The sequence below is a fragment of the Melopsittacus undulatus genome (genome assembly GCF_012275295.1).
Source record: "Melopsittacus undulatus isolate bMelUnd1 chromosome W unlocalized genomic scaffold, bMelUnd1.mat.Z SUPER_W_unloc_2, whole genome shotgun sequence".
NCBI classification, from domain to species: Eukaryota; Metazoa; Chordata; class Aves; order Psittaciformes; family Psittaculidae; genus Melopsittacus; species Melopsittacus undulatus.
This window is the reverse complement of record NW_022993944.1, coordinates 1,113,903-1,168,078: the sequence shown is the minus strand read 5'-3', so window position 1 is coordinate 1,168,078 and position 54,176 is coordinate 1,113,903. Positions and strand designations below refer to the sequence as shown.

The following is a 54,176-nucleotide window of genomic DNA, read 5'->3' as shown; positions in this document are numbered from 1 at the left end:
GTTTTGACTTTCGGGCTGGGAACGGTTGCTGATAGCAAGCATGTTTTGAGTTACTGCTCAAATGTTTGGTTTGTCCAAGGCCTTTTCTGAGCCTCATGCTCTGCCAGGGAGGAGGGGAAGCTAGGAGGAAGGAGAGACAGGACACCTGACCCAGGCTAGCCAAAGAGATATTCCATACTATAGCACGTCTGTCATGGGTTCAGCAGTAGCTCATGCTCTGCCAGGGAGGAGGGAGAGATAGGGCGCCTGGTCTGGGCTAGTCGGGGAGGTATTCCATACCACAGCGCGTCCTGCTCAGGGAGGGGACTGGAAGCTGGCCGGGAGGGAAGGGGTTAACACGCCGGGCTGGGCTCGGGGAGGCAACTGGAAGCTGGCCAGGAGGGGAGGGGGGAAGCTCTCTCGCTCTTCTGGGCTGGCCTCGTGGCGGCGCGTGGTATCGTATTCTCTCTCCCTGTTTGTCTCCTCTAACATTGATTTGTTATTAGTACCGTTAGCGATTCTGTTATATCTTGATTGCTGGACTGATTTTACCTCGATCCGTGGGAGTTGTATTCCTCTGGCTCTCCTTCCCATCCCTCCAGGAGTGAGAAGGTGAGGGGGGTGGAGGGGAAACAAAGGGGGAACTGTGCAGATTTAGTTTAAACCATGACAATGTCATACCCAGGATGTAACTGGGAGAGACCCAGAAGGGCTGGAGCTCTGGGGGGATGGAGGAGGTATAGGTCGGTGCTTGGTCAGGCAGTGTGGGGTGAGTTATGGGTCGGTGGCTGGTGAGGTGTTGTATTCTCTTCACTTGTTCTTTGCTTTATAATTATTATTTGTAGTAGTAGTAGCAGTAGTGATTTGTGTTGTGCCTTAGCTATTAAACTGTGCTTATCTCAATCCGTGGGGGCTACATTCTTTGGATTCTCCTTCCTAACTCTCCGTGAGTTGGGGGAGCGAGGGGGGGAGTGCGTAATGAGCTGTGCGGACTTGGTTTAAACCACGACACCTGAAAAGTATGTTAAGGCACATGAAAAACAACAAGGTGCTTGGTGACAGCCAGCATGGCTTCATGTCCTGGGTTCAACAGTAGTAGTCATTTTTTCTCCTTCTTGGTAGCTGGTGCTGTGTTGTGTTTTGACTTTCGGACTGGGAATGCTTGCTGATAGAACATATGTTTTGAGTTACTGCTCAAATGTTTGGTTTGTTCAAGGACTTTCTGAGCCTCATGCTCTGCCAGGGAGGAGGGGATGCCAGGAGGAAGCAGGGACAGGACACCTGACCCAGGCTGGCCAGTGGTATTCCATACCATAGCACATCATACTCAAGATGTAACTGGGAGAGACCCGGAAGGGCTGGAGCTCTGGGGGGGATGGAGGAGGTATAGGTCAGGGTTAGGGTTATGGTTAGGGTATGGAGGTTAGGGTTAGGGGGATGGAGGAGATATCAGTCGATGCACGGTTGGACAGGGTGGGGTGAGTTATGGGTTGGTGGCTGGTGAGGTGTTGTATTCTCTTCACTTGTTATTTCCTTTATCATTATTATTATTATTATTATTAGTAGTAGTAGTAGTAGTGATATATGTTATACCTTAGTTACTAAAGTGTTCTGATCTCAACCCGTGGGAGCCACATTCTTTGGATTCTCCTTCCCAGCCCTCCGGGAGTTGGGGGAGCAATGGGGGGGGGGGGGTGTGAGTTAATGAGCTGCGTGGCTGGTTTTAAACCACGACACTTCACTAAGGGGAAATGCTGTCCTTCTAGGATGAGTCTACAGAACTGATGGACAGGGGTGGAGCAGTTGAGTTCATCTACCTGGACTTATGCACAGCGTTTGACACTGTCCCGCATGACATCCATATATCTACTGTGGAGAGACATCAATTTGATAGGTGGACCACTTGATGGATAAAGAACTAGCTGCATGGCTGCACACAAAGAGTTGTGGTGAATGGCTCAATGTCCGGCTGGAGACCAGTAATGAGTGGTGTCCCTCAGGAATTGGTGTTGGGACCAGTCTTGTTCAACATCTTTGTCGGTGACATGGACAGTGGGATTGAGTGTGCCCTCAGCAAGTTTGCCGATGACACCAAGCTGTGTGGTTCAGTTGATACGCTGGAGGGAAGGAATGCCATCCAGAGGGACCTTGACACTCTTGTGAGGTGGGCTGATGCCAACCTTATGACGTTTAACTATGCCAAGGGCAAGGTCCTACACTTGGGTTGGAGCAATCAGGTTGGGCAGAGATTCAGAGCAGCCCTGCTGAGAAGGTCTTGGGGGTGTTGGTCGATGAGAAACTTAATGTGAGCCAGCAGTGTGCGCTTATAGCCCGGAAAGTCAACCAAGACGAGCGTGACCAGCAGGTCGAAGGAGGTGATCCTGCCCCTCTTCTTTTGTGAGACCTTACTTGGAGTATTGTGTACAGTTCTGGTGTCCTCAACATAAAAAGGACATGACACTGTTGGAACAAGTTCAGAGGAGGGCTAGCACCCACATGTATCACTAGAAGCAGGTAGTAGTCCTTGGGTCTTACTAGAAGAGGCAGCCTCTCCTCAACATCATGGAGAGATACTGTTTATACCAACAAGAGCCACACAAATTTACAGGTGTCCCAGGTAGGCAACATACCTCCCTTGTGACCGGGTCAGGCCGACAGATGAGCGCTTCTGTCCCTTTCAAGGCAGTGTCCCCTACTACTACGACTCGCCGCTTTTTCTTGGCGACACCAGTACAGATCTTCTGTACCAGTGCACCAGCCGGCTATTTCTGGTGCAAGTGCATTTCCTCATCAGTCCCCTGCAGGACAGCAAAGAGGTTCTGGGTGGAGACAGTAGATTTACTTTTCCATCTTTGTGTTTTTCACCACGGACCATTAACTATTGTCCCTGACATAGACTCTTCATTAGGGACTGTAATGATAGGACAAGGGGTAACGGGTTAAAACTTAAACAAGGGAATTTTAGATTGCATATAAAGAGGAAGTTCTTTACTGTAAGTGTGGTGAGGCACTAGAATGTGTTGCCCAAGGAAGTTGTGAATGCTCCATCCCTGGCAGTGTTCAAGGTCAGGTTGGACAGAGCCTTGGGTGGTACGTTTTAGTGGGAGGTGTCCCTGCCTATGGCAGGGGGTTTGGAACCTTTCCAACCATAACTATTCTATGATTCTAACAGTGGCCCGACACCACAAAGGTAGAAAGATGTCAGCTTTGTAAGAAACTATGGACTAGGATATTGTTTATTGGGTTTTGGTAATTTAGGTTTTGGTAATTTAAGGGGGCCTGTAAGGCGTACGTGTGGCCTGGGGCTGCTGGTAAGGCGCGCAGAGACGTCTGGCGCACAGCGAAGTTCCCCTTGGTTGGTATGGCTTGCAAGTGGGGGGCTCACCGACCGATAGAGTGGCTGCTAGCGATCCTGGGAGCGGATCGGGTGAGCCCGGGTTTTCGCTGTATCCCAAGTTTTGGGAGCCAGGATGGACCTGCTAGGGGGGCAGGTGAAGGGTAAGCGAACCCACCAGGTTTCTGCTGTATCTCAAATTCTGAGAACCGTGAGGAGGGTAAGCGGAACCATAGTGTGAGTGGGGGATCCCATGTGTAACTTTGTGTTTCTGTGTGACTGAGACATAGCATAGCTACGAAGCGAGTGTGGAGTCCCAATCCGCGGTTCCGTGTCTCCATGAGGAGAGCGGCCGGAGACGGACGAGGTGTCTATGTTTTGTGGTCCTGTCTCTGTCCTGTGTATGTTTGGTGAAGATTAAAAGAAAAGAAAAAAAAAAAAAAAAGAAAAAACACAAACTGGGAAAAAAATTGTAAAAATGTCAAAAAAAAAATAAAATTAAGAGGCATGATTGCAAAGGAAATTTTGCTGTAACTGAAACTTGTGTAGGTGCTTTCATATTTTCATAAGTGCATTTGCAGAGCACTGAGAAACTATAGAGATTTGTAAAAGATTGGCTGAAATGGGAGCCGGTCAAGACAAGGAAATTCTGAAGAAAAGCCCATTGGGTTACATTTTGGCACATTGGAAAGAACTGAGAGGGTCTTCTGGGGCCTCTGTAAACAAGAAAACGTTGGTAAAATATTGTAACCTTCATATACTTTGGAAGATCAAGGAAAATGGCCCAAAATGGAACTTTGAATTATGATACATTGTTATAATTAATGTTGTTTTAAGGTGACAAGGAAAATGGAATGAAGTAATGTATGCAGATGTGACAGAGTGCAAAATTAATATACCTCTTCCTGATCCCTAAATTTTGGCTTTGGAAAAGGACAGGAAAAACTAAAAGCTAAAGAGATGTTGTTCAGATTGTGATACTAGGGAAAGATGTTAAGAAGTTAAAGAAAGTTAAGGAGGGAGCTCGAGCAGCTCCTGTGTTTGAGCATGGGATGGGTGCCGGGATAGGCAAACAAGTGGAAACAGACATGTTGACAGATGGGACTGAAGGGTTGTTGGATAAATGTGGACTGGGAGTAAAGGAGGAAACATGGAAAGTGGATAAAAAGAAAGCGGTTGCTTTGAAACTGGTGGAGAAGGAATGTTGAGCAGAGGTGGGGGAGTAGGCTCTTCTGTGGAACCGGATCTGTGTGTGTGCTATGGGGAGTCTGGACCCTGGAAGTGAGACTGCCCTGGAGGGGAATGCCATGGGGCAGCTCCAGTGAATGAATTAGAACAAGAATGACATAAAAGCTGAAAAGAAGAGAGTTTATCCCCTTGTTGGGAGGGACCATTTCTTGTTCTTTTAACTACAGAAACGGCGATAAGAACTGCTGAAAAAAGGTGGACACACGCGTCATGAGTAAAAGGACCCATAAAAGAATGGAAAGTTGTGACTGAACCTGGAGACACCAAGTTGACCCTCAAGAGGACTTGGATAAGTAACTGAGGGAGTTCATATTGACTCCTATAAATTTGATATGGGAAATGCAGATATAGTTGAAATTATTTTAAGAGCCAAGTGTCCCAATTGCTTGAAGTATATTATTACTGGTAGGGAAGACCACATACAATTTTTGAGGAATCAATTACAGTTCTTTTTGCATTCGGTGTGAAATTACCACCTCGTTGGAATAGTTGTTGTGGGTCAAATACTATTACCTTTAACCTACCAGAGAGGGCAAGACCGGAGGGAGTCGGTGCTACAGCTGTAAAGGTCTGCCGAGGGCTGCAACCCCTGGGGCTGTGACCGCTGAGCATTATGATCCTGACCGGACCTCTTTTGGTGTCGGTTCTGATAGGAACCATATGGGGAAATGCCGTGGCTTCTAAAATCATTCACAACAACTGTAGTGAATGCATTACCACAACTAGACAAGGGAGAGTAACCTCTCAAACGCTGATCTACCACACCGTTTACAAATGCAAAGGAACAAAGATAGGCAGTTGCATATATAATCAAACTCAGTGAGAACAAATTCAGAAGGAAGATTAATTGGAATAAGTTATAATAAAGTTATAACCAATTCGAGTACCTCACTGTCAATAATTTTTGATGCATGTGATATTATAGATGATAATTTAGATACTAATTGTGGAAGTTCAGAGTGGAGGCAATACTACAGTAGCCAACCAAAATATATTTGCCCAGGTGGATACCAATGTCACATAAATCCTGATGATGTACCTAGTCAAACGGCTAGGTATCAGTCATCACACCTCTGTGGAGAAAAGGATGGTCTTGTATATGCTGGAATACTGCAGGCTGGGGATATGATTAGCTGTACAACCCATGCCTGCAATCCAGTAAGTTTAACTCTCATAGATTTGAGAAACTGGAAACAGAAAGAAGTAACTGACTTAAGACATATGGAACTGGAGAAGACCCAGGTGTGATTATTAGTATTAAGATCAAAGAAAAATATAAAGAGTCAATACAACATCATGTATTATCATGAAATGGAAACTGGAGTCCAATGTGAAATTCCCACAGTTGCTAAAAATCTCTTTGTGAATGTAACTAAATGTTGTGGTTTGGGGGGAAATAACCGAGGAGAGAGATGGCCCTGGGAGGCAATGGAGAGTAATATAAGCAACACGGAACTGCCAAGGAAAGGGGGGTATAGGCATTTGTTGGTACTAACAGACACCTTTTCATGTTGGCCAGAAGCCTTTCCAACTAGAAGTGCAAAACCCCGGGAGGTAATGAAAATATTGTAACAGGAAATAATACCATGATATGGAGTTCCAGCCACTGTATCTTTGGACAGAGGACCACGTTTTACTTCAAATGTGGTACAACAAATTGGCAATTTAATACTCCTTACCACCTTCAGTCAAGTGGTCAGATGGAGAAACAACAAATTGTGAAATTGGGACAGGAGGCCAGTTTACCTTGGCCTCAGTCACTTCCATTAGCTCTGCTAAGAATATGGAATGACCAGAGGAACCATACGCAAGGAATTACTATTCAATTAGTAACAGGTCAAGGAAAATGTATAGGTACAGTGCCCAAAAAGTATCAGCCTTTGTGCAACCGAACAGTCACTATAGAGAAACACAAGAATAAAAATGACAAATGGGCTATCCCGACACCAGGAGCTAAATGGGTTTGTTCAGACATCGGAGTAACGCCTTGCCTATCCCTAAACGTGTTTGATCAATCTCAGTTTTGTGTACAGGTGATTATTGTTCCTCGTCTGATCTATCACACCTCTGAGGAGGTGTTACGCCACTTTGAAGGAGACCTGAATAGACAAAAACGAGAGCCAATTACAGTGGTAACCCTAGCTACACTGCTGATAGTGGGCGGAGTTGGAGCAAATACAGGCATAGCCTCCCTAGTAAAAGGTCAGGAATTACAAAGTTTGCAGATGGCTGTAGATGAGGTTTTAGCAAAAATAGAACAATCTATCCAAAATTTAGCCACTTCAGTAAAGTCTTTATCAGAAGTAGTACTGCAAAATAGAAGAGGATTAGATCTATTGTTCTTAAAGGAAGGAGGGTTATGTGTAGCTCTCAATGAAGAATGTTGCTCTTTTGCTGACCATACGGGAGTAGTCCAGGACACCATGTCTGAATTCCGGAAAAGGTTAGATCAACATAAGAAAGATCGTGAGGCGGGCAGGTCATGGTATGAAAACTGGTTTAATGTTTCACCTTGGCTAACCACTTTGTTGTCCACTTTAGCAGGACCGCTTATCATGTTGATTTTGGGACTTATATTTGGGCCTTGTATATTACGCTATATTTTACACTTTATTAAAGAACGGTTTGACATAGCTAAACTGCTTATTTTAACTACGAGGTCTGGGGCAAAATATAAGAGTGTATCTATTAATGAGGATGAAGATTGTTGTGAATGCGTTATGCCACGTGAGAACTATGCCTATTGTAATTGTGAGGTATTACCTTGTGAGTGTTATGATAAATGTTGGGATTGTGGAAAAAGGTTTGTTTGCAGTGCTGAGGATGAAAGCAGCATCTAATAAACAATAATAGGATAAAAAGAAAAGGGGGAATTGTAAGAAACTATGGACTAGGGTATTGTTTATTAAGATTTATGTTAAGCCCAATGTAAAGATTAGGCAATAAAAGATATGAAATTGCTTATGTAAACAGCCACCAGATTAGGCAACAAAAGATATGAAATCGCTTATGCAAACAGCCACCAGACACTGCTTGTGCAAGATAAGATAACCGCCAGATGTCCAGGAACCGACAGAAACAGGACAGACAACCCCATATAAGGACATATGAATGAGGGGTCAACTATGGGACAAAAGAGGAAGACTTCTTACTTCGGCCTCAACGACCACCAGGAGGCAGAAAACGACCCCCTAACAACAACTGAAGCATGCGCAGAGTACCTCCACTACTTCATGAACACGAAAGTAAAGATGTATAAAAAGGGGCTGTTTGAACTGCTCAGTACGGCAGTTGGCGGAGCGCAGACTCCCCTGTCGTCCAGCGCTGTCTTTGCTCATATTCTACTTGCTATAATTAATAAAATTTTAATTAGATTATGATCCGTTGTGGTCTCAATTTATAACAGCTTCTAGTTTAAAAAGAAAAGAAAACAAATAAACAAAAGATCTAACAAAACTTTTCCTTTTTAGCTGAATTCCTTTAGAGAGTTTGCCTTTGCTGGACGAGGTGATGAGGAATGAGAAAGCAGTTGCATTTGCAGACCGGTGCATTTGTTGGGATTGGATTTGTGAGGTTCTGCACTTTGCAGGACTGTGTATTTGATAGAGTTGCGTTTGCTGTTTTCAGCTCGTGTGGACGCCAAACACAAAAATAAACCTCCAACGCGCCCGCGCCCACCCCTCCCCTGGTCTCTGCCTGACAACGGTGTAGTAACCGCGAAGCTATGAGCGAGGAAGTGTAATAGCAACAGAGGAATGGAGAGACTTGTGTTACCCGGATGTCGCGCATGCGCAGTAGCGGCTTGATGTGTCCGTTGTTGTCGCGGAGCTTGTGCGGCTCGATCCTTTTTCCCGCGGTGTAGGCTTGTGAGTGCTGACTTGCTCGCTGCCCGGGTAGGGTGAGGGCTTAGCCCGCTTTGCCTTACCCTACCGGTACCGCCTGAGGCGAAGAAAGCCTCCACTTTCTCTTTCCTTTCCCGCCCTCCTCTTCTCTCCCCCCTCCCTCCCGCTCTCCTCGCCTCCCAGTCGTCTTTTTGGCCGCGCCACAGCCATAGGCTGTGTTCAGATAGCGGCTGCACCGCCTTCGCTGCCCACAGCTCAGGTAACATCCGGTTTCGGTTCCTGCCCACCCATTGAGACTCCCCGCAGCGTGTATCCTACTCCGGCCCGCTTCCCACGTTGTTTCGGGCCTTCGGGCTCCATTTCGTCCGGCTGTGTTTCTCTGAGCGAGAAAAAAAAATATGATCCCCGCCCCCAGACTTTTAGTAGGTTTTTTTTGTTTGTTTTGGGTTTTTTTGTGGTTTTTTTTTAATTTTTTTTTTAATCTTAGTGTTCTCTCGGAAGGGTTCTCCCGGGGGCCCGGCCCCAGATAAACTTTCCTCTGGTGCCGTTCGTGTAGGCCTCTCTCTTCGTGCCTTCTCCCTCACGCTGGAAAATGCCCTGGATGGTTTTGCGTGAGCTGCTTGGCGTTTAGCTCTTTGAAATCTTGCCTTCTTCTTTGCAGTACCAGAGAACGGTGCTTTTAAGCTGATTTTCAGGCAGCTTAGGGCTGCTCAGTTGTCTTTCCTCCCCATTTTTTTTCCGGGGGGGGGGGGGGGGGGGGAGAGGCGGCGGGCCCGTGAGGTTTTGGGGAGGTTTGTAACTTAGTGGGTAGTTGAGTTCTTACCACGGAAGGCTGGTTAATTTATGGTCTAATCTAGTTGTGAGTTAGGTGTGTTATTACTTAGAGCCCAAGTTATACCACTGCAAACCAATTCTTTTCAAATGCTTATGGGCAGAGTAGGATTGTGGTATCTTTTACCCTTGTTCTTAATCACTTCTTGGTTAAGAACAGCATGCCACTGTCAACAGGCAACCGAGATTTCAGACCGATAGCTGTCATCTACATCGTAAGACTCTTGTACTCCTGCTTCTTTATTCATTAATGTAGGTAATTCCATGCAAGGTTGCTGAAATAGCTGTACTGCCCTATAAAACATGTTTTTGTACTCCAGCGTAGGAAACTTGTCCTTCTGGTCCTCCTCTTATGTTGGCCAAATTGCTACTGGAAGGAGTTTATCCTCGCTTTGCATTCATGAACCTATTTTGATTTGCTTGTTGCATAAGCATGCATGTTTAATACTGATATAGAAACTATTTCAAAAGAGCTGAAGCCGAAAGGGAAGCAGCATATTAAGCTGATTAAATTCCTTTTTTTTATTATTTTCGTTTTTAAGTACATGGCTCTTTACAGAAGGGGATATGACTTTTGAGAGGTATCAACAGATTTGGTGGAGAACAAAGGTGCTGAGAGTAGATCTGTGGATCCTGGTGAGGAGCAGCCTTTGCCATGCTATTGTTAAAGCTCTGCTGGAATTTTAGGACTCTCTTTTCCTATGTTGCTAACCTTGTGGAAGAATTTTACTTTTTTTTGAGACTGGATTTTTCCATGCTTGCTTAGCTCAGAGGTGATTGTTTTCTTTTTTTTTTCTTCTTTTTTTTTAAGCTCAAGTGAATGCAGAGAACATTATCCCTGTGCAGATTACAATAAAGAACAGATGTTCTAATACACCTATTTTAGGGTATTGAAACATTACATACAAGTGAAAAATCAACACAATTTCTCCCTGAACAAGGTTTGACTCTTTATTGCTTGGCATAGCCACAATTTTTTCCTCTGTGAGGTTTTGACAAATTACTGTTTGTCCTTGTTGAAGGAAGCTTTGTGCAAGAAGATGGGTCTTGCAGGATACTCTGAGAAGGAGTTCAGTTCAGGTTTACTCTGTCTTTCTAAGGCAAGGAGTTCTACCACCTGCTTTCTGAATGTGGACTATCCTGCTGTTCCTAGGTTTTCATCCTATTCTTATCCCCTCCTCATCCTAGCACCTAGGGGTGGCTTCTTCCTCATGAAGACACCAAGAGTGCCCTCTTGGAGGTGGTGTGGGATGCTTATATTTGTGCTGTGGAAATAGATCCAGTTGTAGAGGAGTTTGCTGCCATTTCCACTCTGGTGGTGCAACTTGCTGTGGTCTTCCTTCTCTGACTGTACAGATGCCTACATTGAAAAGAGGAGGGTTTTTTTCAGCTATGTTTTGTAAAAAATTAGAGAGAAGTTGAACCAGAATGAAAAATGCAACTTCTTAGGATTTAAAACATGTCACTATGTAGTCACATCAGAATCATAGGGCTGTGTTTTTCATAATGTCTTGCCCCTCCCCCCCAAGACAGGGTAAGGATTTGTATGCATTTTTTTTACGGATGTACTAGTTCCTTGAACAGGATTATAAAACATAGAAGCATGTGCAGCAGAAATGTTTGCTTCATTTACAGGATCAGTCTGTTGCATTTGTAAAGGGCTTTTGAAAGCTGTTTGAGTGCACAGGTGGAAGCTGAGAGGAGTAAAGATGCTGAGAGCTGCACTTGGGCAGCTACATTAGATCAGTTTCTTCCATAAAGAAATGGCTGCTCATACTTTTTAACTGTGGATTTATGCTGATGTGAAAGAGTTGCCATTCAGAGCTGTCTCTAAATTCTTTTCCACTTCCTTTTATGCTGCTGTGTGTTTTAAACTTGTAGATATTCACAGGGAGATGAGCAGAATTGAAACTTATGATTCTGATATGAGCACAAAATAGTATTCTTGGGAATGTTAGCTCTTATTGTACAGAACAGTGTGAGTGCAATACCTCCTTAGTACACTTTCTCTTGCTGTTTAGTGCTAATTGTTCTTCATTCTACATTTTGTTCCTGTTCACCATTTGGGAAAGTAAATAATAATGTGCTGGAAAGTATTTTCAGCTTAATAACTTATTCTTATCTTCATCAAATCATGAACTACCTTTTGTTTTATTGGTTTATGGATTTTTCTTTATCGTGTTTATCATAAAACTTTTGCGTTATTAAATGGCAAAACTGTAGTAATGTTTTGGTGGTTAAAAGCTATCAAATGTGCATACTTCCTTTTCTGACCTCTGTCTAATTTTGGAGGCAGCAGCCTTTCATTTTGAGCTTATGCAAGAGCCTTTCTTGTCCTTTATGTGAAATGTTCTAGCAAGATGTCAGTTTGTACACTATTCTAACTAGCCAGTTAGTGTTGTGTTACTGCCTGGTATCAAGATGCTGGAAATCTGGTACTGGGATGGCTGTAACTGGTAAATTGTGCTCCCAGTGCAGCAGTAGTAGCCTCAAGCAAGCAATTCTTATTTTTTTTTTAGATACATTTTTACAAAAATAACATTTAGATTAGCAACTTGGAAATACATTTTCTTTGGCCATTAGGTTATTTTTTGCATGAATTCATTTCCCTCCTTGCCCCAGTATATGACTCCCCAGAATTGCAAACTCTATTTTTATGTCAAAATTGATGTTACAATATATAACATATATTAGGTAACATATGTTATCTTTTTATGTTAAATTTTTTAATGAATAAAATATATGCTAAGAAAGGGACATGGATGGGGTTTTGGCCTTTTGCTTATATTTTAATGTAATTATCCAGTGGCATTTTGACTGTTGCATTTTAGACTGAGTTTCTTGGTGAGTTTGATCCCTCTGCAGCTGGGATTGTCTTAAACCCTACTGTAAATGAATAGGGTCGTGTATCATTTCAGCGTTGGGCCTGGATTAACTATCTTGCCCAAGCTGCAGAGTGCTGATTGCCTGGATCATAGTCCTTTGGGTGATAATCCCTGACTTTTAGCTCCATCTGTAACTGCCTGGTTTGTGTAAGCGTATTATTTCTTTTTCTTGTTTGGGGGGTTGACTGTTCTCCACAAATTGCAGTGTTGCTTTTGTGGGAGGAGAAGGGGAAGATAAGCAACTTGTGTGAAAAGCCTTCATTTAAGGTGGTTGTTAGTATGTAGAAGGAAATGTGAGTTCTTTTTAAGAAATCTGGATTTTTAACTTCTTAGCAAATTGCAACCAGATTAGTGTATTGGAAATGGGAATTGTTTGGAGGAAGGGATTTTTCAGATAAGTTTCAAAATTTGATTGGCTGACTGGCTAGGGAACATTGACAGGGGTTTAGGTGAAGTCTTTATTTTTTTTTAATTATTTTTTTTTAACAGCCCCTGCCCTTATGTCTCAGTTGAGCTTCTGTACAACTGCAGTGACTCCTCTGTAAAAGCAAGGAAATCGAGTCCATGTGTGTGTTTTGTGGTTGTTTTGTTTGTTTTTTCCCTAACCATGAAAAGCAGAAAAACTTTTTTCTTTCTAAAACCCCTTGTACCTTCTTCAGACTATGTGTGTGTCTGCCTACATCTGTATGCCTCTGTATGCTTTTTTTTTGGTGAAGAATTTAAAACTGAAATAAACCTCAGCAACTCTTGGGCCTTGTGTGAGGCTGTCCAAATGATCTTATTTCTTAAATACCTAGTATGCTGCCTGAAGAGCTGCTGCAAATATTTTGAAGTCATGGCTCACAATGGTTTTGTTACACTTGGACTTTGGCATGTTGTTCTTAAGGTGTACTAGCTTACAGTATTGTCTTGTTGGTGGAGCTGAAGAGGTACTGGCAAACAAGGTAGAATATTAATTTTCTGTTCCATAAATGCATTGATTATCCCTTTGGGTGAGATCTCATCTGCTTTTTTCCTTTTTGATCAGGAGCACCTTGATTCCACAAACAGGAATGTTCTTCTGGAGCTCTGAGCTAGCTTTTGCAGAAGATGCTGAATATTAAACCTCGTCTTCCTGTTCTAGTCATGCTAGTAAAATGATCACTGTTTTGAAAGACAGAATGTAGCAGTTGATCTGAGAACACTGGAATAGTTTGAGTTGGGTAGAAGGTTTTTTTTTTTCTTGCCCATAATGTAAGTGCAATGAGGGCACTAGTGAGAGAACTCAGTAATGTTACTTCCACATAGATAAGTCAATAATATATTTATTTTTTTGTTATGTGAGGTAGCATACTATTATAGATGCCTGTGTTTTTAGAATCTGTTTATATTGTTCAGGTAACTGTTTCTGTCAGAATTATCCAGAGACATAAAAATGAGGCATGTGGCACCAGTATTGCATTCTAGGTAGCTGCTTTGTGTTTTGAATTTCACTGCACAGGATAAAAGATATATCACCCTTCAGCAAGGCAGCTGTGGGGAAGTAGGATAAGGGTATTTGTTCCTGTCTGCATCGGTTTTGAAGGAAGAGCTTCAGTTAAATTGTTACTTACCAGTTCTCTGAGATAGCAGTGTGTTTCTGACAGATCATCAGAGGTAATTTAAATTACCTGTCAATCTTAAGTTATTTTGTTTTTCAGATTTAACTCCCCTTCGGGGGATCTTAGTCTTGTTCCAATATTAGAATATCACAGAACACTAGTTATTGTTGATTTGGAGAAAACTCCAGGAACAAACTTGCCAACAAAGTTTTCAAGCTGACAAGCAGGTATTCTTTATTGTGGCGCCAGGAGACATGGGGGATAACTCCTCCTAACGTGTGTCTCCCTATTGCTACACAAGCCATCCTTATATAGTCCCTGGGCATACATACATACTCATGAGACTACATATGGATTACATCATTTTCCAGAAAGCTCCCCGCATGCATACAGAATTGTGGTGGTGGTCTCTGAGGGTCGTTTACTTCTTCCAACAATCTTCATCACTTCTGGCAGCCTTTGAAGCACGCACAGTAGATGCTTATACCAGTTTAATTGGTTCGTTAGCACCAGAGACATAATAATCCTCCTATCCTCCTACTTATCAGTTAGTTTAACTGTAGCCCATCCTGGACACCTGCCATTCCCAGATACTCCTTATCCCTGTGTCCTGTTCTTCTACACTGTTTTTCTTAAAACTACGTCAACTCTAATGATTTATCTTGTGCCAGTATGTTCTCTAGCTGTACTCTATTTTTTTTTTCTATGTACCATGCACCTCAGTAATTTTCCACTGCTACTGTTACAAAGCCATCAAACTTAACATTGCTTAAAACTAATTCTAAAGGTTTATATATTCCATTTTGTGATTTTGTGTTCCCCTAGTTTCATTGTCCTCTTGTTTTGTATCATAATTGTTAATACTTAGTTATTGAAATACGTTATTTTCTATAATATAAGGAGGTACATCTCTAACTTTTTATCATTTTACATTAGCTTGTCTTTTTTTTAAACCCTTCTGTGTTCTGCTCACATCACACTAGCAAAAGGGAGAGAAACGCCTTGTTTAGTAAGCAAAGCTGAGAGCTTCATTACAAGAACTGTCTCCTGATGCTGTTTTTCTCATGTTCCCTGTCTTTTCTCTCTGCCCCTTTTCCCCCAAAGCACTTTTTTGCCCATTTTCATTAAGTTCCTGTAAATCTAAGATTGAGCTGTAGTGTGGGATTGCCTACTTGAGGAAAGGGCCTGCTAAGGAATGAATTTGAGGTTTCATGCTTGTTAAATTGCACATGGATGCTGTTGTTTTGCAGAGAATCTAACTCTCTGTGTCTGAGGATATGCTGGAACCTTATCTTCAAAGGCTCCCTTCTAAAAATATGTAACACATTAAGACTACATTTTTCTTTTATTTGCACACATGAAAGTAATAAGGTGTTAAAGCACCTCTTGAATGTGTGACTCAGTCACACATAGCTCATAGAGCTATTTCGTGGGAAACTAAATTTGTGGAACGTGAATAATTGACTTGTCTGCAAAATAGACTAAAACTTCTGGTGCTTCAGAAGAAATATGCCACAGCATTTATCAGTATGTGCCACATTGATAGCCATTGACTTCACCCCCTCCTTCTGGGGATTAAAATTGCAAGATGAAATCCAGGAATTCTGTAGGGGAGGCTTCTGAATTACTGTGCAGTTATACGTCAGCAGCATGTAACAGTATTCAAACTCCTAAACAAGTGGCCCAGCTTTCAAAAGTGCTGAACAGTCAGAAGCTTCTATTGAGCACAGTGGCAGCTGAGGGGTGACTCAACATTTCTGAAGATCATTCCACTTAAATAAGGGTTTATTTGTTTGATCTTAATCTTCTGAAAGTCAGTAAGCAAAATTGTCTTTTGTAGTTTTAGGAGTGTAGGAGAGAGAGCTGCATGTCTAATTTTAAACATTTCTTTATTTAAAGCTCTTTTGGCTAATATTTTTATCAAGTCACTTATTTGTGATTAGTTAAGCATATCTACCTGGGATGCTGTTTTATATATAAGGAAAATTATGTTCTGTTTCAGTTGGCAAGCTTTTACGGATTTATGTGAGTGTGAGTTGCCATGGAGAATGATTGGCAGGTTAAGCTTGACTTTTTTTAATTTTCTTTTTTTTTTTTTCAGAGGCTTGTTAAGTTGAAGTGCGAAAAAACCTAACACTGAGGGAGAAACTTTAACAGCTAGGTAAAATCTTTCTCAAGCTTTCAAGCTTTCAGGTAAATGTTTTCCTTTGGGAGAAATTAGGTCCAGAAGTGTCCTTACAAAAAAAGAAAACTACTGAAAAGGGAGGAGGTAGGAAGGATTAGCAATGTGTTGGATATTTTTGTTCGGGTTTTTTTCTTCAAAGTATACCAAAGCATGCTGTATTCAAGTTAAAATTGGAGAACATATTTAATAAGGAAGATGTTGTTTTCTTTTAGAATTGTGCTGGATTTATGTTCTGATTCAGAGAAATCTGCAGGAACTTGCCATCAAATTTTTAAGTTGACAAGCAGGTATTCTTTATTGCAGCTCTGGGAGACACAGGGGATTGCTCCTCCTAGTGTGTCTCCTCCAAGCATCAACCAGACTGTGATTCTATTGTCCTTAAACATATGTATTCGTTAGGTTACATACGTTACATCATACTTCTAGAGAATGCCTCCTGTATGCGCACAAAAATGTGGTAGTGGGCTTTGGGACCCCTGGTGGTTATTTCCTCACCACTTTTAGGATTGTTGTCATATCAGTAACCACCAGGTGGTTCTGTCAAAGCTTATCATAGTAATTTCCTTTTCTATAGTTGCTAACAAAGCCTAACCTCCTTGAAAGTTGGGAACCACTGCTCCTACTGTGCATGTCCCTTTCCAGTTAGGAGGCAAAGCATTATAGGCATTTTCTCCACATAACCAATACCACACTTTACCTTCAGGAACATTCCAGTAACCAGTTAAAGGTTTTCGAAGGTGAAGTTGCATTGCCTAGCTGCAATATGGGTCATTTCCTACTGACATGTTGCCTTGATTAAGAGTTTTGTTATTGATTACACATTTAACTTCTGACATATTTGAGGCTTGTATCCTTAAAACCTGTGAATTTGTGTGGCTCTTGTTGGTATAAACAGTATCTCTCCATAATCTATTCCAATTTGTCTTAAATGGGATAGGGAGGCCAATTAAAGAAATCCCCAGTCTCTCTCCTGATTTAAGTAGCTGAGTACAGACCCAACAATCACTCTTGTTTAAGACACTAGTAACATTTTGTATCAATCTCAGATGTAGATTTTGATTCCATGCTTCTACACCTATTATTATACAAGTCCAAATTATGATTGATGTAGTCTCATATGTGTGGGTCCTGAAGACTCAACGCACCATACTTTTTTTCTGTTCTGATATTTTTCTGGTTCTGGCACCTTCTTGATTCTTGAGTAATGTATCCAAGCAGGCTGTTCCTTTATCTTCACTGCTGTAAAGGTAGTTGTAGACGCAGGAGTCACGGACAATGCGGAGACGATCAATGTGATCAAGCGATTGCCAAACTTTATTAGATGCAGTGCTCTTCTTATACACTTACTCCCTTATGTAACAGCCTTGGATACTGAGCTCTAATTGGTTAGTCTAGAGGTTACTATAGTTTACGGAGCTAATGTTTACAACTTGTTATAATTGTGATTAAATACCTTAGTCTAAAAATACAGTGGGAAACTACAGCCTTGGCAGAGATCATTCTCTGCACGTTTTCAGTGGAAAATTACAGAGGCGTAACAAGACAGTTGACCTTGCTTATGCCTGCCAAGAATCTTCTTACTTTACAGTAACAAGGCTCCAGGGTATCGGGATCGCTCACTACGTGGCCTTGGCTCTTTAAGAATTCCCACAGGTAGTCAGTAATACCCGGTATGGTCCGCTCCACTTCTCTTCTAGGGGATCACCTACAAAATTCTTAATAAAAACCCAGTCTTCTGGCTTAAAAGTATGAATAGGATAATCTAAACCTCTGGCCCTGGTCCCTAACACTCTGCCATTTATTTTTAACTGTTTTCCCAAGTTTACCAACAACTGTTGAAGATATCCTTCTCCTACTTCTTGAAGGCTCTCTCCTTTAAACTGAGATTGATATGGCCTTCCATATAGAATCTCAAATGGGCTAATTCCTTCCTTTGACCGAGGTTTTGTTCTGATTCTCAATGAGGCCAATGGTAATGCTTGATACCAATATGACTTGGTCTCTTGACAAATCTTCCCAAGCTGTTGTTTAATTAACTGAATAATTTTTTCCAGTTGCCCACTGGCCTGAGGCCTCTATGGAACATGTAATTGCCAATCAATTTCCAATTTCTTGCTGATTTCTTGTAATAATTTTGCACTGAAATGTGTACAGCAGTCAGAGGAGATAGTTGTTGGTACCCCAAAACGAGGTATTATTTTATTTAATAGCACCTTAATCACTTGTTTTGCATTATTTGCCCTGTAAGGGAATGCTTCTGGCCACCCTGAAAAAGTATCTGTCAATACCAACAAATATCGATAACCTCCTTTTCTAGGTAATTCAGAAAAATCTATTTGCCACTGTTGTCCCAGATAATTCACTTTTCCAATTGTCCCTACCTGATTCCTGTTTTCAGTCTTAGGGTTATTTTTCAGACATAGTTGACATTGTTTTGTCACTAATTGCGCTGTGGTATAGAAATTTCTTCCTATGATCTGTTTGTTTAAATGTTTATACAAGGCATTACTTCCCCAATGAGTTTTGTTATGTTCTTCTTGTATCAGCTTCCATAATTGATTATAGGGGATCGCTACTTGCCCATCAGGTATTTTTATCCAACCCTTTTCATTTTCCTGTCTTTCCAAGTCTTCAATCAGTTTCATATCTTCTTTAGAGTACCTAGGTTTATTTTGCTCAATTACCAATTTACCATCAGGAGTTAAGGACGTCACCTCAACTCTTTCTGTTTCTCCTGCCCGTTTAGCCTCATGATCAGACAAATTATTTCTAATCTCTTGATCAAGAGTTACGTTTTTGATGTCCTTTACAATGTATGATAGTGTCCTGGTTTGAGCAGTAGCAGTCATTTTTCTCCTTCTTTGTAGCTGGTGCAGTGCTGTGTTTTGACTTTCGGGCTGAGAACATTTGCTGATAGCAAGTATGTTTTGAATTACTGCTCAAATGTTTGGTTTGTCCAAGGCCTTTTCTGAGCTCATGCTCTGCCAGGGAGGAGGGGAGGCCGGGAGGAAGGGGAGACAGGACACCTGACCCAGGCTAGCCAAAGAGGTATTCCATACCATAGCACATCATACCCAGGATGTAACCGGGAGAGACCCGGAAGGGCTGGAGCTCTGGGGGGAATGGAGGAGGTATCAGTCGGTGCTCGGTCGGGCAGGGTGGAGTGAGTTATGGGTCAGTGGCTGGTGAGGTGTTGTATTCTCTTCGCTTGTTGTTTGCTTTATCATTATTATTTGTAGTAGTAGTAGCAGGAGTGATTTGTGTTATACCTTAGCAATTAAACCGTTCTTGTCTCAATCCGTGGGGGGCACATTCTTTGGATTCTCCTTCCTAACTCTCCGGGAGTTGGGAGAGCAAGGGGGGGAGTGAGTGAGCGAACTGTGCGGATTTGGTTTAAACCATGACAGATAGCCACTTCATTAGGTTATTGTACAGCTTCTAAGAATCGCAGAATTTCTGTTGTATGTTTAATTTGTCTTCCCTGGGTATTTAAAAGTCCTTGTTCTTTCCAAATTGTTCCATGTGCATGAACTTCACCAAAGGCATATTTGGAATGAGTCCGTATGTTTATACACTTGTCCTTTGCCAACTTCAAGGCTCTAGTCAGGGCTATTATTTCTGCCTTTTGTGCTGACGTGTTAGAGGGTAATAGTTTAGCTTTTATTACCTTTGAAGCTGTAGCTATGGCATATCCTGCTCTTCGTTTACCGTCTTTAACAAAGCTGCTGCCATCGGTGAACCAGGAATCTGCACCCTCCAGAGGCTCCTCCTTCACGTCTGGTCAGCTCGAGTATACTGTCTCTATAGTGGCCAAGCAATCGTGAACCAGTGGTTCGGTAGGGGTTTCCTGAAGGGAAGATGCTGGATTCACAACATTCGTGATCACAATTTCCACATCATCCAGTTCTATTAGGATGGCTTGATACTTCAAGACATGCGATGGTGATAGCCAATGTATACCTTTTTGTCCTAGGATTGTTGATACTGCAAGTGGCACTAACACGGCGATCTTTTGTCCCGGTCTAAATTTTCAGGCCTCTTGGATGTTTAAGAGAACTGCTGCCACTGCTCTCAAGCATCCAAAGGCCAGCCTTTACTTTGTTCATCCAGTTGTTTTGAAACATAGGCCACTGCTCTTTTATAAGGTCCCAGTCTTTGAACCCAAACCCCCAAGGCTTTTCCCTGTTTCTCATAGGAATATAGCCAAAAGTGTTTAGTTATGTCCAGGAGCCCCAGAGCTGGAGCTCTCATGAGTTCTGTCTTTAAACGCTTCTTCAGCTTGTTCTGTCCATTCTAGAAAGGTTGGATTTTCTTTTAGCAGCTCCTATAAGGGTCTTACCAGAACACCGTAATCATGGATCCAGAGTTGACACTATCCTGTCATTCCCAGAAATGTCCGGAGATCTTTAACCGTTGATGGTCGTGGTGTTTGACAGATTGCTTCCTTCCGAGCTGCTCCAAGTTCTCCATGTCATCCTGTTATTTCTTATCCTAAGTAAGATACTCGAGTTCAAATTAGTTGAGCCTTCAATTTAGATACCAGGTATCCATTTAGCCCTAGAAAGTTTAACATTTCTACAGTCCATTGAACACATTCTCTCTCAGTCTCAGTAGCAATTAACAGATCGTTAACATACTGTAGTAAAGTTCCTGTCTGGGTGGGTGCTTCCCAGGATTCTAGTTCTGGTGCCAATTGATTTCCAAAAATGGTCAGACTGTTCTTAAATCCCTGAGATAACACTGTCCAAGTGAGCTGTGTCCTCCTTCCTGTTTCGGGGTTTTCCCATTCAAAAGCAAAGAAATTATGACTTTCTTTGGCCAGGGGCAGACAGAAAAATGCATCCTTTAAGCCCAGAATGGTAAACCACTTCTGATTATTATTCAATTTGGTCAATAAGGCATACGGATTAGCTCCTACTGGATGAATATCCTCCACGATTTTGTTGATTGCTCTGACATCTTGAACTAATCTGTAACTTTTCCCATTGGATTTCTTTACTGGCAAGATAGGAGTATTATATTCCGATTCACATTCAATTAATAATCCATATTTTAAAAATTTATCAATGATTTCTTTGATTCCCTTCCCTGCCGGGAATGGAGCATTCACAACCTCCCTGAGCAACCCATTCCAGGGCCTTACCACCCTTACAGTAAAGAACTTCTTCCTTATATCCAATCTAAACTTCCCCTGTTTAAGTTTTAACCCGTTAACCTCTTGTCCTGTCACTACAGTCCCTAATGAAGAGTTCCTCCCCAGCATCCCTATACCCCCCTTTAGATACTGAAAGGCTGCTATGAGGTCTCCACGCAGCCTTCTCTTCTCCAAGCTGAACAGACACAACTTTCTCAGCCCGTCTTCATACGGGAGGTGCTCCAGTCCCCTGATCATCCTCGTGGCCCTCCTCTGGACTTGTTCCAACAGTGCCATGTCCTTTTTATGTTGAGGACACCAGAACTGTACACAATAGAATCATAGAATCATAGAATAGTTAGGATTGGAAAGGACCTCAAGATCATCTAGTTCCAACCCCCCTGCCATGGGCAGGGACACCTCACACTAAAACTTATCACCCAAGGCTTCATCCAACCTGGTCTTGAACACCGGCAGGGATGGAGCATTCACTACCTCCCTGGGCAACCCATTCCAGTACCTCACCACCCTAACAGTAAAGAATTTCTTCCTTAGATCCAGTCTGAACCCCTGCTGTTTAAGTTTCAACCCGTTACCCCTTCTCCTATCACTACAGTCCCTAATGAACAGTCCCTCCCCGGCATCCCTGTAGGCCCCCTTCAGATACTGGAAGGCTGCTATGAGGTCTCCACGCAGCCTTCTCTTCTCCAGGCTGAACAGACACAACTTTCTCAGCCTGTCTTCATATGGGAGGTGCTCCAGTCCCCTGATCATCCTCGTGGCCCTCCTCTGGACTTGTTCCAACAGTTCTATGTCCTTTCTATGTTGAGGACACCAGAACTGAACACAGTACTCCATGTGAGGTCTCACGAGAGCAGAGTAGAGGGGCAGGATCACCTCCTTGGACCTGCTGGTCAAGCTTCTTTTGATGCAGCCCAGGATACGGTTGGCTTTCTGGGCTGCAAGCGCACACTGAAGCTGGCTCATGTTTGTTTTCTCATCGACCAACACCCCCAAGTCCTTCTCCGCAGGGCTGCACTGAATTTCCTTTTTGCCCAACCTGTAGCTGTGCCTGGGATTGCTCCAACCCAGGTGTAGGACCTTGCAATTGGCATGGTTAAACTTCATGAGGTTGGCATCAGCCCACCTGACAAGTGTGTCAAGGTCCCTCTGGATGGCATTCCTTCCCTCCAGCGTATCAAGAGAACCACACAGCTTGGTGTCATTGGCAAACTTGCTGAGGGCACGCTCAATCCCACTGTCCATGTCACCGATTAAGTTGTTGAACAAGACTGGTCCCAACACCGATTCCTGAGGGACATCACTCTTTACTGGTCTCCAGCCGGACATTGAGCCGTTGACCGCAACTCTTTGCGTGCGGCCACGCAGCCAGTTCTTTGTCCACTGAGTGGTCCACCTATCAAATTGATGTCTCTCCAAATTAGAGATAAGGATGTTGTGTGCTCCTTTTGATGCAGCCCAGGATACGGTTGGCTTTCTGGGCTGCGAGCACACACTGCCGGCTCATGATCATTTTCTCATTTCCTTTGACTACACCAGACTGGGACTATGATGATCTGGCAGATTATGCCGCTTTAAAGAGATATCAGAATCTGATTAATTTTGGGCTAGAAAATGCAATACCAAAAGCCTTAAATTGGTCTGCTCTATTTGAAATAAAACAAGGACCAAAAGAAACATCGACTGAATTCCTAGACAAATTAAGAGAAGCAATGTGAAAATATACACCTTAGACCCTTCTTCTACCAAAGGGAAATTACAAATTGCTAACTTATTTCTAGGACAGACAACAGAAGATATTAGAGGAAAACTTCAGAAATTATCAGGACCTGACAGTCAAATTATAGAAAAATTAGTAAATGAGGCATGGAAAGTTTATAGAAATCGTGAACAAATAAAAGAGAAAAAGCTAGGAAGAACGATAGCAACTGCTATAGTAGCTGCTTTAGGTCACACAGGGACCTGCAGGGGAAGCAGAGGACAAGGAGTAGCAGTTACAGGTAGAGGAGAAATGTTCAGTAAAAGGGAAATTGCTGAGGTGAGTAGCTCGAGAGAGGACGCCTTCAACACCTGAGCGGGGGGAAGCTCAGCATCCAGGAGCCTCAACTCAGAGTGGCAAGAGCCACCGAGGGAGCCTCAAGTCCTCGACAGGACTCGCCCAGGAGCCAGCAGTTCAGCTGATGCGAGCAGCTGACTCACAGGGGGCGGCACCAAAAGGAGTGGCACCAGCCCTGACTGGTTAAAAACCTGCCCCAGTGAGCGACTAGGGTGAGTCGAGGCAGTTTGCGCGGCAGTTCACTCTGGCAAGTGAGTGGGATGGTGAGCACTTGCTGTATGACCAGGGTCCGGTCTGGGAGCTCTGCTCTGGCTGCCTTGGCGGTGGCCAGCGTAGGCACCCAGACAGAGCCGAAGAGAGGGGAAGCTGCAGTGCAGAGCTCGGAGAATGCCTGCACGGGTCTTGTGAGGGGAGAGCGCACAGTGGCCAAGGCTGCACTCGGTGCTCCCTGGTGGAGGTCCTCCTGAAGCAGGTGGCTGAGCTGCAGGACCCTGTCAATAGGCTGAAAGATGTCAGGGAAGCTAAGAGGAAGCAGGACTGCTTGCTCCAGGCCCAAACTGTGCAGGGGCCTTAGGCGTCCACTGTAGCTCATGGAGGGAAGAAGGAGGCTGTTAACCCAGGAAGCTGGGAAATAGTAACAAAAAGAAAAACCAACAAAAAAAGGAGGAAGAGGACAATTAAAAGCAAGGGGCTTCCTCCTAAATCTGTTGTCCTCATCCAGAACTGCTTTGCTGTCCTGCAGGGTGCTAATGTGGAAACACCCTTGCACCATGAGCAACCGGCTGATGCACTGGTAAAGAAGATCACTACTGGTGCTGCCAGGAAAAAACTGAGGGTCATAGTAGTAGGCGACTCTGAGAGGCACAGAGGCACCCATCTGTTGGCCTGACCCAGTCTCAAGGGAGATGTGTTACCTACCAGGGGCATGGATCAGGGATGTTGCAGAGAGGCTGCCTCCTCTAGTAAGTCCCACTGACTATTACCCACTTTTGGTTTTGGGAGGAGGCTTGCCAGGCTGATCAAGAAAGCTTTAAGAATACCTTTACTGTGATGGTCCTTGCCTGCTCCCTCAGTGATCTGAGTGAGTCGAGGGGTCCCTCCAAGGAAAATTTGTCCTAAGGGCCCTAGGGAGCCCTGTCCTCAGTGGGTCCTGCAGCCGAGCAGAGAGTGTCTCATCTGGGCTGCCAAATAGATTCAGAGAAATCTCCAGGAACTCGCCAACAAAGTTTTAAGTTGACAAGCAGATATTTTTTATTGCAGCGCCGGGAGACGGGGGATCGCTCCTCCAAGCATGCCTCGTCCAAGCACCAACCAGGCTGTGATTATACTGTCCTTAAACATACATATTCATTAAATTACATACGTTACAACATACTTTTAGGTTATGCCTCCTGTATACATGCAAAAATGTGGTAGTGGGCTTTGGGACCCCTGGTGGTTATTTCTCCATCACTTCGTTTTAGGATCTTTGTCATATCAGTAACCTCCAGGGGGTTCTGTCAAAGCTTTTTTTAGTAATTTCCTTTTCTCTATAGTTGCTAAGAAAGCCTAACAACCTTGAAGTTACGTATTTACAACCCTAGTCTTCAATCAACCTCATTCTTCAGTTGCGTTATTCCTTGTGAAGAAGGGAAACTGTGCATTTACACTGTCATTTGTGTGATGCATTAACTTCCTAAGTTAACGTCCCACTCTTGTGCAATGCATTTGTTTCCAATAAATAGCTGCTACTACCGTACCTCTAATAATGTGGAAAATTCCAGTGAAGTAACAGGTCTTTGATTGGATGTGTTCTTCAGGTAATGTGAACAGACTTTTTTTCCTGAAGTATTGAAATAAAACTTTATTTACATTGCTGAGAACAGCATGTTATTTTCATCAAGGCTTATATTTTAAGCTTACTCAGGAAATGTAAATGTAGTAAAATCATTTAGGTGTATTTTCTGCCAGTGTTTTGAGAAAGTCAGACTATGTAGTTCATAGAATGGTGTTAGTGGATGACTACTTGTCCTGGGTTCAGCAGTAGCAGTAATTTTTCTGCTTCTTAGTAGCCGGTGCAGTGCTGTGTTTTTGACTTCGGTCTGAGAACAGTGCTTTGAATGCCAATGTTTTAGTTGTTGCTAAGTCATGTTTACTATGACCAAGGACTTCTGGAGTCTCGTGCTCTGCCAGGGAGGAGGGGAAGTTGGGAGGGAGCAGACACAGGACACCTGGCCCAAATTAGCCAAAGGGGTATTTCATACCACAGCATGTCATGCCCAGTATAGAAACTGGGGGGAGTGTCATGGTTTGAGCATGTTTTGAGGGTGTTTTTTTTCAAGGTTTTTTCCAGCCAGGTGGAGGAGGGGAGGCCAAGAGGAAGTAGAGACAGGGCACCTGACCTAGGCTAGGCAATGAGGTATTCCATACCATAGCACGTGATGCCCAGGATGCATACTGGGAAGGAGAAGGCTGGAGGGGAGAGCTCTGGAGGAAAATGGAGGAGGGAGCACATGGTGCTCAGCCGGGCAGGGTGGAGTGAGTTATGGGTCGGTGGCTGGTGGGGTGTTGTAGTTTCTTTTCACTTGCTGTTTGCTGTATCATTATTATTTGTAGTAGTAAATGGCAGTAGGGGTTTTGTGTTATGCCTTAGCAATTAAACCGTTCTTATCTCAATCCGTGGGGGCTACATTCTTTGGATTCTCCTTCCTAACTCTCCGGGAGTAGGGGGACTTGGTTTAAACTACGACATTTTTGGCGCCCAACGTGGGGCACGAGAGTTTGAGATAAGAACAGATCTGAGCGGATTTATGGTCTCTTGTCACAATGCTGATTTATTGGCTCTTAGAGGTTTTTCTCTGGATCTCGCTGTTTCGGGATTTTGCCGGGTACTTTGTGTATGGATTGGATGTGTTTGAGGCTTGGGCTAAAGCTTTTGTTTCACTGTACTTTGCGTCAGAGGCTTGTAATACGGTGGGGCTCCGGCAGCAGGGGGGATGGACGTGGCCGTGGACTTGGACTTGTACCAGGCCGTCCCGCTGCTCTTCGCCGTCCTTGTCCTTATCCTCGTCGTCGTCTGTGTGGAGCTGCGTGAAGCCAGGAAGGAGCGGCCCCGGGAGCTGCCGGCAGCTGAGGCTGCCAGGGAGAGCGGCACGGGGAGCCAAACGGCTGTGGCAGAGCAGCGGGAGCAGGCGGGGGAGGAGCGGAGCAGGGCGGTAGCTGAGCGGCAGGACCAGGCAGCGGGGGAGGTGAGTCCCGCGGCCGTTCCCGACCCTCCGACGGCCGAGAGTGTCCCCCGGAAGTCGCCCGCCGACCCCGAGCAGGAGGCAGGAGACTACGCAGCACTTCCCAGCAAGGCAGTGGAGGAACCGAGTCCTGCCGCCGTTCCGAACCCCGCAGCGGCCGAGAAAATTCCCCAGAAGTCACCCGCCGAGCCCCAGCAGGATGCAGGAGACCACGCAGCATTTCCCAGCAAGGCAGAGGAGGAAGATCCAGACTTGGGAGAAGAGAAGCTGGTGGTGGGAGAACTGGCAAGCACGGCAGCTACATCAGCCCCAGTGACAAGTGCAGCAGCATCATCTGAGAGTTCTGATGGTTTTGAATGGCTTTTGGGTGCCCTTGGGACCTGCCTGCTGATTGTAATGGTGATCGGCATGTTGGCACACACACAGAGTGTGTTCTACCCACGGCCATTTTGTCTGATCCCAAAAGTTAAGCAGAGTCAGGTTTGGGTCTTGTCTAGGGTTAGACAAGGATATAGGAGCACCAGGAGACTGTCCCCAAGGCTGGACAGTCATGAGTGGCAGGGCATGTGGGACAGTATGGCCAAGTATCTTATCCACTGGGCCCCTCCAGTGCTTTGGAAGCATTGGAAGTGGAAGGCAGCTGTATGGAGTCCCCAGCAGCAAGCTGTAGAACTGCTGAAGGGGGCAGTGAATGATTTTGAGCCTGGTGGACCCAGATACTTCAGGCCATCGTTCCAGAGATGCAACATAGAGATGTCTCATGATCGAGGGGTGGACTTAAGAGTGATGGTGTATTCGAAATGTGGGATCTGGGCATGACGTGAATGGTATGGAATAAGGGGTGGATAATGTCATGGTTTGAGCATGTTTTGAGGGTGTTTTTTTTCAAGGTTTTTTCCAGCCAGGTGGAGGAGGGGAGGCCAAGAGGAAGTAGAGACAGGGCACCTGACCTAGGCTAGGCAATGAGGTATTCCATACCATAGCACGTGATGCCCAGGATGCATACTGGGAAGGAGAAGGCTGGAGGGGAGAGCTCTGGAGGAAAATGGAGGAGGGAGCACATGGTGCTCAGCCGGGCAGGGTGGAGTGAGTTATGGGTCGGTGGCTGGTGGGGTGTTGTAGTTTCTTTTCACTTGCTGTTTGCTGTATCATTATTATTTGTAGTAGTAAATGGCAGTAGGGGTTTTGTGTTATGCCTTAGCAATTAAACCGTTCTTATCTCAATCCGTGGGGGCTACATTCTTTGGATTCTCCTTCCTAACTCTCCGGGAGTAGGGGGACTTGGTTTAAACTACGACAGGGAGTTACCTGGAAGGGTCAGATTGCTGCTTGGGCTGGGTATCAGTCGGCAGGTGATGAGCAACTGTATTTTCTCCCCTTGTTATTTCCCTTATTATTATTATTATTGGTGGTAGCAGTAGTAGTTTTGTGTTATATCTCAGTTACCGGACTGTTCTTATCTCAACCCATGGGAGTTACATTCTTTCGATTCTCCTCCCCATCCCTCCAGAGCAGGGGGAGGAAGAAGTGGGGGGGGGAGAGTGAGCGAACGGCTGCATGGTTCTGAGTTACTGGCTGGGCTTAAACCACAACATTACCTGAAGCCAGAGCTGTTTGAAGAACCAAAGCAGGTTTTTGATGACATTAGACTCCTTTTCTGTGAGTGCACAAAGCCTGCTGTTCTATTTTTCTGGGTAAAGCGTAGTAATTAGCTCATTCAGAATTGAGAAAATCAGGCCAGTTCTCCCGATTTGTGAATTAAAGGGAACTTCAGAAGGCTGAGGTCTGCTGGCTTTAAGAATGACTTCATGACCTTAAACCATTACAGGTTCTTAACAAATCAAGTGTAAAGGCCTAATGTATTAGGAGGGACTTATTCCTGCTCTTCCATTTAGTACAGTTAAGGCAGTTCAGTTTGAGACAATTTAGAAGTGCTTTTTTAAATGACTTAATTTGATTTGTCTTGATCCAGATGAAGCTGGATCCAAACAAGTAAAGACAAATGTGCCAGCTGGGATTTTCATATAGAAAGATGCACACAATATTAATTTACATAAAACTGTATTAAGCTAATGGCCAGATACATTTCTTTTTTTGCCTTTCTGATTAGCAAAGAGGAATAGAGTTAGTCTGAGGTCAGAGTGTAGCTGAACTATTTGAACAGGCTTATTAAATAAAGATGACAGATGATTTTGGTGTGCGTTCATGCTTCTTCACTATTCAGATTTTATTTAAATAGATGCCCTTTGATTCCCAGTCAGTATTTTCACTTGTTTTCATCCTACCAGTATAAAACATAGGAAATAATTGTCACCGTTCTCCTTTTCCTGATTTAGAGCCTGTTCTTCTAATAATCTTTACCTTTCTATATGCACATACTATATGTACATGTATATAAACTATAATCTTTATTTAAATATTATTACTGGGGGAAACCCCAATGATCTTATATCTGAAACTGTGCAAGCAGTGTCTTAAACGTGCTTTAGCTATCATGGGACAAGCAGTGCAGGGTTGTGTTTTTTTGTTTGTTTTTCTTTGTTTGTTTGCTTGTTTTTCATGTGCTTTTAATATCCTGCATTTAACTTGAAAATAAAAGAAGAAGGAAGCCACAGACTTCCTTTAGAAACACGATCTGCTAGTTATTAAAAACAATTCTAATGTAGATATTTTTTCCTCCTAGGTTTTACCAAGAGACAGTACCTCTAATACTTAACTTGGATCATCTCTTGTTCATCAGCTTGAAAATCATAACAGCCCTCAAAATTGACATTTGATCTGAACGAAAAAGCTGTGACAAATGGACAATATGTCTATTACTAACACACCAACAAGTAATGATGCTTGTCTGAGCATTGTTCACAGCTTGATGTGCCATCGACAAGGTGGAGAGAGTGAAACTTTTGCGAAACGTGCAATTGAAAGTTTAGTTAAAAAGCTAAAGGAGAAAAAAGATGAACTGGATTCTTTGATTACAGCTATAACCACAAATGGAGCTCATCCCAGCAAGTGTGTTACGATACAGAGAACACTGGATGGGAGGCTTCAGGTTAGTACAAGTGAAAATCAGATGTTTTCCTCCTAACAAAGCTGGAGCAGAAGTGACACAGGGCCCTAGAGTGTTAAGGAAGTAGCTCTTCTCTTACGTCCCCCTTTATCCCCATTCCTGGCACGTTTTGTGCCTGGAGCTCTGGATTCCCAAAAGGAGCAGAAGGTGTTGGATCAGCTGTTCTAAACAAGTGTGTGTGGGGAAGTAAAATGCAGGTTCACATAACAAATTTGTCTGTTTATCCTGGTATTTTCACTACAAGCTTCTGTTAGCTCTGAGTTGGTCAGCAGCATGAAGACAGACGTATGATCCCTTGCTAAGGTACTCCAAGGAGTCTGCACTGAGGGTATATGTTAGCCTTGCATCATCGGTACTCAGTACCTGTATAGATTGGGTGGCGATTTCCTTGTTCTATGACACATGTTGTGTTTGCTGGCTAGCTGTCTACCCTAGAAGCATTATTTTTTATTTTCAGTATAACGGATTGACGTTCTTGTAAATTTCTTATAGTGTTGCTTACTGCCTTGTTCCTTCTCTTCTGGGGCAAAGCTCCATCATCATCCATAGTGGGGTAGGTGACCATACATACTATATTAAGCACAAATTCTGCTTCTGACATTTTGTATCCAGTATTTTTTCTTAAGAATCACAGTGTTGACTTCACTGTAGCAAAACTGTAATAGAATTTTTTTTCTGTTGAGTAGAGAACTTGGGTAAACTGTATACCTTTTTTTTTTTTTTTCCCCTCCATATTTTGATGGAGAAAGGTTGTGGTGGTGTTTATCCTCTTATAGCTTTGCTCCTTACTAAATAAAGTAAAATGTCCTTCTTACAGCTTTGCTCCTTACTAAAAAAAAGTAAAATATCTTTCAACTGTCCCAATCAACTATTGTGTCTAACTCTTTAGGTGGCTGGTCGCAAGGGATTCCCTCATGTGATTTACGCTCGTCTTTGGAGGTGGCCTGATCTTCATAAAAATGAACTCAAGCATGTTAAATATTGTCAATTTGCTTTTGACTTAAAATGTGACAGTGTCTGTGTAAATCCCTACCATTATGAGCGTGTAGTATCACCTGGCATTGGTAAGTAGACTCTTGATTTAAAATGGAACAGTGGGACTAAAATGTAAAATGTTTTGAGTGTAGAGAATACAGGCCTAAATTAGAAACATTAAATTTTTTTAACGATCTAATAATAAATTACTCTCTCATGCTCTTGTCCATCTTCTTAATGGAATTATTCTTTTACCTTTATTCTAAATTTTAAAGAACAGTTTGTGGTTTTTGTTTAAGCTTTTCTGTTGGTTTGCACACAGTTCTTGCAGTTAATATGTACCTTGGGAATAACTTGGCATCTAGATTTGTGATGGAAGGGGTATAATATGTAGAGTCTGTAGTACTAATTTGTAAAGGCTGATAAACTTAATATTCAAACATAGTTGAAGATCTCTGTGTATATAGTCCTCCACACCCCCTTTTCTTTTTCTTTTTAAAGATCTCTCGGGACTGACACTACAGAGTTCTGGTAAGTAGTTCTGCTTACTGTTGCATTTCTCCGGGCACAAACTGTGTTAAACTCTTCAGTATGTATACAGTTTATTCCTGTGTATCTCCTTGGGAGGGAGTATAGAGAGCAGATGGAAATACATTTATCTTTTTGGTTTTGGAAAACCAGAAAAGTAGCATATGAGAGGCAAGTATTGATAAATTCTTTAAATTGAGGCTTCAGCTTAGCTTGTAGGTATGTTCTGTTTTCATTGCCTGCTACTTAAAAACACCAAGAAAAAAGGAAAACAAAAACCTCGATCTTTTATGTAATAAGCAGCATTTAACAAACACATGATAATATGTGCACCTGTATGATATACTAATTAATTGGATTGGGAATAATAGATGCTTATGTTTTAATAAGTAGTTTAACAAGAAAATAATAGAAATCCTGTAATTGCTACTGTAATTCTGCATGGCTACGCTGTTAAATATAAGGTAGTGTTATAGTGTCTTTGTGAATTTGATTATTCTAGTCAATTTGGGAGCTGCTTAAACTTACTGAAGGAATGCATGAAGGTTTTTTGTGTTGTGCTCATGAATTACATTTTTCGTAGGAGCTTTATTTTATTACTCTTATACTAGAAATTGACTTGTTAGCTACTTCATTAACATATATTTGGGTGCTTGATGAAAAGCATGTTTTTCCCTTTTATTTACCATGTCTAATCACTCAATGATGGACTGGAAAACAAAATGTGGTTGGGGTCTACTACTGTGGGACTAAACTGTTTGTTTGATAGCAATCAGCAAAATAAACAGTTAGCTTTTCCATCCAGTTACACTTCAAAATTTCCTGCTGCTGACTTGAAGTGTTTATTTGTAATTTAGAGGAGTGCTGTAGCAATGTTTAGATAGGTTAAATACTCCCCCAGTAGTTTTAATAGCTTTGCTGTTCCTTAAAAGTAGTAGTGCGACTTGTAGTTAAATCCAGAAAATAGATTTGCTTTGCATGTTTAACCATTTGCTTCTTCACAGCTCCATCAGGCATGCTGGTGAAAGATGAATACGTTAATGACTATGAGGGGCAGCTGTCATTGTCTTCTGCTGAAAGCCATTCAGTCCAAACCATCCAGCATCCACCAAGTAACAGGGCATCTACTGAGCCTTATAGCACCCCAGCCATGTTAGCTCCTGCTGAGGCTAGCACTACCAGCACCACTAATTATCCCAACATTCCTGTGGCTTCAACAAGTAAGATTGTCAAGATTATATGAAGTACTAAACTAAAAATGTGATGGATCAAAGAGAAAGTGTATGTCAGTATGATCTGGGCAGTCTCGTAAGCATTAACATAAGGTTTTGACTTGGAGCATAATTTGAGTAATTTTCCCTGTTGACCTGGTCTTTTTTTTTAATGAGACTGACGCTGCACGAGTGTTACAAGCCTATTTAGATATGCCAAAGTTTGAGTGATACCATGTTAAAACAACTGACTGCTGACATAACATTATGGCTATTATTTGAACAACTGCTGTAGGAATGGAAAAAAAATATTATTCTATTCCAACAGCAACCAGGACAACAAACATGTATATTGTTAGGTGGCAGTATCGAGAGGTTTTCAGACGAATTTTTAGTGTTCCAGAGCCAACAAAATCAGTCTTTGCATATTAACTATAAGGGCTTCTACAAGAATATCAGCAGCAAAAGGAAAATAAGGGAAAATGTGGGGCTGCTGCTGAATCAGATGGGTGTCCTGGTAACAGAAGACAAGGAGAAGGTGGAATTGCTGAATGCCTTCTTTGGCTCAGTCTTCACCGCTAAGAACGGCCGCCAGGAGTCCCAGACCTTGGAGGTGGCCATCAGTAGTAGTCAGCATGGGTTCACCAAGGGGAAATCTTGCTTGAACAATCTAATAAATAGCCTTTTATGATGACATGGCAGGATGGGTTGATGAGGGGAGAGCAGTGGATATTATCTACCTTGACTTCAGCAAGGCTTTTGACACTGTCTCCCATAACATCCTCCTAGGTAAGCTTAGGAAATGAGGGTTAGATGAATAGACAGTGAGGTGGATTGAGTACTGGCTGAATGGCAGAGTTCAGTGGGTCATGATCAGTGGAGTAGAATCCAGTTGGAGGCCTGTAGTCAGTGGTGTTCCCCAGGGATCAATATTGGGTCTGGTCTTATTCAACTTGTTTATCAGTGACCTGGATGAAGGGCTAGAGTGTACCCTCAGCAAGCTTGATGATGACATGAAGCTGGGGGAGTAGCTGATAAACCTGAAGGCTGTGCTATCTTTTAGTGGGACCTTGATAGGCTGGAGAATTGGCAGAGAGAAACCTAATGAGGTTCAACAAGGGCAAGTGTAGGGTACTGCACCTGGGGAGGAAGAGCCCCAAGTACCAGTACAGGTTGGGGGCTGGCCTACTAGAGAGCAGTTCAGATGAGAAGGACCTGGAAATATTGGTAGATGACAAGATGACTTATGAGCTGTCAGTGTGGCCTTGTGGCCAGGAGGGCCAGTAGTATCCCGGGGTGCATTGGGAGAAGTGTGGCCAGCAGGTCGAGGGAGGTGATCCTCCCCCTCTACTCGATCCTGGTGAGGTCACATCTGGAGGACTGTGTTCATTTCTGGGTTCTTCAGTACAAGAAAGACAAGGAGCTACGGGAGAGGGTCCAGTAGAAGGCCACACAGATGATCAGGGGTTTGGAGCATCTCTCTTATGATGAGAGATTGCAGGAGCTGGGCCTGTTGAGTCTAGAGAAGAGAAGACTGAGAGGGGATCTCATTAGTGCCATGAATTAAAACACAAGAAGTTTCACCTCAACACGAAGAACTTCTTTATACTGAGGGTGGCAGAGCACTGGAACGGGCTGCCCAGGAGGGTCATGGAGTCTCCCTCTCTGGAGGCATTCCAAACCCACTTGGATGCTTTCCTGTGTAACCTGTTCTAGGTGGCCCCACCTTGCCCAGGGGGTTGCACCTCTCCAGAGGTCCCTTCCAAGTCTCATGAATCTGTGATTCTTTGATTTTTATAATGGCCCACTGTACTACCAAAGTGACAGCCCTAATTAATATTTTCTATGTATATTTGGTACAAGTGGAAGAGTCTGGTTTACCAACAACAAACCTCACTCTTCATTCCAGCAGTTGCGTACACAGTGTCCTGCAGCCCTAATGTAGGGAAGCCAAGAAGTTTGGAGAGGGGTTTCTCACACTCTTTGTCACTTTAATGTCAAAGATGTGTGAATATAATGGATTTCATCTTAGCAAATTTGAATTATGGTAGCATAGTGTTTTGAGAATGTTATTTAAGTTTAGCTGACTATTTTGCTGAAACTAATGATGGTTTTGCCAAGTGTTGTGGTTTAAGCCCAGCCAGTAACTCAGAACTCAGCTGCTCATTCACTCTCCCCCTTCTTCCTCCCCGCTCCCAGAGGGATGGGGAGGAGAATCAAAAGAATGCAAATCCCACAGGCTGAGATAAGAACGGTCCAGTAACTAAGGTATAATACAAAACTGCTACCACCAATAATAATAATGGTAAGGGAAATAACAAGGGGAGAGAATACAGTTGCTCACCACCTGACTGATACCCAGACTGACCGGAGCAGCGATCTGAGCCTTCCAGGTAACTGCCCCCAGTTTCTATACTGGGCATGATGTGCTGTGGTATGGAATACCCCTTTGGCTAGTTTGGGTCAGGTGTCCTGTCTCTGCTTCCTCAAGGCTTCCCTTCCTCACTGGCAGAGCACGAGACTGAAAAAGTCCTTGATCAAAGTAAACATTACTTAGCAACAACTAAAAATACATGATAATACACCAGTGTGATAATACACCAATGTTTTCAGACTGAAGTCGAAAACACAGCACTGCACCAGATACTAAGAAGGAGAAAAATGCCTGCCACAGCTGAACCCAGGACACCAAACTAAGATATGACGTCTCTCTCCATCAGAGAGAACAGGATAGGTGGTTTAATTTTATTGCCTTTTTTAGTTTATAGTCAGTAACTTTTTCTCATCAGTGCTATAATTGTTGGAGCCCAGTGGACAGGAAAAAGAAGCTTGGATTTTAGGTTTTAGTTCAAGTTTTCAATGTGTGAAGTTCTGCTAGCTACACCAGTCTGAGAGTGCAAATGTATTTGTGAAACTCCTGATCAGTTTAGTGTTAATGGCTGAGTTGAAGCCTTTTAAAATCAAATTCTGTTAACCTTTTCTGAAATACCTGTACTTTTACTTTAAAGCTTAGACAATTCTTGAAATATTTATTTGGGAGGGGAAAAAACCAACAAAACAGCAACCCAGCAACTTTCTCAGGAAGGAGTCCAGTGATGTGTGCAGCCCTGTTCAAGCACTATTTTAAAATACCGTTCAGTATATTTTTAAGGAATATAAATTTAAGTGAGTGTCTTCCTTAGGAACAGTAGTTGCAACATGCTGAAAATAAGCAACTTAATGGACCTACTGTTGGCCTGTTTGGATTCATACCAAATCTACTCCGGCTATGTTATTCAGTAAAACTTGTGACATCTCTTCTTTCATTTTAAACTGAAAAGAGATGTGAACGACACAAAGATGCAGTTGATGAACAGAGTTCTCTGAATACTTGTAAAATTTTAAGGACGTCAGAGTCAAAATTAGCTGATGCAGAGCATGTTGCTTCAAGTTTCCTAAGACACTCTGGTAGACGGAAAAAAACACTGAAACCAAACTTGTAGGAACTGTGTCATGCAGTACCCTTAGTTGGGTACATTTTACTACCCAGTAGTGCTGAGCTTGCTCTTCTTAATTGAAATTGTTGAATGTTCACAAATAGGTAGTCTTCTTTTACCAGGTCAACCTATCAGTATATTGACAGGTAGCCATAGTGATGGACTCTTACAGATTGCTTCAGGGCCTAAGCCAGGAACTCCGCAGAATGGGTTTACAGCTCAGCCAGCTACTTACCATCACAGTGAGTATATACGTATATGCACTCTTAGTTTTCTAAAACCAGTTTCCAAATGTTCAGGAGAAATAGAGGATTAGAAGTGAGATGTGGAAAAACTCCCTTAACCAACTGCTCCTTTCTCTTTCTAGATAGTACTACAACTTGGACTGGGAGTCGGACGGCAGCCTACACACCTACCATGCCTCCCCACCAGAATGGCCATCTTCAGCATCATCCACCTATGCATCCTGGACATTACTGTAAGTAGTACAGATTTTCACATCGCTTACTTTGTTTTCAATTTTGTTGAATCATCCCTTGTGATGATTCTTTACCCCCAAATCCTTTTTTGTTACAGAACTGCCATTACTGTGTTTATTATATTCTGACAAATAAATATCAGAGCTTAATAGACTACTTTCCTCTGTTAAAGCAGCAGAGATTAGAAATCCAGGTAGCTATAGTGATGCCATCTATATTGTAGATGTCTTACTACCTAACAAAATTATAATTTCCCTTCTAAACTTGTTTTTAAAGATTTGCAATCTTGTTGCATTTCCTTTGTGGCAAATGAAGTTGATTCAGAATATGTTGTTTGGATATTTTTCTTTTAAGTATATGCATTATAAGAGTATTATGCAAAAAAACTCCCACCCAAATACAAGCTTTTCTAAATTTTGTGGCAAAAGGCTAAACAATTCTTTATTTCCTAATATAGTATTTAACCAGATCACCTGTTTGCAGCCGCCTTTGTTAGTGGAGGGGAGAATGCACTGTGAGTTAATGTTAGAATGACTTTTCACCTTGTCTCTTCACAAGAAAATTGTAGTTTAGATATGTTTATTAAGTTACATTATTTTGTTCTGTTAGGATCCCACTTAATTTATCTTACATTTTGGAAGTACCAGGATGTAAAACTTTAGTGGTGGTGTAGATATTCTATAAATGCTTCTGAGTTCATGTGTCTGCATAATTAATATTTGTAACTGGCTGGTGATACCACAAAGAGCTTATCTTGGCTGCTGCCATTTTTCGCTTCAGATAGTTGCATGTTTTGACACCTACCGACGTTGTGCCTGTTTGGACATCTTATTGCAAAACCCGCTGTTATAATACTATGTTTAAGTCTTACGTTTTTGTTCTCTGCTGTCTGTAAAGGACCTAGTTAGTTTATGAAAGTGGAGAGGATAAGCTGACTGATACCAAGACAGTATTCGGTTTTGGTTTTTTGGGGTTTTTTTTTGTTTGCTTGTGGTTTTTGGGTTTTTTTTTTTTGTTTTTTTTTTTTCTTTTTTGGTTGGTTGGTTGTTTTTTGTGGTTTGTTTTTGTTTTGTTGTTTTGTTTTGTTTTTTTTTTTAGAAAATGAGTTCTCTAGGCCTTTTTTCAGTCTTCAGGGAGTGTTTCTCATGGTCAAGTCCATAGCATGCTGGACAACTTATTCTGTGATTGATAAATGAAGTGTGGTTTCTGACAGATGTATATCACATGCCTCCATACAGTTGTCATGCTTTAAGCCCAGCCGGTAACTTGGAAGAACCACGAAGCTGCTTGCTCACTTCCCCCCACCACCCCAAGTCCCTCGACGGGATGGGGAGGAGAACTGAAAGATGGTAAACCCTATGGGTTGAGATGAGAACAGTCCAATAACTAAAGTATAATATAAAACTACTACTACTACTAATAATAATAATTATAAGGGAAGTAACAAGGGGAGAGAATATAAAAAAGGGGGGAAAAAAAACCCAATAAACACAAGTGATGCATAATCCACACACCCACCAATACCCAGCCTGACCCAAACAGCGATTGGTCCCTTCCAGGTAACTCCCCCCACTTTATATACTGGGCATGATGTGCTGTGGTATGGAATACCCCTTTGGCTAGTGTGGGACAGGTGTCCTGTCTCTGCTCCCTCCCAACTTCTTGTGCCCCTCCTCACTGGCAGAGCGCAAGACTGAAAAGTTCTTGGTCAGAGTAAGCATTACTTAGCAACAACTAAAACATTGGTGTGTTAACAGCATTGTTGTCAGACAAAAGCCAGAACACGACACTGCTCTAGTGTTGTGGTTTAAGCTCAGCCAGTAACTCATATCCACACAGCTGCTCCATCACTCCTGCCTTCTTCCCCCCCTGCTCCCAGAGGGATGGGGAGGAGAATTGAAAGAATGTAAATCCCATGGTTTGAGCTAAGAGCAGTCCAGTAACTAAGGTATCATACAAAACTACTACTACTATCACCAATAATAACAATGATAAGGGAAATAACATGGGGAGAAAATATAAAACTAAAAGGGAAATAGGAAAAGAGAACAATGAACACAAGTGATGCACAATGCAATTGCTCACCACCCACTGACTGATACCCAGCCTGACCCAAGCAGTGATCTTGGCCTCCTGGGTAACTCCCCCCCACTTTATATACTGGGCATGATGTGCTGTGGTATGGAATATCCCTTTGGCTATTTTGGGTCAGGTGTCCTGTCTCTGCTCCCTCCCATCTTCTTGTGCCCCTCCTCATTGTCGGAGCATGAGACTGAAAATGTCCTTGATTGGAGTAAGAGTTACTTGGCAACAACTAAGAATGTTGGTGTGTTGTCAGCGTTGTTGTCAGACTGAAGTCAAAAACACAACACTGCGCTAGTAACTAAGGAGAAAAATAACTGTTACAGCTGAACCCGGGACAGGAATGATTCTTTCCTTGCCCAGTTCAGGGGCAGATGTGAAGTTTAAGTCCTGTTTCCGTTACGTCTCTGCTACATCTAGTTTCTGCTCTCTCCTGCTGCTGGGTCTGGCTTGAGCAGCATGCGGCCTTTCTTTCTGGGATACTAATAGAGCTCTTTGCTCTACTTGACATCTGACTTCTTAGTAAACCTTTATGAGTGTAATTTTCTGTGAGTGTTTTTCTCCTCTGTCAGATTTTGCCAAGTGATTCAGAAATTGATGAGTTTTCTAACATGTGGCATCCTCACAAGTCTTTTTTTGTAGGAAAACAAGAAAGAAAACCTTATTATTCATCACGTAAAACAAATTGCTCGTTTTCTTTTAAAGGGCCAGTTCACAATGAACTTGCATTCCAGCCTCCTATATCAAATCATCCTGGTAAGTAGAATCTAACATGTAATGCTAATATTGTGGAAGCTGCTAACTTTCTGGTTTAAGTCTGGGTTGGGGTATTTTTGTTGGTTTGGGGTTGGTTTTGTTTTGTTTGGGTTTTTTTTGGTAGGTTTTGGTTTTGTTGTTTTGCGGGGGGGTGTGTGGGGGTTTTTTGTGTCATTTTGTTTGGTCGCTTGGTTTTGTTGGTTTGGTTGGTTTGGTTTGTTTTTTTTTTGTATCAAGTACTCTGAAATTTGTGAGATACATGTTCAGAAGGGGAGAAAGGAAGGAGAAGGAACCGTTTTGTGGCAGAGAAAAGTGACTTCACCTAGAAGGTAGTTTCTCTTACCTCTTAAACCACATCTGTTTCAGAGTTAATTTCTGTCAGCCTAGCCATGAATAGACATGTAGAATCATTGAATGATTTGGGTTGGAAGTGACCTTAAAGCTCATCTAGTTCCAACCCCCTGCTATATGCAGGGATGCCTTCCACTAGACCAGGTTGCTCAAAGCCCCATCCAACCCAGCCTTGAACACCACCAGAGTTGGGGCAGCGACAGCTTCTCTGGGAAACCTGTATATGTATTACTTATGCTAAAGGAGGACAAAATCAAGCAATAGTCATAAGGTGTAGGAATGCAGATGACTTGCAAAATCTAACTGGAATAATAAGCTGTACAAAGATACGTAAGGTCATAAATACAAAACCCCCTTTTATTGCTATGTGCTCAAATAAAAGCAACAAGTCCATGTTCCTTGTAGAATGTTGTGTTTTTCTGTGCTAGCAGACATGTCTTTGTCTGTCTGAACTTGCTTATGTGAATGTGCACTCTTACTCTGAATGGCAAATGCAGTTGCAGAAGGCTTAATTGACTGTCTGGAATGGGTTTATAGGGGTTTTTTTTCTGCCTTTCAATGAGTTAATAGTATATATTCTTTAGCTCCAGAATATTGGTGTTCAATCGCATATTTTGAAATGGATGTGCAAGTTGGAGAAACATTTAAGGTCCCTTCAAGCTGTCCAATTGTTACTGTTGATGGATATGTGGATCCTTCTGGAGGAGACCGTTTTTGCCTGGGCCAGCTTTCCAACGTGCATAGAACAGAAGCTATTGAGAGAGCAAGGTATTCTGCAGAGCCCAAAAGCTCCAGCTGTCTGTGGTGTTTGATAACATCTTGTTTTCCCTTCATTGTGTGCCTCCCTTTGAAAATTAGAGTTTGGTATGTTTCTTTTAACTGAATTAACCAATAGTTAATAGATATAAAAAAGAGGCATACTCTATATAGTCCGCTATACAGAGTGTATCTTTTTAAGCCACTGCTGTAATACATTCAAAATGTGACCTGTGTGACAAAGACCTTCAGTGCTTTGCCGTAGCATGTTGCTTTTCATTGCTCTCAAAGGTTGTGCCATCCAGGAAAAATTAGCAACTTGTGCCATTATTATGGAATCCTAGAATGGTTAGGGTTGGAAGGGACCTTAATGATCATCCAGATCCAACCCTCCTGTCCTGAGCAGGGGCACCTTCCACTAGACCAGCTTGCTCAAAGCCCCATCCAACCCAGCCTTGAACACTGCCAGAGTTGGGGCAGCCACAGCTTCTCTGGGAAACCTGTGCCAGTGTCTCACCACCCTCACAGGGAATAATTTCTTCCTAATGTCTAATATAAATTTACCCTCTTTCAGTTAAAAGCCATTTCCCACTGTCCTGTCACTACAGGCCCTTGTAAAAAGCCCCTCTCCAGATTTCTCATAGGCCCCCTTTAGCTACTGGAAGAATGTTATAAGGTCTCCATGCAGCCTTCTCTTCTCTAGGCTGAGGAAGCCCAACTCTCAGCCTGTCTTCATAGGAGAGGTGCTCCAGCCCTCAGAGCATCTTCATGGCCCTCCTGTGTACTCACTGAAGCAGGTCCACATGTCTTGTGGGGGCCCCAGAGCTGGGGTCTCACGAGAGCAGAGGGGAAGAATCATATCCCTTGACCTGCTGGCCACTCTCCTTTTGAAGCAGCCCTGAATGCAGTTGTTTTTCTGGGCTGCAAGTGCACACTGCTGGCTCATGTTGAGCTGCTTGTCAATAAACACCCCCAAGTCCTTCTCCTCAGGTCTGCTCTCAATCCCGTCTCTGCCCAGCCTGCAGTTGGGATTGTCCCGACCCAGGTGCAGGACCTTGCATTTGGCCGCCTTGAACTTCATGAGGTTTGCACTGGCCCACCTCTCCAGCCTGTCAAGGTTCCTCTGGGTGGCATCCCTCCGGATGGCATCCCTCCAGTGTGTTGACTGCACCACACAGCTTGGTGTCATCAGTAAACTTGCTGAGGGTGCACTCAATCGCACTGTCCATGTTGCCGACAAAGATGTTGAACAGCACCAGTCCCAATACTGACCCCTGAGGGACATCGCTTGTTACTGGTCTCCATTTGGACATTGAGCTGCTGACCACAACTTTCTGCATGTGGCCATCCAGCCAGTTCTTTATGCGTGGGGTGGTCTATCCATCAAATTTGTCTCTCCAGTTTAGAGACAAGGGTGTCGTGCTGTTACCATGAAAGTTAGTCAGACAAACTCTCTAAGATTCAATTGGGAGTTTTAGAAAGCAGCATTCTTTATTGCAGCGCTGGGTGCATACATGAATCATTTTGCAAAGGTGAGTTCACCCGTTACTCGCCAGCAGCAGCTATGTATTTATCATACTCATGCATATGTACAGCTTTTCTGTGAAAATATTTACATATTCATGAGACTCCCAGGAACTAATTATAATATATGCATTCTAATTACACGTGCATTTACTTGCTGAGTGGGGGTGTCTGGTGGTCACTGATAATCTTCCTCCTTGTGCTTACTGAATGACCTCAGTGATTGCGCATGCTCGGAAGGTCCTAGTACTGAGTTAGCAATTGGTATGTCCTTGCTTCTGTTCTGTTCCATGTCGAGCGCTAGAGAAACCCCAAGTGTCAGACCCTGTTTTGTTCATAATCCTAAGAGTGAAATTAAGACGCAAATGAGGTCAAGTACCGTAACTGATCAGTTGATTTATTAGAAAAAGACAGTTATTATAAGAAAGGGAAATTATTGTAATAAAGGGGATAGCAATAGGACAGATTGGGGAAAAAAGGAGAAAAGAAGCTAGGATTCAGGGTGCAGAGAGAGAAGGGAGGTAGTCACCACCGTGCATCCAGCGGTGTCCTGGGGATCCATCGTCATCTGAGGTGGTGGGAGTCCTCCAGGGTCCATAGTCACTGTCAGAGCAGAGTGTCTCCAAGAGTCTGTAGTAGTCATTGGAGGTGGGTGTCCTCAAGGAGGTGTCCTGGAGTTGTCTCCTTGAAGGTACGCTCATGGAGTTGTCCTGATGGAGTTGCCCACATGGCGATGTCTCTTTGAAGGTGTGCTTCTGGAGTTGTCCTCATGGCAATCTCTTCTTTTGGTGATTACCTTTCCCCCCTTTATAATGAGCTGGGGAGGGAGGGGAGCACCTCTGTTCTTAATGTGACACATTGCACGTTCCTGGTGGACCAGTTTCGCTGGTCTTGCAGCCAGCTCTTCAGCTGCACCTGTCTGCAGCAGTTCTTGGGATAATGGGCAGCAATTCCTCACACCGATCCTCGAGATAATGGACAGAAGAGTCTTATCTCAGTTCTTTCCCACTCATCTCTGGGGCAATGGATGGTGGAGACACCATTCAGCTCCTCACACCCTTCTTCCAGGCAATTGCCAGATTCGATTGGCCCTTTGGAGACACTTCCCTTTGACTGGGGGGATTGATGGCAAAAAAAAACCCCAACAACAAAACAACAAACTGCCTGTGCTCCAGCATCCCTTGTCACTGCTGCCAGTGCTCTGTAATCTTTGATAGTCCTCACACTACTCCTGGCTCTATCTGCGGCGCCTATGTGAAACAGCAGCGGCGGGTAATAGTCAGTGGGCTGTATGAGGCTTGGTAGTCTCTCTGTGACATTCCTGATGTGAACCCCCAGTAAGCAGCATCAGGCTGCCAAATGGGATCCTCCCTACCCCTCAGAAGTGAGTCACCTACTACTATCATCCTTCACCTTTTCCTTTTCCTAGTTGTGCCTGTTATCTGTGGTGCAGACTGGGCTGCCATACTTACCTCCAGTGTCTGTCCTGCTCTGATGGGTCATTCATCATTGACCTGCAGAGCAGTCTGCTGCCTGTCCCTGCCCCAAGAGAAGGGTCTAGGCACCTCCTGTAGCCTGAGGTGTGTGCTGCAGCTGCTCTCTTCGAGGGCTCCTTCTGAGTGAAGGTATTAGTCACCACCGGGTAGACGGTGCAGAATCCCCTGCTGGAGCTGCAGCCTTTGCTTTCCGATGAGTGCCCACCGTTCTGCCTCGAGAGTCAGGTAGGACGAATGCCACAACTTGTACAGGTGGCCTGTGGAATTTCTACTTCGAAGAGATACCCTCCCCACACGCCCTTATCGCTGCCCTCTTTTCACAGCACTCCCTAGAACTGCCGGTGGAGGGTGGGGATGGGGCGCCGTTACTTCTGGCCCCGCCCACGTCGCGTAAGCTGCTCTCGTGCAAGCTGCTGGCTCTCGGCGGGTCTCGGTGCTCCCCTGGGGTTTCTCTGGCTCAGGAAAACCCACCTGTCCGCCCCTGCTCTGTTGCGGAATGTGCATTCCCTGCAGATGAATATTAGCTCTCCATGCTAGAGTAATGTGAGAATAACTGCTATATATAGATGTGTCAAAGGAGCAAAGGATGGTTGATTGAGAGCTCGTTGGATTTTCATTCATTCTCATTGTGCATGTGCTGTGCTTTGTGGAAGCACAGAGAACCAGAGCAATCTTGCAACCTTTTTTTCCTCTTTGAAAAAAAAAAGGAAGAAAATTATTCCATATCTTCAGAAACATTGCACTGTGACAAGCAAAATGCTAGATTGCTGTAATGTGATGCAAACGAACATACAGTTATTCTGTTACCATAAAAGTTGGTCAGAGAAACACTCTTAAGACTCGATTTGGAGTTTTAGAAAGCAGGCATTCTTTATTGCAGCGCTGGGCGCACACACAAATTGTTTCACAAAGGTGAGTGCACCTGTTACTTGCCTGCAGCAGCTATATATTTAGCATATCATGCATATTTACAGCTTTCCCAGGAAATTATTTACATATTCGTGAGATTTCCAGGAACTAATTATAATATCTGCATTCCATTTATGCTTGCGCTTCCTTGCTGAGTGGGGGTTTCTGGTGGTCACTGATAGTCTTCCTCACTGTGTTTACTGAATGACCTCAGTGTCTGCACATGCTCGCAAGGTCCTAGTGCTGAGTTAGCAGTCGGTATGTCTTTGCTTCTGTTCTGTTCCAGTCTCGCTCCACGTTGGGCACCACTCTGCTATCTTGAAGGCTGGCATCCTTGGTCTTGTTTACTGTTCCCTTCCTTGTTATCAGTCCCATGATGTTCCTTCCCCCATCAGCCAAACATTCCTTTCTCTCTATGTGTTAGCAAGTTAGAACAGTTTGCTCTATTCTACTACGTTAGCTCAAAGCTACACACACACTATTGTTAGTTTAAGCCTACACTGCATTAAAATGTGGCTTTGTCTATGTGCTTGAGTGACTTTCTATACTGGAGTACTTGTGGGATTTTACACTCCTGAACAGAAATGAAGTTGTTTGGTATTGCAGCTTTGTACTTCTGTACTGTCAATGAGTGCAGTAGTTGCTACTTGAATATCACTACTTCTGCATTCAGTGTTTCATGTAGATCTTTGTGTGGTATTACAGTTGTTTTTTTACTTTATGGTTTTGTGTAACTATTTACTAACTTGCACTTAAGATAATAACTACAATTTGAAATCCTTGAGTGAGTGGAGTATAAATTAAGGCACCACAGAGGACCAAGTGATGGAGACTTATGTTTATTTAGTAAAGGTCTGAGTTATATAGTATGTGTACAGAGATGTATTGCAACTGTTTTTCTTTTTAAGGTTGCACATAGGTAAAGGTGTGCAGCTGGAGTGCAAAGGCGAAGGTGATGTGTGGGTTAGATGCCTCAGTGACCATGCAGTCTTCGTTCAGAGTTACTACCTGGATAGAGAAGCAGGGCGTGCACCAGGGGATGCTGTTCACAAGATTTACCCAAGTGCATATATAAAGGTTGGTTTGATCTTCTTAGATGAAAATTGTGGGGGAAATTGCATACATTTGGTTCTTGTAAACATTAGGGAAGCTATGAGACACTGAAATAAATGTCAAATGGAAATTTGTAGGGTTTTTAAAAGGAGAATTTATTTACAAGTCACTTAAGATGACTTTTTAAAATTATTCTAAATTCTATCATCTAGCTACTACAGAAGTAACTAATTTTGTATTTCATCAGTCTTGATATCAGTTTTTATACTTTTAACCTTACAGTTTTAAATTAACTACTACTACTAATTTTTTTAGCATAGATTATCACTTTACTCTCTCTCCAAAACAAGAGAAGTTGGGGAAGTCTGTATAAGTGCAGAAACATAAAGTGTGTTTTAAAGTGTTACAAACCTGAAGTGATCCAGAGGGCACTAAGTTGCATGGAAACAAATTATTTTCAGGAGATTCTTATTTGGATGTGCCTCTGTTGGACTTTAAGACAAGTCACACTTGTTAAAAAAAAAATCTTAAATTAGAAAGAAGCTGATTGAAGTGTGTGGCAGTTTTTTGGGGGTTTGGGGTTTTTGTGGGGTTTTTTTTGTTTGTTTTTAGTTGGGGTTTGTTGTTTTGTTTTGTGGGGTTTTTTTTGTTTTTTGGGGGGTGTTTTGTTGGGTTTTTTTAATGGTTGTTTGGTTGAAGGTTTTTATCTTCAGTTTTGCAGGCAGGTTATGTAATGAAAGTGAAAGAGACCCCAACAGCCTCTACACACAAGCTTTCTAGTATGAGAACAGTGTTCCTTTATATATTAGTGCCAAGCCTGATCACAAAGATATAAAATGCCATCAAACTCAAGCCTAGCTGCTGAAATGAAACTTCAGGCCTATCAATTGGTATTTCTTCTAAATAGACTAACACATTTCAGTAAGGCAGTAAAGAAGAACAAAGTCTAACAAATTTGAACAGGATTTGTTGGCTTCTTTTTATTTATATGCCTATTTTGTGGAAATCTTGGAATTTAACTAAAAAGTTGTGATTTTATCAACTTGTAGTATCCTTCAGACTTTGATCCTGTAGTCAGTCCCGCATAGGGTACTGCTTTAGCCTGCTCAGCTCAGCCAGGTTCTGGAATTGCCAGTGGTGGTAATGTTGTATGAGAAGAGTTTCTAAGAAACAGCTTTAATGGATTATTTTTGTTGGAAAATCAAGTAGTCAGGGCAGGTTTGCTTTTACCCAGGTATATGGTGAGACTGTAGAAGTCTGTTTTGGGAAAACAGAGAGGTCCAGATTATTGGGGGTGGGAGCTGAGGGATTCTTTCTTTTATTGAGTTTGGTAAGTCTGCATAGTTAATTTTTTTTTGGGGGGGGGTGGTTTTTTGTGAGTTGGTTTGGGGTTTGTTTGTTTTGTTTTTTTTGGGTTTTTTGTGGTGTTTGGTTGGTTGGTTTTGTTTGTTTTGTTTTGTTGTTTTTTTTTTTAAAGGTGTTTGACTTACGCCAGTGTCATCGTCAGATGCAACAGCAGGCTGCCACTGCCCAAGCTGCTGCTGCTGCTCAAGCTGCAGCAGTAGCAGGAAACATCCCTGGACCAGGATCAGTAGGTGGAATAGCCCCAGCCATTAGTAAGTACATTAACTGCTTGGTCTCCTTTTTTTCTTTACCTGAAAATAAATAGCAGAGCAATCCCTCATAACAGCGCACATCCCACTGCCCTTGCAAGAGTACAAATAAACTGGGAGTGAGGTAGCAATATTGGGGTGGGTGGCATCCTGGTCACTGTATTAATTCACTCTGTACCTGTTTCACATCAGTTTTCACTCTAGTCTTCAGGGAATATTGGATAGGGAAGTGGCTGCTTACTGTACTGCAAGAAGTGTTGCACTACCACAGAAAGCACATTACATACAAGCTCAAATAGCATACCCTATTACTTTAAACAAAGAAACTTCTGGCTGCTTAGACCCAAGCCTGAAAAATGATCTTTGAAATCTAAGCTCATAAAATGTTACTCAAAACAATGGGATTACAGGGTGACTAAGTCCTTGACTAGGTTTAGGAAAACATATTAAGATTCTTGAGAAGAGGAAGAAGAGAGTGTGAGGAAGATAATATTTTTCTCTTTCTCTTCTCTCTCTTTTTTTTAAGTTATTCTGGGCTAGAGTTTTCATAGTTAATAAATTCTAGATTGTACCTAAATACTTTTAAAAGCATAAGTACTTGCGTATCTCTGGCTGCTTTATGTGCTATAGTTTTTCCTGGATTCCTCATTGCTCTTTCCAGCTGTCCTACAAATTGCTTTTTGTATTTAACTTTTGTCTTGACCGTACTTGTGATTTGAAGTTTGCTAGCTGTATTAGTATTTTAATTTTATTACATGTAAGTAGTGTCATTTGTTAATCAAGCTTCCTGCAGGTGGTTAGTCTGAATTCTTATGGTGAAAATGCAGCATTTGCAAACCTCAAGAATAAATATTTTCTGACTCCATTTCCTAAATAATGTTTACATGCCTTGTATCACATAAGACGTTGTATTTCATCATGTCTGCTTTATTATATGGAATTTTCTATTTCAGCAGCCTTTCCAGATTACAGAATGATGAAAAAAATTAATTGGAAGAAATGCAAAATAATAGAGATCTAGAAATGTGGATTGGCTTTGGCTGTAGTAGTGGGCACTGCATGGGAAGAAAGAGAGAAGTAAATGGGAATGGCTAAACAAAGATAAAGGAATACATCTGTGAACATTTACTTGAAACCTCTCCTGTTTAGGTTTGTCAGCTGCTGCTGGAATTGGTGTAGATGACCTTCGGCGCTTATGCATACTCAGGATGAGTTTTGTAAAAGGTTGGGGACCTGATTATCCAAGACAGAGCATCAAAGAGACACCCTGCTGGATTGAAATTCATTTACACCGTGCCCTCCAGCTTCTAGATGAAGTACTTCATACCATGCCTATTGCAGACCCACAACCTTTAGACTAAGATCTCTCTGCTGCACTGCTGTGAACCATTGTGAGGATGGTGGATTGTAAAATACAATTCTCTTTATAACCTGAAGATATATTTTACTTCTGTTCTGCTTAATCTTCTAAAACCAGATTTTAAAAAAATGTGTTTGCTGCCTTGCTCTTAGCAGAAAGAAACTGAACATGCAGAATTTGTATTTCAGTTACTTGTAGAACTTAATTTTCATAATACAAGGCTTAAAGTGAAAGGTAAATGCCTTATAGAGACTTTACAATATTTGGTTTGTTCCCTTTGAAACTTTCCTGGTGGTAAGCCTCACAAGAGCCTTTTGTATGCAGAATATATATTATATATATATATTTAGATCTGAAAGTTCCTTCTAATAGTTACAGACATTTACCTTATAGCAACTTTACAATTCCAACTGATTCATAATGATTTTTTTTAGGGAACAATAGTTAATAAAAGGCTTATTTTGTTGACCATCTCATGATTTTTCCAGATTAAAACGTAGAAGGAGTTGTCAAACAGTGAGGGATGAGACATGTTGTTGGCATTGATCTAAAATAGTGAGAAAAGGAAAAGTGGCTTTTCCTTCACTTGTTTTTAGAAAAGATATCTTAAATTTTTGTTTATATAGGCACATGTTTTAAAACATTAAAGGAAATGAATACTTTCAGTGTTGGCACTCAAATATAACATGAAATACCCAGTCTGCAAGGTTGCCACTGAAATTGCATAATGAGGCAATAATGGCAGGAACATATTTTCATAACTACTACTGACTTCTATGATTTTACTCAAGTAAAACTTGGCAGGTATTTTAAGAAGTTGCATGACTTTTTATTTGCATATACCATTAAATCGTGTATGATACTACATCAATATTTAGGATCCTTTTTTTTTTGGTATCTGTTCACCATTTCCACTCAGGGCAAGATGGCAAATTTGGTTTTATACCTCGTGGTTATTTTATGCTCTATGCCATCAATGACCATATCAATTGGCAATCACTTTGCATAGAGAATTTATAGTAGAAAAAAAAGCCAAATCCTCAAATGTATTGACTGTATGACAGATACAATATATGTATGCTTTCTTTCTAGTTAGTAGTATAAATAAAATTATGAAAACCCTGTTGTTTATAAATTTAGTTTGCTTCTGTTATGTAATTCTGCACCCTGAAATCATTGATCTTGAGCAGTGGATTAAATTCATTTGCAAGACCAACAGCAGCAGCCAATAGTGGTAGGAATTTCTGTTGCTTTCAACTTGCCAAGAAACAAGTCCAATTTTTCTTACTTTCACTGCTTCTCCATAAATGCACATCCTGAGGATATCTCTTTTGGCTGTTTGATGGGGTATGAGGAGGGAGCAGGAATTCCTTATTTTTCTGCATGTGTGTAGGGAGTTGAAGCTTAGTTAAGCAGGCTTAGAAGTACGTAAATTTCAGCTTAAATCTTTCAAGCACTGCCACTTTGGTCTCCCTACCAAGCTGTTCTGAGCTGACCTGGCACCACAGCTGTAGTGGTTAACATAAGTAGAAATCTTAAAAGAGATTATTCAGAAGCTTTTGCCAAGTTGCTTGTATAGCTTCAGGAATCTGCAGAGGGCTGTGACACACAGTGCTTAGGTGTTGCTTCCCCCCATGCACTGACATTCTTAGGAAAGAAGTCAGCAGTTGCTGTTTCTGTCTTAGGAGTGGACGATTGGATGACTTAAGTGCGATGGCCAGAATGATGGATGAGTTTTCTTTATATTTTCATTAACAGTGTTGCCTTCTTCAGACTAACTCCTAATGAGATTACTCCCCCCCCCTTCATGTGGCAACACCTTGATGTTTGGAAAAATAGTGTTTGCTTATCTCAAGGCCTTTAGCTTAAAACCTTTTTCATTTACATCCTCTGTTCAGCTGTTTTTCTCCTTAGTAGCTGGTGCAGTGCTGGTTTTTTTTTTTACTTTAGCTTGAGACTGATGCTCATAACACACCAATATTTTCAGCTGTTGCTAGTTATTGCTTACTCTGATGGAGGACTTTTCAGTCTCTCATGCTCTGCCAGTGAGGAGTGGCATGGGAAGCCAGGAGGAAGCAGAGATGGGACACCTGACTCAAACTAGCCAAAGGGGTATTCCATACCACAGCATGTCATGCCCAGTATGTAAAATGGGGGGAGTTACCCAGAAGGCCTAGATCGCTGCTCGGGTTCGGCTGTGTATCGGTCAACAGGTGGTGAGCAATTGTATTGTTCATCACTTGTGTTCAGTGTTTTCTTTCCCTTTTCCCCTTTTAGTTTTATATTCTCTCCCCTTGTTATTTCCCCTATTGTTATTATTACTGGTGGTAGCAGTAGTAGTTTTGTGTTATACCTTAGTTACTGGACTGTTCTTAGCTCAACCCATGTGAGTTACATTCTTTTGATTCTTCTCCCCATCCCTCTGGGAGGGGGAGTGGATGTGGTTCTGAGTTACTGGCTGGGCTTAAACCACAACACTCTCCTAATGATCTAGGTTGTCATAAAAGCAAGTTTCACGTTCTTGAGGAGCACTTTCATTAGATGCTTCTGATGACATACCTAGAGAAGCTTATTAACCAGCAGCTCAGTTATGCTTCATCCACACCAGAAAACTTGATTTGGGGGAAGAAATGAAAAGCCTGACTGCATGTTCTCCTTGCCAACCTCCTTTTTGAATTGCCTGCCTTGCTCTTATGGCAGGGTTTGAGGTGCCTTAGCTTTTAGGAAGTGTCTAGCCTTCTGACTGATCAGTTGCTTATAGCAGACTGATTACAAGGTCATGAGCTTACATTTAACTTTGTGGTTTTGAATGATCCATATATCAATACTTCACAGAAAACCTTCTGTGACGGTTGCTTAGATCTTGATTGTGCCAAACTTTGATAAAACGGTGAAAGAGTTTCTGCCTGTTGTTCTTACCTATATTACAATCTGAAAGTATTCAGCTTTTAAAACTAGGTTTTTTTCCAGATGTTTTTCAAGTCTTGAGTCTCTGCCTGCAGTGAATGGTACCCACGGTGTCAGAGGGCAAGAAATGTTCAAAATAGAACAACAGAATAATGTCAGATGAGTTTATTGGAATCAAGAAATTGGGCTCCACAGCAGGAGAAACCTGAACACAGTATGAGGCAGTAAATGGCATTCATCTCCACAAGGCCATTACCAATAAGACACAGTCTTAACTGTTGAAGAGAATCTCATTCTTAGTTTTAAACATGCCTTTAATTTTTGTACTTTCATTCCTTACCACAAGCCATAAAAAACAAAGCATAATGGATTAGACTGGATCAGCCTGGGAGGAATACAGGGACGTAGTCCAGGAAGCTACGGATTGGGCCAAGAAAGCTAAGGCCTGGTTCAAATTTAGTCTGGCTAGGGCTCTCAAGGATAACAGGAAAAGCTTCTACAGGTATGTGGCAAAGGACAGATTAAGGATAATGTGGGCCCTCTCTGAAAGGAAATGGGAAAACTGGCTACCCTGGATTTGGAGAAGGCTGAGGTTCTCAATGACTTCTTTGCCTAAGTCTTCACTGGCCAGTGCTCTGACCATGCCACTCAAGTTACAAAAAATGTATGCAGGAAATGTGAGAATGAAGTGCTATAGGAGAGGATCAGGTTCAAGATCATCTTAAGAACCTGAATGTGCACAAGTCCATGGAACCTGATTAAATCCATCCATGGGTCCTGAAGGAGCTGGCAAATTAAGTTGCTAAGTCCCTGTCCATCATATTTGAAAAATCATGGCAGTCAGGTGAAGTTCCTGACAACTGGAAAAAGGGAAATATAACCCCCATTTTCAAGAAGTGGAAAATGGAGGACCCAGGGAACTACAGACCAGTCAGTCTCACCTCTGTGCCTGGCAAAATCTTGGAGCAGATTCTCCTGGAAGGCATGCTAAGGCACATGAAAACCAACAAGGTGCTTGGTGACAGCCAGCATGGCTTCACTGAGGGCAAATCCTGCCTGACCAACTTGGTGGCCTTCTATGATGAGGCGACAGAACTGATAGGGGAAAAGCAATTGATATCATCTACCTGGACTTGTGCAAAGTGCTTGACACTGTCCCACATGACATCCTTGTCTCTAAATTGGAAAGACATCTATTTGATGAATCACCCAATGCAAAGAGAACTGGCTGGATGGCTGCATGCAGAGTTGTGGTCAACAGATCAATGTCCATCTGGAGACCAGTAATGAGCGATGTCCCTCAGGGACTGACCCCTGACTGGTACTGTTCAACATCTTTGTTGGTGACATGGACAGTGGGAGTGAGTGCACACTCAGCAAATTTGCTGATGACACCAAGCTGTGTGGTTCGGTTGTGTGGCGTATCAGAGATGGACTCCAGTCCTGGTGAAATCTGAAGATCCTTATTGCGCGTCTTGCATCCCTTTTATAGTCCACTAAGTGCTGGGTAGTAACTTTCCACTCTCTTACTTCCTTGTCATCCCCATTCAGCAAAACTACTAAGGGTTAGAAATATTTACATTGTTTGGTCTGTCTTTAAGTTGCACATCCTGCTTTATCTTGCAAACCGCCTGCTTTGTTTTGCTAAATGATCTTGACACTTCATTGTTCTCTTTACCATTCCCAAGGCTTAAGCCCAACCAGGGCAATAACGCCTGGGTCCATTTCTTCACTATTTCTGTCTGGTCACCCACACGGTTGATATGCTGGAGGGAAGGGGTGCCATCCAGAGGGACCTCAACACACTTGAGAGATGATCCAATGCCAACCTCATGAAGTTTAATCATGCCAAGTGCAAGGTCCTACACCTGGGTCAGGGCAATCCCAGGCACAGCTACAGGTTGGGCAGATAAGAGATTCAAGCAGCTCTGTCGAGAAGGACTTGGGGGTGTTAGTCAATGAGAAACTTAACATGAGCCTGCAGTGTGCTCTCACAGCCTAGAAAGTCAACCGTACCCTGTGCTGCATCAAAAGTAGCTTGACCAGCAGGTCAAAAGAAGTGATCCTGCTCCTCTACTCTGCTCTCGTGAGGCCCCACTTGTACAGCATGCACTTCTGGTGTCCTCAACATAAGGAGGACATAGAGCTGCTGGAACAAGTCCAGAGGAGGGCCACAAAGATAAGGGGGCTAGACCACCTCCTGTACAAAGGCAGGCTAAGAAAATTGGGACTGTTCAATTTAGAGAAGGTTGCATAGTGACCTCATAGCAGCCTTCCAGTATCTGAAGGGGGCCAATGAAGATGCCCAAGAGGGACTCTTCATCAGGGACTGTAGCAATAGGACAAGGGGTAATGGGTTCAAACTAAAACAGGGGAAGTCCAGGTTGGATATAAAGAAGTTCTTTACTGTGAGGGTGGTGAGGCACTGGAACTGGTTTCCCAAGGCAATGCTAAATGCTCCATCCCTGGCAGTGTTCAAGGACAGGTTGGACAGAGCTTTATTCATCGTGGTCTAGTGGGAGGCATCCCTACCCATGGCAGGGGAGTTGGAACTAGATGATCTTAAGGTCCTTTCTAACCCTAACTCTTGTGTGACTCTATGTGCTTTGCTTACACAGTGCATCATGAGCATCATGCCCTGAACCATGTTCCAGTACAGGAAAAGAAATGTTTTTATCCAGTCTCTGCCCCAGCTCCCTGGCCCAGGCACATTTCCTTGGTGAGGGTGTGGAGTTGAGGCACACAGCAGTCAGAAATTAAAAAGCCAAGCAAAATCCCTGCCAGCACTAGGTTTTGGGCTCAGCAAGAATAGGGGATTATTCAGTAAATAGCTGTGTTTGTTTGCAATACAGGGTGGGGCAGATGTTACTGCCCCATGCACTGTTCCAACTCCTTGGTATTTTCTCCCACCGCACCCCCTTGTCCCGGGTTCAGCTGTAGCAGTCATTTTTCTCCATAGTAGCTAGTGCAGTGCTGTGTTTTTGACTTCTGAGAATAATGTTCATAAAACATTGGTGTGTTTAGTTGTTGCTAAGTAATGTTTACTCCGATCAAGGACTTTTCAGTCTCATGCTCTGCCAGTGAGGAGGAACACAGGAAGTCAGGAGGAAACAGAAACAGGACTCCTGACCCCAACTAGCCAAAATGTGATTCTATACCACAACATTTCATGCTCAGTATAGACACTGGGGGCAGTTACGTGGAAGGCTCAGATCACTGCTCAGGTCCGGCTGGGTATGGGTCAACAGGTGGTGAGCAATTGCATTGATATCGGAATAAACTCCACAACTCATTAAAGTTGTAAAGTAGGTATG

At 42.7% G+C, this 54,176-nt stretch overlaps 1 protein-coding gene across 7 annotated transcripts; it reads left to right on the top strand.

The window, feature by feature from the left end:
• Positions 1-8,355: 8,355 nt before the first annotated feature.
• LOC117438227 (mothers against decapentaplegic homolog 4-like) lies at positions 8,356-49,094 on the top strand. 7 transcript variants are annotated; one of them, XM_034073728.1, is made up of 13 exons: positions 8,356-8,662; positions 15,801-15,860; positions 29,003-29,368; positions 30,276-30,450; positions 30,863-30,892; positions 31,894-32,109; positions 35,699-35,818; positions 35,944-36,054; positions 38,843-38,893; positions 39,829-40,012; positions 44,838-45,006; positions 46,460-46,598; positions 47,745-49,094. In XM_034073728.1, exons 3-13 carry the CDS (start codon positions 29,120-29,122, stop codon positions 47,954-47,956), a joined length of 1,656 nt encoding a protein of 551 aa, XP_033929619.1. In that variant the 5' UTR covers positions 8,356-8,662; positions 15,801-15,860; positions 29,003-29,119; the 3' UTR covers positions 47,957-49,094. The 7 variants fall into 7 exon arrangements, with proteins under 7 accessions (XP_033929619.1, XP_033929623.1, XP_033929618.1 ...); XM_034073732.1 differs by lacking the exon at positions 15,801-15,860 and having other exon boundaries at positions 35,723-35,818; XM_034073727.1 differs by lacking the exon at positions 15,801-15,860.
• Positions 49,095-54,176: the final 5,082 nt, after the last annotated feature.

Coding starts and splice junctions, on each gene's coding strand:
- LOC117438227 (XM_034073727.1), top strand. CDS start 29,120: ATGGACAATATGTCTATTACTAACACACCAACAAGTAATGATGCTTGT. Junction 36,055..38,842: donor TATGCATCCTGGACATTACT/GTAAGTAGTACA, acceptor TTTCTTTTAAAG/GGCCAGTTCACAATGAACTT. Junction 46,599..47,744: donor TGGAATAGCCCCAGCCATTA/GTAAGTACATTA, acceptor TCTCCTGTTTAG/GTTTGTCAGCTGCTGCTGGA.